At 37.8% G+C, this 72,089-nt stretch overlaps 2 protein-coding genes and 1 long non-coding RNA gene across 4 annotated transcripts; 2 read left to right on the forward strand and 1 right to left on the reverse strand.

The window, feature by feature from the left end:
• Positions 1–5,714: 5,714 nt before the first annotated feature.
• On the forward strand, positions 5,715–10,521 carry LOC134533957 (WASH complex subunit 1-like). Its single transcript, XM_063371802.1, has 2 exons — positions 5,715–6,026; positions 9,426–10,521. The coding sequence occupies exon 2, from the start codon at positions 9,446–9,448 to the stop codon at positions 9,824–9,826; it is 381 nt and encodes a 126-aa protein (XP_063227872.1). The 5' UTR covers positions 5,715–6,026; positions 9,426–9,445; the 3' UTR covers positions 9,827–10,521.
• A 764-nt stretch (positions 10,522–11,285) lies between these two features.
• Positions 11,286–53,830, reverse strand: LOC134533947 (uncharacterized MFS-type transporter C09D4.1-like). Of its 2 annotated transcripts, XM_063371781.1 has the most exons (8): positions 53,399–53,829; positions 47,020–47,258; positions 42,513–42,737; positions 38,135–38,276; positions 35,922–36,127; positions 33,598–33,701; positions 32,080–32,190; positions 11,286–14,432 (listed from the first exon to the last, which is right to left on the reverse strand). In XM_063371781.1, exons 1-8 carry the CDS (start codon positions 53,463–53,465, stop codon positions 14,090–14,092), a joined length of 1,437 nt encoding a protein of 478 aa, XP_063227851.1. In that variant the 5' UTR covers positions 53,466–53,829; the 3' UTR covers positions 11,286–14,089. The 2 variants fall into 2 exon arrangements, with proteins under 2 accessions (XP_063227851.1, XP_063227860.1); XM_063371790.1 differs by lacking the exon at positions 33,598–33,701 and having other exon boundaries at positions 53,399–53,830.
• A 2,499-nt stretch (positions 53,831–56,329) lies between these two features.
• Positions 56,330–59,184, forward strand: LOC134533965 (uncharacterized). Its single transcript, XR_010075416.1, has 2 exons — positions 56,330–56,359; positions 58,269–59,184. It is a non-coding gene; the product is annotated as an uncharacterized LOC134533965 (long non-coding RNA).
• The last annotated feature ends 12,905 nt before the right edge of the window (positions 59,185–72,089 follow it).

A 72,089-nucleotide genomic window follows, 5' to 3' on the forward strand; every position in this document is an offset into this window, starting at 1 on the left:
TTGTACCAACTGCTTGGGAATGCAGAAGTTTTGGTACCTAGTGCAGCCAATTGATACTATCCCATTTAAATTTCTTTCGACTACAACACGAATGCCTGTGAGATTGTCGGCCTGATTCACCTGTGACATGCACATATGGGCTAGCTACCCATGCATGTGTCTTAAGGGTTTCACTGGAGTGGCTTGCACAGATTTACCCTACATACCACACCCGAGATTAATTAGGTCACTTGCAATTTCAGTACACTTGCAAGCCTTTAATGTAGAGGTGTAAAAGTAACGAAAAAAAGTGTACCCGTATGTATTCGTTACTATAACAATTAGTACTCGTTACTTTCGTATCGTTACTCGTTACTTCTGATACCGCATAACATGCTATGTTATGTAACAGCAACGAATCGAGTCGTATTTCGTACGCGTACAGTATGACGTCGCGTAAATAATAATAAATCGAATATAAACAATTAAAAATATTTGATAATTAACAGCTTTTGTTAACCAAGAAACAATTAAATCTCATTAGAGCGGCTTTATTATAATATCTCTTTTAAGATAAGAACAAAAAACGTGAAAATACGCGATAATAAAAAACAAAAAACATACATATTTATAATTTGTAAAAAATACTTTCTTACGTTGTTTCTGTTCCAATCTCAAACTTTGTCTACACACACAATACCTTTAATAAACAGTAAAAAACTTGGACGACGAATTTCCAAATTATACTTTTCTTAATAAACAAACATCGTTCTTTGTAACGAATAAGCGCGCGCATGCGTAAAACATACGAAAAATGCGAGTAACGAAATGCATTCGTGTGTAACGTTTCGTTACTCGTTACTAGATGCCGCACCCGTTACTCAGTAACGAATACATACGGTTTGCTACAGCTCTACTTTAATGCACACCAACACGACACTACATCACGCTAGTTAGCCGATATAACTAGTGGGGAGATTCTCTCCCCCACCGACGACACGAAAATGTAAATTTATCGGGCATTACACCACAAACCAGGGCAAACACAGGCCCTTGTGCTAAACCTATCCAACATACATGCACCCTGCCTGTTGATCTAAATGATTTGAACAAATGTATGGGGTACATCTGAATTGAAAACACTTAGCAAGTTATGGAAACTTCTGTTTCTGGCCTCGCTTACACTAAATGCCCCGGCTATAAAATGGTGGATCGGCGGTGTCCTGGCAGATATTTCCACCCCAGTTTACTGGGGAAATAAATTCTGATAAGTGTTCTTGGAATTTTGACTTTTACTTATCTCTAACTCACCTTTCCTTCCCCTCCCATTGCCCCTCCTGCTACCGACTCTTCTAAGGCCATTCCCTTAGACCAGCGACTCTTTTGAAGACAGTGGGCCAATTACTTCTCACCCTCACCTCACTTTGCCTCCTACAAAAGCTTTTACCCCCACCTAAATCCCTCTATCATCCTTAGTCGGCACAGGGATAAGACAATCTTATGTTTTTAAATTGTAAACCCCCATTTATGCATCATCTAATCCTCATCAGGGCATGTGCATGGCTGTGAATGGGGCCTGAATGCACCCAGTGCGAAGCAGTGAAATTTGATGAACGAACATCATCACCGATTGGTTGATGTCACCCGATCGACGATAGATAACTGCTCTTATGTATTTGTTTTAAAACTGTTTTCATAAAGCGATAATTATAAAATAATTAATTAGGTACCACAGTTAATGATAATGTATGTAAGTAATAAGTTTTACCCGGTGTGATTTCGTTTAAGATGTAGCCTAGACAAGCTCTCGGCTGTGTTAATTAATTATTATTTGTCCCCCGAGACTACAATGAGTTATATGTAAAATTTACTGCTAGATTGCGGAATGGTATTCGCTTAATGAATAAATGTCATAAGTTTAGCCCACACAGAGCTGGCACATTAGCAATACATGCACCTACCATAGTTTATAGTTAAAACTGCCAGAGTAATTTTGGAGGCCCCCCCCCCTTTTTTTTTTTTTTAGCCCATGTAGTGTTTACCTAATTTATGACTTCCACAGCCTTTAGTGATCAGTTAGGTTTGGTGTACTTTGGTAGGACATGCCGAGTATGTATAATTAATGTATTTTTATTTACATAGTCTCATTGTGCTGACAATTGCTATTGTGGCTTAAGTGTTTTTGTATAAAGTATTTGTGAGGGGTGATACATACTTAATTTATTACAGGACATCGTCTTACGGCTGTACGCCAGGAGCACCCACATATAGTGAGAATTTCCAAAGCACCGCGGTTCATTTTAATGTATAAACCCAGTTATATTGTCAGAAATTTTGCTTCAACTTCACTCCACAATCACAAGTAAGTGACTCATGTATGTGTTGTGAAGAGCCATGCTTCAGAACTGGGACAAGCCATGCATGTCCACGAGCAGTTGTTATGTTTTTGAATAAACCTGTTCTTATCAGATCACCTGTGTTCATTCAGTGTTACTAGCATTACAGGAGGTTGACACCCTAGGGTACCTCTTTTGGGCCACACTACTGCTGTCTTCCAGACACGTGGCTATGTCCAACCTCTGAGAAGTCTTTTCTACTTGTGCACACACACACTACCTGATAGTTTGCGCCTAGGCACACCATCTATATTACAACCAGTGGCAGGCAGTAGGATGTCAACTCATTACTTATGTTTATACCCCAATAACCCTGCTTTATTGTTTAAGAATGGATCCTTTTATATGAACACTAGTTATGCCACTCGAAAACTTAATTTGCCCACAATGGGGTCTTTTTTGCTCATCAAGAAAGTTATACTGATATCTACTGCCTTGGTGGGGTGTAGCCAACTGATGTTGGTAAGCATGGTACAGGTTTTGCAAGCTGTGCGCTAACTCATGGTAAGCACAAGTGAATGTGAGCTTAAAGAGTGATTTCAGCTGGGTTCCATATTGATGCCGTGGCACCCTGTCTTTCTAATGGAGCGCCAGCCTGAATAATGGTACACAGAACACAAGACTCTTGGGTGTGACGTCGCCACAGGCCCAGGGTTTTTATAGCCTCCAGGATGCTATGCTACTAGCAATGAAAGATGGTGACACTGGCAAGAGTTTTTTTTATATATTCATTACACATCGATAGTTTCTGTTACGACAGTGGCTTGTCCCAATCAGAACCTGGGCTCATCATTACATGTTACTGAGGGGATCGAATCTCACTGGGATTGGGTGGTTGTATCATGCATGGTTGGCTACTTGCGCCTTGGGCGGGGTTCAAACTGCAAATAATATTACGAATGTTAATTAAAATATTTTGAAAACATGTACATATATTGAAGATTTTAAGTGTTGTAAATTGTAAAGTAATATTTGAAAAATGTAGCATTGATATGGTGAGCAACCCCAACTTCATACATATAATTTCATTTAAATGTTTTATTTTGATTTAATTTGGGCTGACTGCTGTTAAAGCATCATACAATAATACTCAAGGTTTTATGAAAGGTTAATGCGAATTCGAAAAGCATTTAGTAGCGAATTCCAACTACAGGACTGACCTGAACTAAGTGCGCATTGGCCGACAGCTACATGTTCCAATTCCTATGCATTCGCAGTGCTCGATGTCAGTTGTCTTAAATATTTATCACTAATCATTCATTAATATAGTCATTATGAAAATGAAAGAAGAAAGCAAGACACGCTTGATATCAGTTGTCTTAAATTTTCTATCACTATTCGTTAGGATAGGGTCATTCTGAAAATGAAAGAAGAGAGCACACCACACTTTTATTTCATTAAAACTGTTTTGTTTATTAAATGATGCTTAGTTAAGTTTTTTTTTAAATATGCTTTACAGTATTGTAGTTCATTCTAACACTATCGAACAAATTAGTACTTAAATTTATAGATTTTTTTTTGTATTTTAGTTCTTACAACAATAAGTATTTTTTATACAATTTTATTTTAAGACTATAACAAATATGTATGACTAGAGGCTGACGTGTCCCGGTACTGGGGCTGGTGCTGGAGAGGCTGTATTCTGGGCTGGATGCCACGGCGTCCACAGAAGTATCCCTGATGCTCTTGGCCACACACCTTGTTCCCCTTAGGGTGTTTCTTGCCAGCCCTCTTGCTGGGCAGGAGGAGGGGAGGGTAGTGCAGAAACAGGTCGAGAGGGTTGAAGAGGAAGGAGGGAGGAGATTCTAGAGCGAGCACCCGAAGGCCGCTCCAGAGGAATGAGGGAGGAGAGTCTAGAGCGAGCACCCGAAGGCCACTCCAGAGGGAGGAAGGAAAGAGCTTCTAGAGCGAGCACCCGAAGGCCGCTCCAGAGGGAGGAAGGAAGGGAACTAAGAGCAAGAGATAGATTAAATAACTTTTCCTCTGTATCCAATCTTACCAAGTTATATTTGCCAATTTCTTGGAGAGGAGCTCTGGCTAGGCTCAATTTGTACCGAGCTTATATAGATCTCCTCCCTACAATGGTTACTGACAGAGCGACATATCTTTCCCCAATACAGAAAAACAGGCCATCCTGTGCCCTCCCCAGTAATTCAAACACTAGGATATTATTTACTTATAACATATATAGCACTGACACACATGTTATATTATATAGTCCTTAATAAATCCACATGCACTGCTATAAACGTTCAAAAAGATGCGTGCTGCCATTTATGTTATGTTTGCGGCACCACTCGTAGCCTATGTCCCACGGCTGGTGTAGAGAAGCCTGTTGGGATACAGCTTTCCTTGTGAAGCGGCCATGTTGGTTGCAGAGAGAGGAGGCCGAGGGCAAATATAGGACACAACAAGGCATTAAAAATAACTTAAATCAATATTAATAATATAAATAGCATCTTAAATCTGGAAAAAAATATTATGGGTGATATTTCTCAGAAAATATAAAAGTACAATTTGAGGTGGGTTTACGATTTAAAATGAAGAATAATGGATTTTTGATTATTCTTGTACTTAAAATATGACTCTCTGTAAACTAGTGGAATGGTTTATGATTATCATGTAGGAATTTTGATGGGTCGTGTGCGAACCATTAGATGACTTTTAAAAGACATAACAGAGATGGTTATAATTTTACCTTTTTGAATTAAGAGAAGCGCTAGTCAGAGCACAGTAGAATGTGTTGTTGGCGCGAAATAATATTTCATTTGGAAAGCAGGTTATGATGTAATAAGAAAATAGTAGGATACCTACATACAGAATTACTAGCATTGTGATAATAAATTATAAAATACTTGGATAACATGACACGAAAATTAAAAAGAAGAGCTTTAATTGGAATATTTATTTTGTTTTAAAAATTTGGAAATTGCTTATTAGGATTTGATTCTGGTTAATTTTTGCTACTACGCGAGATATTAATATGTAGGTATTTAAAATTCACGATTGTATTCACTTACTGTAAAGACATTTTATGGTGGCATTTGAAATTGATGATATTAGCATTAAATTAACTAGTATTTATATATTAAATTTAAATATTCTCGATTCTGAATTGGGTACAGATTTAGGTTACAAGCTGAAATGTTGCAGTTTTTAGGTTTAATCGTAGCCATGTGTCTGGTTTTTTTCAATTAGGTACATAGCCAATTTCACCATTCATAAAAATGTTATATTCAACCACGGAGTTAGGAATTGCCACTAAACAAATTTATTATGAATCGACCACGATTACGAACAGAAATCCATTTCACAATGCAGACGATACCTACGAATAGAAAAATTCAACATAGATAATATGGCTGCTTTCCCACCCATTTTTATTGGCTGGAATTAACGACCACTAATTCAATCATAAATTGGATATTACTTGACCATGTGCTCGTGAGGAATAAAGAAAAGTATAATTTATTGCAAAGAGCATGCAAGCTAGGAAGAGTAGAATTCAGGTTAAGATAATTTTACCTACAACTTTTATTATGTTTAATTGTATAAACAAACATTTTTCGCTTGTTGTATTTTAAAATGAGATTTGCAAATCAATGTATGTGTTCTCCGACTGATGTTCCTATCAAATATAATACTCATCAGGTAAGATATTATTGCGGTATAAATATAAATCATGTATAATTATTCAAAATTCTTCGTGAGTTGTAAATACTAGTATAAACTTCACCCTCATAAAAAACACAAAATTAAAAAAACAAACAAAAAAATGTCATTAGTTTTAGTAATGGCATTAGAGTAAATATTATTTTATAACTTAAATTTATTATAAAGTTATTATTACAAAGGCATACAATTAATTAACAACTTAGATCAGTGATTTCTTAGAATTACTTAGTTTTTATTTTCTACCATATTTTTGGGGGTCATGTTTTTCCAGATAGATTCATTGACAGTCCTATGTATTGTGTGTGTGTGTATATATATATATATATATATATAGGAAATGACATACTAATTATCCAGGGCACCCCTCTTGCAAAGTGAATTGCACATAGTAGTACTAGATTTTGTAATATTCTGTAGGCCTCCTTTGTGTCACAGAAACTAGGGGTGGTATTCATATTTATGTCTTGAGCGATTCCTTCGTCAAGAAATTCTTATATGCATTCTTATTTAAATATTTAGGTGCCACAGACGTTGCTTGAGATTGCCTCAAGAGATCTCAAACAAGACAGTCTTGATTAAGACCATCTTATGATAGTCCCATATTTCTTATTTCTGAAAGGGCATTCTCTTGTATCATAGTCGTTGCTTGAGAACACCATCGCGTAAGCATTTTTCATAGTCGCTGAGACCTTGCTTAAGAACACGAATAAGACCGTCTTTGCTAAGACCATTGCAGTTACGTCTCAAGCAATTGCTTGTTCAGATCGCAGTGTATAAAATGGCTGACTCTTGTGAACCTCGTATTTTTTAACTTATATAAATCCTATATGAATTGCTGAAGCAATTTGATATGTGTTTTAAATGCGTTTAGTGTTTGTTTGTGACCGGTGGTAACATTTTCAGGTGCTAAACAGACCCATTTATTTACATATCGATTACAGAACGAGTACAATGGATGGGGAAGGCGATGATGGTTGATAAAGTTCATATCACCATTAGAAAAGTTAAATCTACATTCGTGACACCCAGAATACATTAAAAATAAAAAATAAAACTGTGGCATTTGGAGTAATAGTGTATAATCTCCTTCGGTAGCTCCTTAGATCTTCGGTAGCGTAATGATTAGAGTCGTAATATGAGTTAGGCATAAATTGAAAGTTGACAGTATATATATGTAGTTCAAATCTTGCACTATACCAATCTATTTTTTTTTTAGTTATAGGTTATTGAATTCAAATATAACTTTAAGATAAATTGTATTAGTAATATTTTTGTTTATATAATTGTTATAATATATTAAAATAGATTTGGTTTGGTTATTTCGAACTCGGTAAGCTTTGTGACATGTTTTACTTCTAATAAGATTAAATTACAGGATCACAAGTAACTTGAACGAGAAAAATTAACCTATTATATTAGGAAATGAATGTCTAATTTTATTTATGAATAAACGAACACTTTATAGGAAATTAACTACTTGCCTGTTAGCCTTACATTACAGCAAAACCAAATTCACTCGTATCCTTTTAATGTTATGTAACTGGAGTTTTAAATTGAATCTCGTTAACCCTAAATATAATATTTTTTTAATACTAAGACAACTTAGTTATTTTATTCCAAGTGATGCGCAGAAAGTAAAATATCAAAAATTAATTGAAGTTTACATACTTTTAGAATAAATGTCTGAAATTTTATAACATTAAATAATTTAATTCAATGGACAGTAACATGTTTACGAACTCCCTTAAAAAATCACTATTTCTGTATGAATTTGTTACATCTCGTTAGAGCGATACCAAATCATTTTCATAATATATTTTTAATATGACCGATTACAACTGCAAGGGGTGGATAAAGTAGGGGTTAAAGGAGAAATAAATGCATAATTTTCTTCACTATTAAATCTATTACAATTTATTGTAAATCTTCAAATACTAAGTAAAACTTTCTTCTGAAACAATTTTTGATAAGACGAACCATTACTGCAAGGAATAGAAGGAAAAAAAGTTTGGAATTAAAAAATATAACTTCCGTACTCTGTATACTATCAAATCCATTCTTATTTATTTTTAACCTTTTTAACATTATGTTGAACTTGTGTTGAAGATAAAATTTTGATACAAGCAATTAAAACGCAAGGGGTGCGAAAGTACTCAAACAATATTGAAAAATTTTGTCTGAACAATTTTTGATGAGACGAAATATTACTATTCGAGGTTGAAATAACAAAAGAGATTTTAAAATTTAAAATTCCTTCCTACGTAGCCTATACTATTAGATTCGTTCAAACTTATTGTTAAATTTCTAAACATAAATTTTTCTTATTTAATTTTAAAATTTATTTTGCTGTGCAGTTGAATATTATATTTTTATTAAACTAATATTTACGGTACCTTATCCTAAAGCTGAAGCAGAGTGACATTTCCGCAAAAAAATACAAAGAGCATTTTTTCAGTTTTTCATTATCTGAAATGTTTTTTTTAAACATTTTGCAAAGGCTCGTTATTTAAAAAAAGTAGTTATTCAGTACTAAAAGTTATGGAGATGCTAGTTTAGGGTAGTTATAATTACTTGAAAAACTGTAATACCAAGTTAATGGTTAATTAAGTTAGGAAAACTACATTAAAACTATAGTGAAAATGATTGATTAGTTTAGGTTAGCAAAATAAATAATATGGTAAAATATGTTAAATTGTTTCTTATGTCGTATTAGCGAAAATAACGGTAGAAAAGTAGCAGAGCTATTTTAAAAAACCGTTTAACCTATTTTTCGTATTATTTTGAAAATAGTATATTATTAAATCGTTAGATACATTACGTCTTAACGTTCAACTTGCACAGGAAAGACAAAAGTATAGCCAGTTCTTAATAGAACGTGTGCATCTTTGTGGTTGCAAAACACCTGTTTTTCCAGGTGTGATTCAAGAGTATTAAAACAATAAAATCACTTCTTCACCTCAATGTACACACACCTCAAATTCTGGAGTTTCATTGCTCTGTGTGAAAAGTAGCAGAATATTTAACGAACCAGTCAAGTCGACAAGGTTCGTATATACTCGTGTATTTTCGGCTGTCTTAAGCTATTGCTTCGTCAAGCCGGAAGTACGTCAAACAAGCTGTCGCTTGAGCACGGAGACTTCGGGAAGCTTATCTTATTCATGGACTATGAAACATGGATATTGAAATCGCTGCCTTGAGAAACAAGACGGCCTTCAACAAGATGGACTCAAGAGATTGCTCAAGACACGACTATTAATACCAGCCTAGGGGTATACACACATACATATATGTGGCTCTTGAAAATGATTTTTTTTTATAGATTATAACATTAAGTGTTTTGATTAATAATCATTTTTGGCATATTTTTGTATGTAGCAAGAAGAGAACTCAACTTAATGCAAATGCATCGTTGGGAGTGCTTCAACACCATCACCACCTTCGGCAACGCCAAGTGTGCAGGATCTGAGCAGGAACCGTGCTGCCAGGCGCCACCCTGCTCCTCGGAGGCCATGGATTGGCAGCCGATCTGTCCAGAGCCCGTCCTTCAAGCCCCGCCGCCGCCGCCGCCGCCGCCGCTCTGCTGGGCTCATCTGCCCCGAGACAAGCCCCCGGTGACGGGCGACATGGCCCCCGGCTGCGGGGACCAGAGCAGCGCGCGGCAGTCGGGCTCTGCCAAGCACACGTCCTATACCTGCCAGGGCCAGCCAGTCCGGTTCCGGCGGGTTCATCGTCGCGACTACAATTCAAGCCCGCCGCCACAAAATGACACAAACTGAACTCATCTGTGTTTCTGCATGTCTTATTTGTGTTTGTAGTAAAAATTTAAAATCACATTGTACGACTTGATTCACCGAAACCAGTTCTTATCTGTAGTTTGACCAACATTCTGTAGACTGAAACTAATTTTTATTCTTCCATCTTAAGGTTGCGAAAGGCGTACTAATTATTCAGGGCACCCCCCTTGCAAGATAAATTGCACATAGTAGTACTATATTTTGTATTATTCTGTACTTTATATCACAGAAACTAGGACTTTATTCCATATGAAAAAAGTAGGCAGAAAAGTGAAATGCAATGTTATCCTGGCTAGGTAAGAAAATAAGTTAAATTTCGAAATGGGAAAATCAAAACAATCTGTTATGACATATAGTTAGGTACAATTTCAGCATTTGGATTTCCAGATTGGAATTATATTTCTGTTTCTTTATAATTTAAATCATTGTCTTACCTCTGTGCCATATAATTTTGATTTGCATTGTTTTGTGTTTGGTTCTATTTTTATTGACTTCGCTGTCGAATATATTTAAAGCTACCCATACGATACCATAATTATGTATTAATTCATGCGATGCTGAAACACAGTACAGTAATGTTTCAGTAAGTTAGTTACATTTTATTAAATGTATCTGAAACATTGTTTTATATTCATATACAAAATAAAAAAAAGTTCAGGATGAATGTATTGTAAGAAGCTCAGTGACTTTTGATTTCAAAGTGTTAAAACATTGTTCTTATTAGCTTAGTAGAGGTCGGTAGGTTTTATTTTTTCGTTTATTAACTATTTATACAAGTATTTTTTTCGTGTCTTCAACTACCAATAAACCAAAAGTAAGGTTTTTTTTGTCTAGGTAGTGAGAAACAAGTCCAATTTTCAACTTCGCTCGAGAGCATGTTAAGGGCTGCCAAATGGCATGTAGAGGCCTCATGTGTTAAATCGTCATAAAAAATAAAATACTCAAGGTTTATGAAAGGTTATAACTAAGAATACCATTTAGTACGGTAGCGAATTCCAATTACAGCACTGACCTGCACTACGTACTCATTGGCTGATTTATGCGTGTTATAATTCCATTGTATTCGCAGTCAGAATAATGGTTCTTTATGTTCCAGAAGCGAAGTGCACTATACAAGTACGCACCAAATTTCTGCCTTGTCTGTGCAGATGTTCAATGCATTGTGAGAGCTAACTGTGGTTGATTAACTGAAATAAAATCATTTTAACATCTCTACAAGATGCTGGAATATGTTGAAAATAATAGCTCTATATATAATGTGTATGTGTATAAATGTATATATATATAAGATATTTATAAATGGAAATATCAACATCATGAGAACTAAAACCCAAATTTGGTGCATACGATAAACATAATTCATTGCCACATATAAATTGGATTTGCCTTATTGTAAAAATATTTTACAAGATTTAAAAACAGTTCTTAACTTAAACCCAAATTTTAAATACTGCACTCCAAAATGTTTTATTTTTCTCGGATCATATTCCAGATGCTGGTGCACAACAAAATCCATTCTTCTCGGGCAGCCATGAGACATACATGTATGCATTTTTACAGTTTTCGGACACTCAATGAAGTCAGTAAAAAATTGTGATTTGAGTAATAATACTAGGGATGGAAAATATTGAGCATTTGTCAGGTGATAGGAAGTCTTCAAAATTTTGTACCGTACATGATTTTTTGCGAGAAGATTTTCAGACTAACTCTTGTGTTCAACCATAGAGTCTGTGTTATGTGACTTGTTGCTTCTTTCAGATAAATGACTACTGTCGACACATAAATCAAAGTCATTCTTTGTGAAACCAAACAGCTTCGTGAATGACCTGGTCAATAAAGGTAATGCATTCTTTTGCAGACATCCGCCAGTTAGAAAATGTGCTAGTGCAGTTTAGTAATCATTTAGAAAGTTTCTCTAGAAATCACTGCTTCTAATAATTCGAAACGCCCCAAAAAACTCACTGTCGACAGCAACCTACAAGAGCAGCAAGTGTCGCGGTAGGTTCCTCCAGGAGCATACACAGAATTTCATCTCGGGAGGCAAAGGCATAGAAACACTTGCGTGCTGTTCGTTTTCAAATTCTTTCCATTTGTTTATAGGATTTTTTTTATTTTTTTTATTTAGGAATTTAGGGGGCCATCCTCCCTGCATAGCTACACCTCTGAGTACCTCGGGGCTATCGATATGGTCTAACACCACAAATCTAGCTTGTAGTTATCATCTCCCGCGCGAGATCACGCTAGTGTCGTGGTGGGTCCCCCGGGGCTATCGACGTGGCACGACGTCACAAGTCAACTTGTAGTTCCCATAGCCCGCGCGAGATCACGCTAGTGTCGTGGTGGGTCCCCCGGGCTATCGACGTGGCACGACGTCACAAGTCAACTTGTAGTTCCCATAGCCCGCGCGAGATCACGCTAGTGTCGTGGTGGGTCCCCCGGGCTATCGACGTGGCACGACGTCACAAGTCAACTTGTAGTTCCCATAGCCCGCACGAGATCACGCTAGTGTCGTGGTGGGTCCCCCGGGCTATCGACGTGGCACGACGTCACAAGTCAACTTGTAGTTCCCATAGCCCACGCGAGATCACGCTAGTGTCGTGGTGGGTCCCCCGGGCTATCGACGTGGCACGACGTCACAAGTCAACTTGTAGTTCCCATAGCCCGCGCGAGATCACGCTAGTGTCGTGGTGGGTCCCCCGGGCTATCGACGTGGCACGACGTCACAAGTCAACTTGTAGTTCCCATAGCCCGCACGAGATCACGCTAGTGTCGTGGTGGGTCCCCCCGGGCTATCGACGTGGCACGACATCACAAGTCAACTTGTAGTTCCCATAGACCGCGCGAGATCACGCTAGTGTCGTGGTGGGTCCCCCGGGGCTATCGACGTGGCACGACGTCACAAGTCAACTTGTAGTTCCCATAGACCGCGCGAGATCACGCTAGTGTCGTGGTGGGTCCCCCGGGGCTATCGACATGGCACGACGTCACAAGTCAACTTGTAGTTACCATAGCCCGCGCGAGATCACGCTAGTGTCGTGGTGGGTCCCCCGGGGCTATCGACGTGGCACGACGTCACAAGTCAACTTGTAGTTCCCATAGCCCGCGCGAGATCACGCTAGTTTCGCGGTGGGTCCCCCGGGGCTATCGACGTGGCACGACGTCACAAATCAACTTGTAGTTCCCATAGACCACGCGAGATCACGCTAGTGTCGTGGTGGGTCCCCCCGGGCTATCGACGTGGCACGACATCACAAGTCAACTTGTAGTTCCCATAGACCGCGCGAGATCACGCTAGTGTCGTGGTGGGTCCCCCCGGGCTATCGACGTGGCACGACATCACAAGTCAACTTGTAGTTCCCATAGACCGCGCGAGATCACGCTAGTGTCGTGGTGGGTCCCCCGGGGCTATCGACGTGGCACGACGTCACAAGTCAACTTGTAGTTACCGTAGCCCGCACGAGATCACGCTAGTGTCGTGGTGGGTCCCCCCGGGCTATCGACGTGGCACGACATCACAAGTCAACTTGTAGTTCCCATAGACCGCGCGAGATCACGCTAGTGTCGTGGTGGGTCCCCCGGGGCTATCGACGTGGCACGTCACAAGTCAACTTGTAGTTACCGTAGCCCGCACGAGATCATGCTAGTGTCGTGGTGGGTCCCCCCGGGCTATCGACGTGGCACGACATCACAAGTCAACTTGTAGTTCCCATAGACCGCGCGAGATCACGCTAGTGTTGTGGTGGGTCCCCCGGGGCTATCGACGTGGCACGACGTCACAAGTCAACTTGTAGTTCCCATAGCCCGCGCGAGATCACGCTAGTGTCGTGGTGGGTCCCCCGGGGCTATCGACGTGGCACGACGTCACAAGTCAACTTGTAGTTCCCATAGTCCGCGCGAGATCACGCTAGTGTCGTGGTGGGTCTCCCCGGGCTATCGACGTGGCACATCACAAGTCAACTTGTGGTTACCATAGCCCGCGCGAGATCACGCTAGTGTCGTGGTGGGTCCCCCGGGGCTATCGACATGGCACGACGTCACAAGTCAACTTGTAGTTCCCATAGCCCACGCGAGATCACGCTAGTGTCGTGGTGGGTCCCCCGGGGCTATCGACGTGGCATGACGTCACAAGTCAACTTGTAGTTCCCATAGTCCGCGCGAGATCACGCTAGTGTCGTGGTGGGTCTCCCCGGGCTATCGACGTGGCACATCACAAGTCAACTTGTGGTTACCATAGCCCGCGCGAGATCACGCTAGCTTCGCGGCGGGCTCGTCAGAGGTATCGACGTGGCTCGCCGCGCAGTCGCCCTCACTGACGGGAGACGGCGCCAGCGACGCGGCCTGGCGCCGCAGGTCGCCGCCACGCACGAGCGCCGCGGCGCCCAGCCCCGCCAGCAGCAGGCCGCAGAGGAAGCCGTCGGCAGCCAGGTCGCCGCGCGCCGCCAGCAGCCGCCCGGCGATGCTCGTCAGCGCCACGCCGCTCACCTCGGCCGCCATGTTGAGCAGCCCCGAGGACGTGGCGGCCGGCAGCGGGTACGTCAGCTCGGCCGCGAACTCGAACGCCACCGTCATGTGGCTCGTCATGAAGAACCTTCAACGAGTGCACGGGTCAGGGTTCAGGATCGGCCACACACGCTGTGTTGTGTCATTGCATTCGTGCAGGGACGGGTCCAGGACAGGGCAAGCCGGGCAGTCTCCCAGGGGTCCGTGCCGGTGTTTAACATTTTTATTTTACTTGTTTATTTAGTTTTCTGGGCATTTATGGGAAAAAATTAAAGTTTTATTAGCATGTAATTCATAATGCTGGTCATTACCAATTCCCATATTATTTATTAGAAAAAAAGGTCGGTTTACGGACGATAATTTTACGTGATAGCGTCATAAGAAAACATTGATGATAAATTGCATACTTTTTTAATTTTCAAATATTATTTAAAGTTTTTGAAATTTTAATTTAAATAATATTTGTTTAAATATAATCACGAACAATTAGTTAAAAAGGACCGCCTTAACTTGTTTGATGTTATTGATGATTTTCTCGCACGGTGGTTGGCCAGTTCTTTCACGCTCGGCTCAGGCGGAACGTGACAAATGTTTCGTGCGTGCAGCCGGCGTTCATCGATTTATAAGACGTTATCACGTCAAAAAAAAACTTTCAAATATTTTATTGCCACATATAAATTACATGTCAGGAAATAATATAAAGATTTCTTAAATTTAATCAGCAAAACCATGTCCAAAATTTAAGTTTCAGGTTGGCTTAAACATTTTTTTTTTTTTGGAAGAGTTGATGTTTAAAATTTTCCAGGGAAGGGTGTCCATAAAAGTAAATAGCCCATGGCTCCACAAAGTAAAAGCCACCACTGTGAGTCACGTCGTCATTTATGTTTTATGACAATATTCACAGTTGTTTCACAATACTGGCTGATTTAAAATGTCTACAATGCCCATCACAGGGGTGGCCACGCATGCATTACTACAAGTACGCCACATGAAGCCACTCTGTATTCAGTTGATGGTCTGCGTCATGTTTGCGCGAGACCCAAAACACTAGTAAAGTGTCCCGTTGGGAACCATTTAAATATTTTATGGTAGTTACTGTACTCTATCTTCAACGACATAAATTTTAGTTCATAATTAACCGTCACCTGGCGTGGTCAAGCATTTCCGCGATCTTTTGGGCGTTTCAATATGACGATGTGTTGAAAGAAAGTCACATGTCATATAATGACAATTCATAACTCCATGGCCCGTAAGGTCATTTATTACCAAAAATTGAGATGAAAACCAATCTACTGCTTTTCCCGTCCTATTCGCATTTAACATAAAATTTAGAACAATTAAAATATGTATAGAAATTATTTGCAGATAATCAAACACGTCGGCGAATAATGTTTCTTTTAATGGATATCTGACTCCTGTGATAATATGGTCAATATTTTCATTAACATTCATAGGTATCATGATAGTGGCCAATGTTTTTATGTATATACCCTGTGTATAGCACTTGACAAGTTCAATATATTTTTTATATCAATCACACATATTTTTCTGAACTTACATATAGAGCACTAAGCCAACCATGTTTAATTATTGAAGGTAATGATACCATCGACAGATAAGATCTCCCGTAAGAAACATTATTCACCGATTTGCATGGCCTACCTCAACAAAATCACCCAACATTTGCCTAGAGCCTAGAATAATTTCTGGGTACCATGATAAACCAAAAAATATATAGTTGGCCGAATCGGATTCGAACCAATTTTTCTTTTGAATGCAAGTATAATGTACTACCACGACCCCAACTCGCCCCATGTAGCCTATATATGTAGCACTTCAAGTTCTTTGAGTGAGAGCACTCGTGACCTGTATCAAGCTCAGAGACGGCAGACGTCAATTCTTTCGAGGGACAGATATTGTTTTTGAAACTTATTTGAGGGTTTGATACACATGAATTAATATTAAATTTCTTACAATTTTTTTTATTGAAATACATTACAATATAGCCTATGTGGTGCCAAAACGAAAAATTATTTTCACAAAAATAGTTTAAAGTATTAGAAAAAAAGTATTCAAATATGTGAAGAATTGATATGAAACAAAACAATATGGATCCAACCTACAAATTCACATTATTAAAAATAAACAAGAAAATAAACACTGCTACAGTTAAGTTTGTTTTCACTGGAATGCCAACTTTTCAACAAACATAAAATGTTTTCATGTAAGAAATTGGGCTTTGTTCATTAGTTGTATGGTTACATGTTACCTATAGATCACACAGTTACAAAAATATATATATATATATATATATACTTTTTTTTAAACATTTTTGTGAGAATTACGTACAATGTCTGCTGAAGAACTATTCAACAAGCACGAAAACAAAGACGGCTCATACGCGACAATACGTATGTATGATGATATTTGTTTTAAGGTTGTTTAGGCGGTCCGTACAAGGACCTGATCCGCCAGATGGCTGATAATTAGGGGCATGCATATCGCGAAAAAGATTCCGAGACGAGCTGAAAGTTAAGACACTGTAGCATCGTCTGTGCTTCGTGACTGTGTGAGTTTCTTCCTGGTAAATGTCAGAGTGTTACAACACCAATCGCAGTAATTCAGCATTGAAGGAAATGTGTCCTGGATGGCCTAGTCAAATGAGGATCAGATTAATTGCTTAATGAAGCGACCCCAAGCAGACTCTCGTCCGCCTGACAGGGATCTCATCATCGCCAGTGTGGGCCTAGGGGCCCGAGTGCCGCGACTTGGACACCGAACCCCGAGGCCCTTTAGGAGTTCCAGGTCGCCCATTTGCGACCCATAACCTCCTGTTTTGACCTATAAAAGTTTTGTTTTGGCTTTTCTGATATTGTTTTCTAAAAATGCTGTGAAGCTGTGATGAATGCAATTGGCCTTGAATATTTAAATTTAAGTTCGTGTGGTGACTTTACTTTAAACTCGTGGTGTTGTCCAGCCCTCCCTTTAAGTCAAATAAGGCAATAGCTTCTCTTGCGGACGGTCTCCAATCACAGGGAAGAAACCTCTGGTGCAGGTATACCTTGTTAGAGTCTAATAGGCGTTCAGATTTATTCGAGGAAAAATGCCTGGCCCTACTAGCCCAGGAAATGAAAGGAAAAAATGTATGAATGTCGGGAAAAATTAGAGACAAGCTGAACTTTTGGCAGGTGTTAGGACCCAAAAAGAGGTGTATTTTCCCAAAAGTCCCCACCCCTCCCCCTTGTGCTTCCCCCCCTACCCCTCCTTAAACATCCGATTTGCAAGCATTTGGACTACCCTTCATAACTCCGTTGTTATTTATCGCAGTAAAATTTTCTATATATCGTTTTATTCCTTATATTATTATCTACAATAAAGTTATATATAGTTTTGTTCTAAGACTAGCAGTTAACTAGATATTAGCTGAGAAATGTCAATTTTTAAAATTTTATGATAAGTTTGTTAAGAGTATTTAAGTTTAAAATTTTAATTTGGGAAAATTTCACGAAAAACTTAAGATAAAAAGTGTAGAACGATTCTTTAGCTTTCCAACGGTATTAATTTTTCATAGTTTGGATGACGATAACATGAAGTAGAGGGCCGTAAGTAAACTAAGAACTCGCCTCTCTCAACCCGGACTTAAAAGCAATCTGCCGCACCCTATTCAAGCTCACTCCGCTGGCCTTAAACGTTACTTGTAATTCTTCCTCATTATTCTAAATAAATTATATATACAATTTTAGTTCAGAATACAAAAAAAAAATGGTTTAATTTTTATATTATTTTTGCAAGTTTTGGTTCGGGGGGGCTTCAACCCTAACCCACATAGGATCGTTCCATTATCCACCAACTATGGACCCACCGAGTCCCGGACTGGCAACAACCGGCAGCTATGAACTAAAATACGACTGCTTACTCACAGTTTGTGATAAAGAGCAATCAGTATCATCCACAGCATCACGGACCACCCACCCACCCACCCACTTCAAGCTGTTGTGACATTTACTGAATTAGATGTAATCTTTAAAAGATTTGTGCAATGGGAGCGCATGACTTGATGTAAGTTTTTGGACATACGCCATTGCTTAGCAATGGCGTATGTCCAAAAACTTACATCAAGTCTTGAATTAGATGTACTTCTTTATGTGCATTTTTCACTTCCAAACTTTGCTATTATTTACACATCATGCTATTTAATTTGTATAGACTATTACTACTTACAACAAAAGTACTTCAATGTATTTTACAAACAGATCTATTCATAACGTTTTCGACTCAACGCCTACATACATAATTATTCATCATCAATTGCATCTTCATCTTCATCTATGGCTGTTGCATTGTTATACGAAAGACCATTCCAGTGTTCACACATAGCTGAGCAATGTAAACCTGTCTTTCGACATCCAAAATAGTTCCCACATGCAGATTTACATGAAAATGACACTAAGTGCAACATATCGTTTGGTGCAAAAGGCTCTTTGATGTGGTAATTGGCTTAAGTACGTTTCTCTCACCTTCATCTTCTCTTACACATTTATCCAAATTAATAAATGGAAGAGCCATGTCATATGTTGAGTCATATTTTCCCCTTATGCTGTTAATGAGGTTCATGAAACCATTCCATCCTGGTTGGACATTCATTCCAGAAAGCCAAATAAAGTTTAGAGGAAACATGGTTTCTACTGTGAAGTCTGAATTTTTCAGCTCAGCTTTTAATTCGTTGTACTTTTTCACAGTAATGCTACTAAGTCCGTTGTGGGCTTTTTTCTTTGGGTAAGATCGTATCCTAATGCATTCTGGATTAAATGTTCCAGAAGATTTCCTTGCAACCTTTACTTGAGTTTCAACACTAGAATCTGGGGTAATAGTTTGGACCCCGCCCATTGCATGAAATGTGTTCACGCCATCCAGTGTTCGAACATTGACATCAGCATTATTAAAAACATGCTGTATGAAAGCATCTTCATTGACATTTGGTGATTCTGAATTTATGAGAGCATTCATGTACACGGAAGCTTCGTAATAGGATGCACAAATACCCATAGAAGATAGCATGTGGATAAGATGCTTAGATCCATATAAACGATGTAGTGTCAGAGCTAAGCCAATGTGAAGTGGTGACAAAAATGATCTGGGTCTTACAGCTGATATAATAGCATGGTTTATGACTACACATTTTCTGTCTACCATTTCAAACTCTGAAACGTTTTTCTTTTTCGTAACTCTTTGTGTGAAAGCTGCTAATGTATTTGGTATTTAATGTTCTCCTCCACATGTAATGTCATTGGTACCTGGATATGTTTCATGATCATATGCCTTCTTTTGAATATCTTCTTTAATGATGTCAGCTGCAGCCAATACAATCCTAAGTTTTTCCGTTTCTAGGTTCCTATCTCTTTCTTTGTACCAGGTCTCAATAATTTTATGGATAGTTTCAGACAAACACACAATGTTCTTTCTACCTGAAACATTAGATACCATAATGCGTTCTTTAAAGTGTTCTAGAAGAAGATTTTTTCAGGTGTTTGTCGGAATATGTATCTTTTTTCCCTGAAATGCGTGCCATTATATCTTGCAACTCTTGAATTGAATATTGGCATTCATCGCTTTGTTCAATGTAACTGCACAACATTAAAAAATATTCTTTATCCGTCATCGGTCTGCCTACAAATCCTTCACTTGGGTTTGTCTTTGAAAAAGTGTCATGACAGTTTTTATGGTATCGTGCTTCTGGGGCTACAAGGTCACTTACATTTAAAATGCGTGCTTTCACTTTATCTCCCGATTCATCGCTCCGATCTTCACATCTCTGCAACAAACTATCTTTAATTTCTAATGTTGCTACCATACGAACTTTTTTCCTACGATACAAAGCAATCTTATAATCGACTTTTGCCTCTTCCCCACAAAAAATGCAATTTTTTTTGTAGTCAAAATTATCGCCTACACTTCGCAAAACAGGAATACATACAGCAGGACTTAGTGATGATGTAGTTGCAGCTTTAATACTTGATGGTCTCGTATAGTTATGCCTACACGATTTGTGTACTCGAACACTTTATTTTCCTTTCAAGCTCTCGTGGAGCCCATCCTTTCGTAGAATGTTTGCTTCTGTTACTGTCTTCAGCCCTTTTGTAACAACAGCAGTATCTCCTTCCGTATCTTTACCACATGAATACAAAGTAAACTTAAACGTTCCATTTCAATTTTGGTGAGTATGAATTCTTGTTATAACCTGGTAGGTAGATTCAATCCTGAAACATACGAAGACGTAATTACTCATCACTTAGAAAGTTGTTGATTTGCAATTATCGAATATTAAAAAAGTAGTATACGAATGTATTTCCGGAAACAGGCTTTAAGGCTGTGGATTGAAGATTGTCGACCGCCATCTTGGATTGTGACGTCACGGCGGCCATCTTGGATTGTGACGTCACGGCGGCCATCTTGGATAAGCGTAACGTGACACTTTTTCGTGCGTGCAGCAAGCGTAACGGGACACAGCGTAACGGGACACAGCGTAACGGGACATAACGTAACGGGACAAGTATATCACAGCGTCCATCTTGAATCCGCCATTTTGTATGACGTCATTGTGTGTTCTCGAAAATTCCGGTGATGTGTTTTCCGCCATTTTGAATTATGACGTCACCGTTGCAATTTTCGTTACGGCCGCCATCTTTAACTTTTTTATTTATTATCCGATTTTAAAGATTTTTTTTTAAATTTATAAAAAAATGCACTTAATATAAATTTAATAAATTATTTATAAAAAAATTACATAAACGACACGGAGTTCGGAGTCCTCGGTTCGAACCCGACAGAGGCAAAAAAAAAAATGGCGACCGATCCAACACTCACAGTGGACGCAGGCAGACTGACCCCCACCACTTATGTCAATGCACATATACCATCAGGTAGTATGACATCATGTCCGCCATCTTGAAATTCGGACGCCATCTTGAAAATCTTTATTTATTATCCGATTTTAATGAAAAAAATTCCAAAATTCATCAAAAAATTAACGTATTTGAATTCTGTTTGATTATATCGATGCACGTCCTTGGTTCGATTCCCGACGAGAGTAAACAGTCGATCCTTCCTCCATGAACCTACCTACCTAGACTGATCTACCACCACCAATACCAAAGTATATACCGTCAACTGGTATGACATCATGTCCGCCATCTTGTCTTCATCTGCTGGAGACCGCCATCTTGTTTTCGTATGCTAGAGTGTGCCGATACCATGTAGTATAATTATCTGGTCACCACACCTTTGACCTTGAAATTTGACCTTGACCTTGAAATTTGACCCTGACCTTGAAATTTGACCTTGACCTTGAAATTTGACCTTGACCTTGAAATTTGACCTTGACCTTGAAATTTACCTTGACCTTGAAATTTGACCTTGACCTTGAAATTTGACCTTGACCTTGAAATTTGACCTTGACCTTGAAATTTGACCTTGACCTTGAAATTTGACCTTGACCTTGAAATTTGACCTTGACCTTGAAATTTGACCTTGACCTTGAAATTTGACCTTGACCTTGAAATTTGACTTTGACCTTTAAATTTGACCTTGACCTTGAAATTTGACCTTGACCTTGAAATTTGACCTTGACCTTGAAATTTGACCTTCACCTTGAAATTTGACCTTGACCTTTAAATTTGACTTTAACCTTGAAATTTTACTTTGTCCTTGTCGACCATCATGGACCCGGCATTTAATGTTCAGTACATGCTACCAGGAGCGACCAACTGCTGGAGTACGTCATCTTGTGTGTGTACTCATATTATAGAGTACATTTACATCTGGTTAATTTTATTTTAACCTGCTACAGTGCAGTAATCATTTATTACCGAGGTGCCCACCGCCATCTTGAAATTCGGACGCCATCTTGAAATCATGTAATAATGTAGCTAGAAAAGCGGGAAAAAATCCAAAATTCATCAAAAAAATCACTCATTAACTTACAAATCGAATCGATGGATCCCTGTCCACGGTTCGATTCTTGACCAGAGACAGTTGTAACTAATTATTAAATAAATGTTAGGTTCTGTTTTCCATTACCTTTCGCGGAGTTTATTAATCATTCACTTTACGAAAATCAACTCAAGTCAATATACCGGACCAACGAATTAAATCAGTGCCGATTAGCCTATTATGAAAGTCTAATTTTTCATTAATCTGAATAACATATAAGCCGTTCATGTACAAAGCCACACATATAGATCAATTGCCTTCAGTCCATGAGACCGAGTCATGTCATTATCAGACGTATAGGCTAGTCATTTCAGGACCACATGACCTTCGTAATCCATCGTGACATTTTTATACATTCTAAAGGACCAAGTAACCTTGTAAAATATTTTAGTAACACCAAGAGGTGATAAACTAGTAAATATTCAATCACTACATTTTGTACTACGCGCAATCAACAAAAAAAGGAAGCACCAACAACGAAAAGACAGCACCACCAACGAAAAGGCAACACATTTGGAAGCACCAACTACGAAAAGGCAGCACATTTGGAAGCACCGACAACGAAAAGGCAGCACATTTGGAAGCACCGACAACGAAAAGGCAGCACCGACAACGAAAAGGCAGCACCGACAACGAAAAGGCAGCACCGACAACGAAAAGGCAGCACATTTGGAAGCACCGACAACGAAAAGGCAGCACCGACAACGAAAAGGCAGCACATTTGGAAGCACCGACAACGAAAAGGCAGCAGCGACAACGAAAAGGCAGCACATTTGGAAGCACCGACAACGAAAAGGCAGCACCGACAACGAAAAGGCAGCACATTTGGAAGCACCGACAACGAAAAGGCAGCACCGACAACGAAAAGGCAGCACATTTGGAAGCACCGACAAAGAAAAGGCAGCACCGCCAACGAAAAGGAAGCACATTTGGAAGCACCGACAAAGAAAAGGCAGCACCGCCAACGAAAAGGAAGCACATTTGGAAGCACCGACAACGAAAAGGCAGCACCGCCAAAGAAAAGACAGCACATTTGGAAGCACCGACAACGAAAAGGAAGCACCATCAACGAAAAGGCCGCACCGCCAACGAAAAGGAAGCACATTTGGAAGCACCGGCAAAGAAAAGGCAGCACTGCCCACGAAAAGGAAGCACATTTGGAAGCACCGATAAAGAAAAGGCAGCACCGCCAACGAAAAGGAAGCACATTTGGAAGCACCGACAACGAAAAGGCAGCACCATCGACGAAAAGGAAGCACATTAATTTGTCATTGACTGCAATATTCATTGGTTCCAATATTCATTGGCTCCAATATTCATTGGCTCCAATATTCAATGGCTCCAATATTCATTGACTCCAATATTCATTGGCTCCATCAGTCATTGACACCTACAGTCTTTTGGTTCCAAAAGTCTTTTGGCCCCAAATATATTAGGCTAGAATTCTTCGAGTCTAAGAGACTATGAGACCACATGGCTACGAGTCTAAAATGATCTAGCTGGTTACGAGTTATACATGGCTTGCGAGGCTACAGAGCTACGAAGTTTCTAGTACACAGGTTTACATGACTGCGAGGATACAGGACTACAAGTCTGCAAGAGTACTTGACTACGAAGGTACTCGTCTACATGACTCCAGTTACCGCATCTGTCTTCGACAGAATTTTCTCTTTTGCTCCAACTGCTCCATCAGCATTATGTTATAAGATTACAAGGCCTCTTGCTTACGTAGCTTCAAGTCTACGAGCCTCCAATGCATCATGACTACGAGACTACGAGCCATGAGGTTACGAGTCTATGCGATTGCGAGTCTTCTAGGTTACGTGATCGCGAGGCTATAGGACTACGAAGCTTCCAGAACGCATGGTTACGAGACTGCGAGGCTACAATTCTACGAGGTCCCAAGACATCCTGGCTACGCGACTACGAGCCATGAGGTTACGAGACTACGTGACTACGAATCTTCAAGTTTACGAGACTGCGAGGCTACAGAGCTACGAAGCCTCTAGTACACAGGTTTACGTGACTGTGAGGATACAGGACTACCAGTCTGCATGAGTACTTGACTACGAAGCTACTCGTCTACAAGGCTACAATTACAGCATCTGTTTTCGTCAGAATTTTCTCTTTTGCTCCAACTGCACCACCAGCATTATGTTATAAGATTACAAGGCCGCTTGCTTATGTAGCTTCAAGTCTACGAGGATACTTGGATACGTAGCTTCAATTCTACGAGGTCCTAAGACTTCATGACTACGCGACTTCGAGCCATGAGGTTACGAGATTACGTGACTACGAATCTTCATGTTTACGAGACTGTGAGGCTACAGAGCTACGAAGCCTCTAGAAAACGAGTTTACGTGACTGCGTGGATACAGGAATACAAGTTTGCATGAGTTCTTGACTACGAAGCTACTCGTCTACAAGGCTCCAATTGACACATCTGTCTTCGATGGAATTTTCTCTTTTGCTACATCTACGCCATCAGCATTATGTTATAAGATTACAAAGCTACTTGCTTACGTAGCTTCAAGTCTACGAGGCTCCAATACATCATGACTAAGAGACTACGAGCCATGAGGTTACGAGACTATGCGATTGCAAGTCTTCAAGGTTACGTCATCGCGAGGCTATAGGACTACGAAGCTTCCAGAACGCATGGTTACGAGAATGCATGACTAATTGGCCGCATGGCTACGAAACTTTATGTCTCTAACTGACTACAATAGCACTATTCAGTGGTGAGAGTTAATTTATTTCATGCAAAGGTACTTGCTGCAAGCAGTTCCGCTTTTCAACATCAGATGACGTCACGTTTTGCTTGCAGGTAAAATAATATTTATTTATTTTATGCGGGATGCGGGTTGTTCACTATCGATCGCATAAGAAGAATGGCATCGATAGTCTTCAAGGAGAAGGAAGTTCGTCCTTCCTGCTAGTGCTTCTCAGATTTCTCACGGTCCGCCATATTGGATTGCGACGTCACGGCTGCCATCTTGGATGGGTGTGACTTTGACCTTTGACCGAAACCGCAGGAATGATCGCAAGCACTCGGATTAATCATCAAAATATTGATAAGAATAATCAGGAGCACACGGAGAAAACCATCATAATATTGGCAAGAATAATCAGGAGCACACAGAGAAAAACGACACACGATTTCTTTGATATCATAAAATTACAGAAAAAAATATTTAAAAATAAAAATAAATTAATAAAAAATTTAAAATAAAAACAAAAAATACATAAACAGATTCTGCTAGCTTGTAAACTTATCATTGTTGAGCAAAGATAGAGTTCTAGTACAAGCCAGAATTTTATGTATTTTTTGTTTTTATTTTAAATTTTTTATTAATTTATTTTTATTTTTAAATATTTTTTTCTGTAATTTTATGATATCAAAGAAATCGTGTGTCGTTTTTCTCTGTGTGCTCCTGATTATTCTTGCCAATATTATGATGGTTTTCTCCGTGTGCTCCTGATTATTCTTATCAATATTTTGATGATTAATCCGAGTGCTTGCGATCATTCCTGCGGTTTCGGTCAAAGGTCAAAGTCACACCCATCCAAGATGGCAGCCGTGACGTCGCAATCCAATATGGCGGACCGTGAGAAATCTGAGAAGCACTAGCAGGAAGGACGAACTTCCTTCTCCTTGAAGACTATCGATGCCATTCTTCTTATGCGATCGATAGTGAACAACCCGCATCCCGCATAAAATAAATAAATATTATTTTACCTGCAAGCAAAACGTGACGTCATCTGATGTTGAAAAGCGGAACTGCTTGCAGCAAGTACCTTTGCATGAAATAAATTAACTCTCACCACTGAATAGTGCTATTGTAGTCAGTTAGAGACATAAAGTTTCGTAGCCATGCGGCCAATTAGTCATGCATTCTCGTAACCATGCGTTCTGGAAGCTTCGTAGTCCTATAGCCTCGCGATGACGTAACCTTGAAGACTTGCAATCGCATAGTCTCGTAACCTCATGGCTCGTAGTCTCTTAGTCATGATGTATTGGAGCCTCGTAGACTTGAAGCTACGTAAGCAAGTAGCTTTGTAATCTTATAACATAATGCTGATGGCGTAGATGTAGCAAAAGAGAAAATTCCATCGAAGACAGATGTGTCAATTGGAGCCTTGTAGACGAGTAGCTTCGTAGTCAAGAACTCATGCAAACTTGTATTCCTGTATCCACGCAGTCACGTAAACTCGTTTTCTAGAGGCTTCGTAGCTCTGTAGCCTCACAGTCTCGTAAACATGAAGATTCGTAGTCACGTAATCTCGTAACCTCATGGCTCGAAGTCGCGTAGTCATGAAGTCTTAGGACCTCGTAGAATTGAAGCTACGTATCCAAGTATCCTCGTAGACTTGAAGCTACATAAGCAAGCGGCCTTGTAATCTTATAACATAATGCTGGTGGTGCAGTTGGAGCAAAAGAGAAAATTCTGACGAAAACAGATGCTGTAATTGTAGCCTTGTAGACGAGTAGCTTCGTAGTCAAGTACTCATGCAGACTGGTAGTCCTGTATCCTCACAGTCACGTAAACCTGTGTACTAGAGGCTTCGTAGCTCTGTAGCCTCGCAGTCTCGTAAACTTGAAGATTCGTAGTCACGTAGTCTCGTAACCTCATGGCTCGTAGTCGCGTAGCCAGGATGTCTTGGGACCTCGTAGAATTGTAGCCTCGCAGTCTCGTAACCATGCGTTCTGGAAGCTTCGTAGTCCTATAGCCTCGCGATCACGTAACCTAGAAGACTCGCAATCGCATAGACTCGTAACCTCATGGCTCGTAGTCTCGTAGTCATGATGCATTGGAGGCTCGTAGACTTGAAGCTACGTAAGCAAGAGGCCTTGTAATCTTATAACATAATGCTGATGGAGCAGTTGGAGCAAAAGAGAAAATTCTGTCGAAGACAGATGCGGTAACTGGAGTCATGTAGACGAGTACCTTCGTAGTCAAGTACTCTTGCAGACTTGTAGTCCTGTATCCTCGCAGTCATGTAAACCTGTGTACTAGAAACTTCGTAGCTCTGTAGCCTCGCAAGCCATGTATAACTCGTAACCAGCTAGATCATTTTAGACTCGTAGCCATGTGGTCTCATAGTCTCTTAGACTCGAAGAATTCTAGCCTAATATATTTGGGGCCAAAAGACTTTTGGAACCAAAAGACTGTAGGTGTCAATGACTGATGGAGCCAATGAATATTGGAGTCAATGAATATTGGAGCCATTGAATATTGGAGCCAATGAATATTGGAGCCAATGAATATTGGAACCAATGAATATTGCAGTCAATGACAAATTAATGTGCTTCCTTTTCGTCGATGGTGCTGCCTTTTCGTTGTCGGTGCTTCCAAATGTGCTTCCTTTTCGTTGGCGGTGCTGCCTTTTCTTTATCGGTGCTTCCAAATGTGCTTCCTTTTCGTGGGCGGTGCTGCCTTTTCTTTGCCGGTGCTTCCAAATGTGCTTCCTTTTCGTTGGCGGTGCGGCTTTTTCGTTGATGGTGCTTCCTTTTCGTTGTCGGTGCTTCCAAATGTGCTGTCTTTTCTTTGGCGGTGCTGCCTTTTCGTTGTCGGTGCTTCCAAATGTGCTTCCTTTTCGTTGGCGGTGCTGCCTTTTCTTTGTCGGTGCTTCCAAATGTGCTTCCTTTTCGTTGGCGGTGCTGCCTTTTCTTTGTCGGTGCTTCCAAATGTGCTGCCTTTTCATTGTCGGTGCTGCCTTTTCGTTGTCGGTGCTTCCAAATGTGCTGCCTTTTCGTTGTCGGTGCTGCCTTTTCGTTGTCGGTGCTTCCAAATGTGCTGCCTTTTCGTTGTCGCTGCTGCCTTTTCGTTGTCGGTGCTTCCAAATGTGCTGCCTTTTCGTTGTCGGTGCTGCCTTTTCGTTGTCGGTGCTGCCTTTTCGTTGTCGGTGCTTCCAAATGTGCTGCCTTTTCGTTGTCGGTGCTTCCAAATGTGCTGCCTTTTCGTAGTCGGTGCTTCCAAATGTGTTGCCTTTTCGTTGGTGGTGCTGTCTTTTCGTTGTTGGTGCTTCCTTTTTTTGTTGATTGCGCGTAGTACAAAATGTAGTGATTGAATATTTACTAGTTTATCACCTCTTGGTGTTACTAAAATATTTTACAAGGTTACTTGGTCCTTTAGAATGTATAAAAATGTCACGATGGATTACGAAGGTCATGTGGTCCTGAAATGACTAGCCTATACGTCTGATAATGACATGACTCGGTCTCATGGACTGAAGGCAATTGATCTATATGTGTGGCTTTGTACATGAACGGCTTATATGTTATTCAGATTAATGAAAAATTAGACTTTCATAATAGGCTAATCGGCACTGATTTAATTCGTTGGTCCGGTATATTGACTTGAGTTGATTTTCGTAAAGTGAATGATTAATAAACTCCGCGAAAGGTAATGGAAAACAGAACCTAACATTTATTTAATAATTAGTTACAACTGTCTCTGGTCAAGAATCGAACCGTGGACAGGGATCCATCGATTCGATTTGTAAGTTAATGAGTGATTTTTTTGATGAATTTTGGATTTTTTCCCGCTTTTCTAGCTACATTATTACATGATTTCAAGATGGCGTCCGAATTTCAAGATGGCGGTGGGCACCTCGGTAATAAATGATTACTGCACTGTAGCAGGTTAAAATAAAATTAACCAGATGTAAATGTACTCTATAATATGAGTACACACACAAGATGACGTACTCCAGCAGTTGGTCGCTCCTGGTAGCATGTACTGAACATTAAATGCCGGGTCCATGATGGTCGACAAGGACAAAGTAAAATTTCAAGGTTAAAGTCAAATTTAAAGGTCAAGGTCAAATTTCAAGGTGAAGGTCAAATTTCAAGGTCAAGGTCAAATTTCAAGGTCAAGGTCAAATTTCAAGGTCAAGGTCAAATTTAAAGGTCAAAGTCAAATTTCAAGGTCAAGGTCAAATTTCAAGGTCAAGGTCAAATTTTAAGGTCAAGGTCAAATTTCAAGGTCAAGGTCAAATTTCAAGGTCAAGGTCAAATTTCAAGGTCAAGGTCAAATTTCAAGGTCAAGGTCAAATTTCAAGGTCAAGGTCAAATTTCAAGGTCAAGGTCAAATTTCAAGGTCAAGGTCAAATTTCAAGGTCAAGGTCAAATTTCAAGGTCAGGGTCAAATTTCAAGGTCAAGGTCAAATTTCAAGGTCAAAGGTGTGGTGACCAGATAATTATACTACATGGTATCGGCACACTCTAGCATACGAAAACAAGATGGCGGTCTCCAGCAGATGAAGACAAGATGGCGGACATGATGTCATACCAGTTGACGGTATATACTTTGGTATTGGTGGTGGTAGATCAGTCTAGGTAGGTAGGTTCATGGAGGAAGGATCGACTGTTTACTCTCGTCGGGAATCGAACCAAGGACGTGCATCGATATAATCAAACAGAATTCAAATACGTTAATTTTTTGATGAATTTTGGAATTTTTTTCATTAAAATCGGATAATAAATAAAGATTTTCAAGATGGCGTCCGAATTTCAAGATGGCGGACATGATGTCATACTACCTGATGGTATATGTGCATTGACATAAGTGGTGGGGGTCAGTCTGCCTGCGTCCACTTTGAGTGTTGGATCGGTCGCCATTTTTATTTTTTTTTTGCCTCTGTCGGGTTCGAACCGAGGACTCCGAACTCCGTGTCGTTTATGTAATTTTTTTATAAATAATTTATTAAATTAATATTAAGTGAATTTTTTTATAAATTTAAAAAAAAATCTTTAAAATCGGATAATAAATAAAAAAGTTAAAGATGGCGGCCGTAACGAAAATTGCAACGGTGACGTCATAATTCAAAATGGCGGAAAACACATCACCGGAATTTTCGAGAACACACAATGACGTCATACAAAATGGCGGATTCAAGATGGACGCTGTGATATACTTGTCCCGTTACGTTATGTCCCGTAACGCTGTGTCCCGTTACGCTGTGTCCCGTTACGCTGTGTCCCGTTACGCTGTGTCCCGTTACGCTTGCTGCACGCACGAAAAAGTGTCACGTTACGCTTATCCAAGATGGCCGCCGTGACGTCACAATCCAAGATGGCCGCCGTGACGTCACAATCCAAGATGGCGGTCGACAATCTTCAATCCACAGCCTTAAAGCCTGTTTCCGGAAATACATTCGTATACTACTTAAAAAGTTACCATAGACTGACAAATGCGCATTTTAATAGTATACTTATTTACTTAAAATGAAAGTTTGGTATTCTGAAGAACCATAAAAACATTACGATAAATAGTCACGATGTTGAATTGAATCAGTTTATAATTACATTTTTAAAAAGATTTTACTACAAATCTCACACAAATATGTAAAAATATCTAAGTTATATGATCTCTTAATTTCCTGAACTTCAAAAACAGTGTATTGACACACACATAAATAGGCATAACGGTGTTTGATATTTGTGTTGCAATGTAAATCACATTTTACGTGATACAAATTTAAAAAGTAAGAAAACTGCAATAAAGCCGACATATAGTCTTCTGTGTAAAAATATTTTATAAGATGTCCTGGTGGAGCTTAAGACGTGAAGCATCTACAATCGATGCTAATATGCGAATGAAGCAGGGCTGGAGTGCTAGGGTAGGGGATAGCACAAGGCTGCGAAAAAGGAAAAATAATCGACAGCCGACCAGGCAGTGGTACAAATGAAAAAAAAAAAAAAAAAAAGGAGTGGTCCTATCCGGGAACCAAACCCAAATCGTCTTGGTAGGAGAACAGCAATATAACCACTGAATAGCAACGGCGACAGGGAAGAAGTGGTTTTTTTTATTATTACAATAATACTGAGCTTTTGTTATTGAAAACATTCTTACCTTCTTAGATTTGCGAGAAGCTGTTGCAAAATTTCTTCAGTTATCAAAAATTAACACCGTACTTTCTAGTACTTCACGTTATTATGTGACGTAGAGTAAGCGGAAGTTTTAGAAAATCACGCACATACACGCTAGAACGTTACCGCACGCTTCAAAACCACTCCAAGAACTAGTCTCTGGAAGACGGGCTACTCAAGGCAGTAAACATGTCTTAAGAAATGTGTGGTCGGGGGTGGTTAGGGACATTTCCATGACTCAACACGCCAGCTCCCTCGCTCTTGATAGTAAGCCTGTTGTTTAGCCTCCTGAGGACACCCACTGCAGCACGCACCAAGGGTAGAACAAAATGCAGCGCCGTCCTCGCATAATCTAGTGTTATACACATGTTATCGTCATCCAAACTATGAAACATTTATACCGTTGGAAAGCTAAAGAATCATTCTACACTTTTTATCTTAAGTGTTTCGTGAAATTGACCCAAATTAAAATTTTAAACTTAAATACTCTTAACAAACTTAACATAAAATTGTAAAACTTGACATTCTTCAGCTAATATCTAGTTAACTGCTAATATAAGAACAAAACTATACACAACTTTAATGTAGATAATAATATAAGGAATAAAACTATATATAGAAAATTTGACTGCAATAAATAACAACGGAGATATGAAGGGTAATCCAAATGCTTGCAAATCGGATGTTTAAGGGGGGGTATGGGGGGAAGCACAGAGGGGAGTGGTGGGGACTTTTGGGAAAATATACCTCTAGTTAGGTCCTAACACTTGCGAAAATATCAGCTTGTCTCTAATTTTTCCCGACATAAAACCTTCTTTTCCTGGGCTATACTATGATACTATTTTTGTTGATGATGCTCCGTGATACATACCCAAGAAATGCAACAACGACGTACACGAACACGATGTGTCCAGTTCTGAATGACAACGTGTAGCCGATCATACCAAGAAGAGCCATGGCGCATACAGTAACGGACGTCTCCCTGAAAAAAGAAAATCATCACTGCTGCAAAGACTTTTAAGCTAGCATATTATTACAAAATAGATGTGGCGTTTCAGAATGCTGTATGTGGATTTATGTAATGACGTGAGCTTGTTTTCTGTTTGTCTGTAGTAACTCTTAGAAAGATGTAATCAGAGAAAATGTGCGTCAGATGCATTTCAGTGTCTGTTGTCCGTTGTCTGTTGTCCGCTGTAAGGTACCAATAGTTATTTATCTAATATCATAAATAACAAGCACTGTAAAAGGCTCTTCGTGCAAACTATAATTGTTTTAACTCAGTTGTTTACAACCAGATTATTCACTTAAAATATTGCAAACGCTGTGAACATCCAGTTAGTGAAATAGAAACGGAAAACGGTTTTTAGAACTGTGAGGGTCGTTATTCAGAAACACAGTCGGCTAAGTTTGAGATTTCTTAATTAACAATTTGTTTAACGTTCGTGGTTAAATTTTCTTTCGTTTTTTTCCCCAGGCGGAAAGTTCTTATCGTTACTTAAAACCAACATAAGAGCTCTAAATATATATAACACAAATAAATCAGACGATATTTCTGTCTATACACGCAGAAGTAGTAAATATAAGTAACAATTTTTTTACGCTGAGTTTTTTTTTAGTAACTTGTTGGTAAAGTAGTTTTAGTTGTAATTACAATGATATATTTCAGACTAAAGTAGCCATTACTAGAAACCAGCAGATTCGCGTTATTTTCTGGTATCAGGCTGAACTCCATTTACTTATATTACATAAATAGGTTCAACCGGATAAACGTATGTGTTCATTGGATGGTGCCTTCTGTCCATCAGATTGCACGTGATTGGGTTGCATGAATCTGGTAAAGTGGTTTTTGGTTCCTTGTTCTTTAGGGCGTGTCAAACAACTCGTGACCCAGTAAGAGCTTCGTTCAAACGTGCATTGCTATGATACTAGCGCGGCTTTAAATGGCAACGCAAATATTACGTGATTTTAGCCATCACTTATGCTTCAACTGCAGTACTCTGGTGGTCACTTCAAAAGGAATACCTGAATTGGTGCAACTAATGATACTATTATTATTCTTCCTTATAAATAAACAATAAGTAGATGAAGGCAGTCAGTTTTCCTGATAGACTCTCCTGCTTTTGAGTTATTTGGATTTTTCTTGACAAGTATTGAAAATTATTTATTATAATTTCATCACTATATTAATGACAACTGACGAAGTGCAAGATTTTTGACGTAGCTAAGCTTACGCAACGCAGTTGAGCGAGTAAAATGACTTATTTCACATCTGTCCATGAGGGCAGTGTGCTGTTGATCCTAACTTACTGCCACACCATAAATAAGTTTTGTGCAGGTTACCACTCGCTACATGTCACCAAGTAAAACGGCCCTGTACCATAGAACTCACTTGAATTTGTGGGTCTTGTCCAGCACGAACCCTCCGACGACTGAGCCCAGCATTCCTGATAGTATCATTATCAACCCAATCCTGCCACCATCAGCCTCAGAACCCTAGTGACACAGAGAATAATCGCCGTTTACACAAGCCTTTCTTGTTAGCAAGCAGACATTATCTAATAAAACACAAACCTCTATACATCAGTCGGCTGCATGTAGCTGTATGTCAATTCAAAGTTCGGCTATTTTGGATATCTGGTTATTTGTTAGTGCTAGATTTTTATGAAAATGAAAATATATTCATAAATTGGGATTATATAAGTAAATTTGTATGCATTATCAAGTGTGTAAACTCAGGTTATCGCCATGATGATATCCAATTGGTCAAACGAAAAGTTGAATTTGTAAGTACCTGCCCGAATTTTAACAAACCGTAGATAATGTGTAACATTAATCTTGGGACGAAAACATGGAATTTTATTGAATAAACCCAATTACGGCGTGAGAGACGCATTTTAGTTGGCTTAACTCAGTCTTAGATTTAAGAAATCTATACACGACAGGCAGCATAATGCCATAAAAATCTATGCCACTCTAACTTACCTTTTTTTTTCAGTACCAAGTAGACCTACTTCAATTTTGTGTGGTAGTGGGCAATCAAGTTCTTCAAAAGTGGATTTTAAGCGCTAATATGAGTTGATACCATATTTAAAATTTTAAGTTTAGTATTTTTATTTTGACTCATTAGCAGCCAACTCTTTTTTAGTTGAGGGAATGTCAAAAGTACGTGCTAACGAACTGCTCCAGCACGGGAGGGTAACAGTCCTCTCTCTTCTCGGGCGGTAGGGAGAGAACACATAACCTCCACGAACGGGAGCTACACGCAGGTCCCAACTTGTGTTGTTGAGCGGGAACGATCTCCAGTGACATCAGTTTGTTGAAACTGTGACGCTCCCGAGAGGTCGCTTCTTCCTGCTCTGGTGGGATTGCGACAGCGTGTTATCGTCCATAGGTTGCAGTGCGCATTTACTCTCTCTTTCCAATTATTTATATCATCATTAGCTCTGTCCTTATTTCGGTGTGCTCTGTTGCCACATATACACCAGCGAGAAAAAATTTCTGACACAACTTTGTTATGCGATGAAAAAAATTTTTAATATGCATCTGAAACATTGTATTTTGCAAAGTGAAATGTTTTAAGAGAATTTTGGTAACTTTCCTGTTGTATAACATCAGAGCATTATCTAATTATATTCATTATGTATTTATAAGTAGGGGTAATTGAAAGATGCCATCTTGTTTTCAACTATTATTTGAACAGCTTTTTATACAAATTAAAATTAAAAATTTTGGCTCTGTTTGAGCATAGCGTATAATTTAATGGAATGTCTTGTTATTTATAGTGAAGGACTGCTACAAGTAGTTTCTCCTGTGATGTAATCATTTGTGTTTAGCATTGAATTTTAATTTTGTCAGAATGACTAAAATGTGTTAATACTGCCAATGGACACTAATTTATAGTCTCAACAAACAGAGCATAAATGCCCCTTGTAAGAAACCGAATACAGTATTACTGCGGACACTATTTTGTTGTGACACAGTTGTTTTCATGAATATACACAAATTTAAAAAATATCTGTAATTTTACTTACATATTTATGTTCAATTGACAAATAAAATGAACAGTTTGGAATCTGTCCGCGGCGATTCAAGCCCAAGTGACTTTGTGACAGGACAATGCGACCCAACGGCTCATATAACACCAGGGATGTACTCAGCACCGAGAAGGAGTGCTAAGTCGAGAGTTGGATAGGGTAGGTGGACAATTCCTTTCCCTTCCGTAGCCCGCACTCTCAGTCTTATATATATTACTTTGACCAGTAAAAGTGTGTACAACAACAGTAATCTAAATTCGGCATTGTCAGGCTAATGCAGTCTGGCTCATTTAACTTGTCTCAGATATAATTTGTCTCATGTAACTGGTCTCAAATTATACAGTTATCAAGAGTAACACCAGTGGTACCTATTTCCAAACTGTTATTTGCACTTGCAAAGCAGCAAATAGTGTTTATATACGGACAATGAACACCGCATGAAGTTGTTTACAAACACTTTTGATAGTTGAGGGGCATAAATATACTTAGACCAGTGAGTGTTATTACTTTTAATAACTGTCAAATAGGAGGCAAGTCACAAGAGACAAACTACACTTCAGCATTGACATAATGATAATAGAGGATTACTCTTTACTCTGCTAAAGGGACCGACATGTTACCAGGGGCATAAACAAGCCCAGTAAAAGCGAATAAAGAAAGGAGGCAGCGTGTTCGTCACCTCGAAGTAAGTCAGCAGGATCTGATTGAGCAGGGTCGAGGTGGCATTGAAGGCGCCCATGTTGGCTCCGTAGCTGAGCAGAAGGAGCATGAAGTCCTTGTTCGTGAGCAGCGAGCCGAGTGTCTTCGAGAAGGCGGGTTTCTTCTCCTGGCTCTTGACGCTGGCCTCGGCGGGGCTGGGTGGAATGGGCGGGGCCGCCTGGAACACTGCGCCAATCAGCGCCTCGGTTACTCGGCCGCAAAGCCCTGGGCTCCGTGCATGACGTGACACGCCCCAGTGCTCTGCTCGCTCAGAGCACCCCGGAGGGGTCCCCACCCCGTTGAAGGGCGAACGCGGTGAGCGGCCAACCAGCTCCTGTGCTAGTATGGACAGCTAGTGGAAGTGAGATGTACTTCGACCAGATCACAGGCTCTCTGGGTTGTCTGAGGAGTCCCAGAGAGAAGGCAGACTTGGTTAAGCGCCTCGTGATGCTCTTGGGATAGGGATTCCTTTGAGTCAACCAAGGTTTACCCGAAGGGTTGAAGGGGGTTGGATGGCAATGATGCTGAGATGGATCGCCTCTCGCAGCTCCTCACCAAAAAACCTCCAAGTCGCAATGGAATGGCGTATCCATTTCCCTTTGGCTCTAGGGAGCTCGTGTTGGTGATGATCCAGCCCTCACCAGGGAGTATTTGGGATCAAACCCAGCACGTTAAACATTACGTAGGCGTAGCTGATCCACCTATCACCATCGAATATTTGAGTACTTTTACTTTAAACTCATCGCGATAGCTCTCTTGCATATAATGTTTTGTCCGAAATTATCAACACCCACGATAATTACTACAGCGATATAACGTCACGCAAGTGTGCATAATTATGTCTGCTTGCGTGACTTTGTACAGATCAAAAATATTGTTTATAAGTTATCCGGACTGAAAATATGTGGCCCAAAAACAAATGGAAGACAGCTATAGGAATTAATTTACAGGCAAATCCCCTAGTCAATAGTTATATTAAGAAAATAAACTAACCGACTCGGTTTGCGAATTGAGCCTTAAGGCTTGGCTCCACCTGCCATGCTGAATTCTTAGTTATCGTTAATTGCATTTTTTTATGAAAAAATATTTCGAAAATGAGATCATATAAACAATTATGTATGTGTTATTCAGCTATAGAATCTCAAAACATCATCTTATAGTGAGGTAAATATTTAAATGATAAATATTTTCCTGAATTTTTTAAATAATTAGCAGATAACAGGGAGTATAGGCCCTACATCTGGTTACAAAATTGGCTGTGTAAAACGAAACGCAATACTTATATAGTGTAGAATCAGAAGAAAAAAAATTGTCTTAGATAAAAAATTGGCATGAAAAAGTAATAAACCATCATGGCAGGGATGAAAACTAATGTTAATAAGGTTTTTTTTATAAACCGCTATATTAGATCTGGCAATAATTCAAGATTCCAAGCTAATTATTGACACAACATGCTTTTTTACGCTGTTACGTTTTGGTATTAACGAACAGGTTCCAGCGTGTAGCAGCCTGGAATTAATATATATATATATTTTTTTTTACTACACCTGACCACGAATGTTGACCTAAACAAGGAACAAAACAAACCGGTTATTGTTTGTCAAAATATACCATTAAAAATTACATCTATACTGCAAGCTGTGGTCAATTTTTTTAAAAACTATGCAATGATCGGAAATAATTTTCATAAAGTATAAATTTATTTTGAGATGCTGTTTGTTTTCAGAGAACTAAAAAATAGACATCTTTCAAGAAAAAAAGTTTATAATTAAAAAATAAACAGTAGAGATCAATTTTATTTTCCGTTTAACTTCACATCTTTACCAGATAAAGAATTACTCTTGACAGTACAACAAATGCTTTTACGAAAGATTTTGACAACCCTCCCTCCACATAAAAAAACGTGAGATTCGCAACTGGAGATAACTATAAAACATACATTAAAAAGAAAACAACGATCATATCAAATTTTTTATTCGTCAAAACACTCGCAAATTCCTTCATAGGTGGAAATAAAGTAATCTATCAGTTATAAAATACAATATTTGAAACTTTAATGTATACCGTAAGTCCTAAAAAAATGATTATGATAATTGTATGAATGTTATAGGGGTTATAATCCTTAGTTTCGGCAATAAATAAATCACTGCGTATTGGATGTAACTTCAGTGATCGACATTCGTTCACGCTTACCTAGCAGTATGAGCAGCAGCAGTATGGATGGTCCAGCTGCGAGTCCCAAGTACAGTCTCAGGAGGTCGGACCCGATGTCGTCAGCGTCCTCGTGGTTCTGCACGGCGACTGGGGGGATGACGAACCCCACGGCAGCGCCGACCTGCGGGAGCATCAGCCACGTGATGGGGGGTGCTGTCATAACTTAGAAACACACAACTTAGAAACACACAACTTAGAAACCATAACTTAGAATTTTCTAAGTTATGATGGTTCTAAGTTATGACTTTCTACGTTATGACGTTTATAAGTTGTGTGGCTCTGTGTTGCGTGTTTCTAAGTTATGCGTTTCTAAGTTATGCCAGTTCTAAGTTGTGTGTTTCTAAGTTATGGCAGTTCTAAGTTGTGTGTTTCTAAGTTGTGATAATTCTAAGTTGTGACTTTCTACGTTATAACGTTTCTAAGTTGTGTGGTTCTGCGTTGCGTTTTTCTAAGTTAATGGCTGTCCCACGCTGAAGCGGGCCTAGCTGTCCCCTTCACGCCCAACATTTCAAACTCAATACAAGTCAGTTTTGTATTGAGATTGCTTTGTAGAGAGTTAAAATTTATAATATATATACACACACATTCATACACACACATACATTTTGTTTAGAAAATTATACTTTGTTTTACGTCTTCGCCTCTGACCTCGCCCACTGCCATGGCCCTCTATATACATTCTGGGCCTAACCACCACCAGATCTTCAGTTGTTAGTCGCCCTTGTAGATGGCTGCTACAAGACACGCTGAAACGCCGTGCCACGTCATTATTTCCACGGACGTGGCATAAACGCAGAAGCCAAGGAGTAGTTTGGTGACTGGTTGCAAAAGCCTGCGAATTAGATTTCAGCCTTATTTTCGTGTTCCAGTTATTATGCATTTATCTTAGCCAAATATCACTGATACGTGTTAGCGAAACAGAGTAGAATGAAATCAATAATTGATGTTGTTATGATTTCAGGCCACTAGAGAATGATATTTACGAGGCCGATTGTATAATCAGAGTAGAATGAGATAAAGAATAGATGTTATGATCAGTGGCGTAGCCAGGATTTGTGTAAGGGGGGTGTTAAGAAGCATGGCCCCCCCCCCCCCCGTATTAAAGCGGGGGTTCCGGGAGTCCTCCCCTGGAAAATTTGGATTTTAAGGTGTAAAATAGTGCTATTTTAGCAGTTTTGGGCTAAATTTAAATATTGTAATGGTAAAAATTTTATTAATTTTAATATGAAATTTGTTTGAGTGATGAATAAGAAATTAATTAAAGATTTGGTGCTAAAAGAGGGGGGGGGGTTTGAACCCCAACCCCCCCCCCCCTGGCTACGCCCCTGGTTATGATTTCAGGCCATTAGAGACTGATATTTACGAGGCCGATTTTATAATCAGAGTAGAATGAGATAAATAATATATGTTTTTATGATTTCAGGCCATTAGAGAATAATATTTACGAGGCAGATTGTTGAATCTGGGCAGTGGAACTTAAGAAAGCGCAAAAAACCTTGTTTAAATCTGAATATAAATTAATATATTTAAACCCCTAAGTTCTTACTGCTTGTTCGTAAACATAACATAAACATTTCTGTTTGGTGGTTTCTTGTAGAAATTGAGATTAATTATATCTAAGCCACTTGCCTGGCTGAATTCCTGAGGGTGATATTCAAATTTTTAAAACAAACATAGCTTCAGACATTAAAAAAAATTTAAAACTAAACTTCTACTCCGGAAATAGTGGTTTAAGTTACAGAGTTCATCATTCTATCATAAAATTTAGGCATTGGCACACTCTTAGTTCATACAACTTTGTCACCCGAAGATATGGCTATTGATAACATTTATTTAGGTTTATGACCTTTGGTACCCAAATACACGTCTTTCAACTGCCTGAGACGCATCGTTTCTACGAACCCCCACGCACGCGAACGTTTCAGCGGCAACGACACAAAGATATCTCAACGCACAGATGCAAGCAACCAATATTCGGCCGACTTCTCCCGACATCTACTACTTGAATAAGTCACGGCAGTTTGTGTTCGCTGGTCTTCATGCGTGTGTTATGTCATGCAGTACTGGAGGGAACATGTGGAGGACTTCTGCCAACATGCAGCATGATGCGCTTACTTGAGAGCTTTCCTCATGTACCAACATGAACCAGGCCGTGTGTCCTCTCATGTAGCCTACATCAAATAAACGAGCTGTAAAAATAACATGCTTTATGTTTTTTTCCTGCTGACAATTTTTCAGTGTACTGCAATGGTCACTCTGTATTGATAACTTATTTTACAGAGTTTTTGACGCGTGCTGAGTTCTTACTACAGAGGTTGAGAGACACGTTACGAATACTGTCTATTTAATGGATCGGAGTCTTTATAATGACTAGGATATAATGTTAAATAAAAACACAAACTTTATATGTTATACTATATATTTTGCTGGTCTTTTATCTTGGAGTTTTTTCATAGACATTTTAAAATTACAGTGATAAACATTATCAAGAAAGTGAAGGACAGGGCCCTTTGTACATTATGTACTTAATGTAAAAAATTAGATTTATTAATAATCGATCTGAAGTTCATCGAAGTGCTTCGTTGATAATGAAATAAAAATAAAAGTTGGTGCTTCCCTTAAATACAGGAACTCAGCAGATGTACTGGAAGCTGTGTATTGAGGAGTCATTCTCAGGACAGAAGTCAAAGTGATGCGGGATATCATTGAAAGAAAGGAAACCTGCGGAACAAATCATGCAGCGAAATTTACATCAAATAAAACACAAAATCCGATCCAAGGTCATTATGATACGGGAAAATGGGGGGTGTTGGGTGTTTCGATGTTAAGAAACATATTTCACTTACCAATTATGTGGGTAGAACTCATGTCGTCAGGACGACGGGAAGTTGGAACACATGAGTATCTATGTTCAATCAAGCGCATTGCACAACACACGCGAAGAAGAAAAAATTAATAGATAAAAGATACCAGCACATAAACTACATCTCGAAGCGAAGAAGATTTTGGGAAACTATCCCATACTTGAACGACTACACGCTGTATCAAAAAACCAGCACTAGTAATTGTAAAATAAGAAGAACTCAGATAAGCACGGTGGTCGCGTCTCGTCACGATGATGTTGCGATAGATTCCCTGTAATGGTTTCGTGGCGAAAGCCAAAGGACACGGGATACTTAGTTGAAAGCGCACTGGGAGGCAAAAGGCAAAAGCATGTACTGGAGATCGGGCAATTCAAAATTGGGAGTTTAAGGGGCCAGAGTGGGGGAGGGGTAGAAGAGACGAAAGAAAGAAATTTTAACAGGAAGTAGTTCGCGGTAGCCTAAAAGCTGTTCGGGCCAACTACAACAGTTACGAAAAAGGACTTATGCAAGAGGCGAGCGGGGAAATATTTGGCGCCGGCAGAGTGCAATCAACGTTGACAAATGTTTTGGCGGGATTGTGGCGTGATACCGGGACGGGAGAACGACAGGAAGAGTGAACGCAGCGCACTGACAAACAAGAAACAAGGCCCTAATGGAGAAATAAAATTTCAGGCCGAAATGATTGAAATAATAAAAGTGAAATCAACCGAAATTCAAATTCCCATAAAATATACCAAATAAATAAAGTTAATTCCTTGTGAAATTTTAAATTAAACAATGACATAAAATTACCTAAATGAGGCATAGTGCGTTTCCTCGCCTGAAGTACTGTGTTTACTGCTGCGTGGGCAGTGTATGCTTCATTACCTCTGAAACTAACGCATGCTTTGTACATCAAACTGGTGCGTTGTAGGCAGTTGCAATAAGAGGGGTGTCATTGTACGTTACGTCATGTACCTCAATAAAACGGTATTAAATATACATATAACATCTGATAACACAATAATTGCACGCCACACGAGGTGTCCAGCTCCTAGTTAACATAGTGAAGAACTCCTCAATGGTGGGATTCATCCACACAGTTGCCCGGGTTAGAGCTCACGCCTTCCCGAATGCAAAAAAAAAAATTTGCTTCTGTGACGTCGAATATTTGCCGGTAATTTAAACTGAATCCATAATATAACTTCAAATGATAATTATTATATTATTTTATCGTTTGAATTAGTTCTGGTTATTGTTGTTATAAAGTTAAAATAAAGTTTATATTTCACTCCTGGCATGCACTAAGAGCATGAAATTGTGTATTATACATTAAAAAAAAAATTTCAATTTTTGAAAAAATTTTCATGGATAAATACAAATTCAATAACCCCCCCCCCCCCCTCCAAAAAAAATCAGGTTTCTAGACTTTTTTTAAAACCAAATATGTAAAGATTTTCGGAAAATATCCTTGAAGTAAAGAGCCCCATACAGACTGTATGGGACATGCGGACCTGGATGCCGAAGACGCCGAGGGCGGTGGCCGTGGACACCTGGCCGGGCCCGAACCACGCGGCGGCCACGGCGGCGGGCGCCCCCAGCACGAACACCTGCGCCGCGCCCAGCAGCGCCTGTCCCGCCAGCGCCACGGGGAACCGCTGCGGCGAGGCTGACAGCGCCTTGAGCCAGGCGCCGGCCGCCGTCAGCCCGGCCGCGCACGCCAGCGTCACCCGCAGCCCCTGCGCCGGCCACACACACCTCTCTCTCTCTCTCTCTCTCCCCGCCAGAGTAGCAGCAGTTCAGGAGAGAGAGAGAGAGAGTTAACACTTTTGCCATCGGGCTTGTTCCTAGTGCCTAACTGCCACACCTGCACAGTCGCAGCCACGGCCAATGGCCTCTCGTTGCAACAAAGAAAAAACAGCAGTCAGTTTTATCATTGTTCACCATATTTTTTTTGGGGTATGCCGAATCAGGATCTGGAGTAAAGAAACAAAATTTTTCTGGTGCATGTTGAGATTTCCTGTGTTCAAAATTTTCACACAATTTTTTTTTTGTGTGTTTCACTAATAATTTCAGCTGTATATTTATGTAGTAGCGAAAACATTATACGTTTTTTTTTTTAGTTTTTAAAGTATACTACGTTTTACACAATTTGAGCTCAATTGCAGCTCTGGAACCAATGGTACCCGAGTTACAGCACTTAAAACATTAATATATTTTTTTTTTCCCAAAAAGTGAAATTTTAGGTTTTGGGTGAAATTTTGAGCCAAATATTGGGGAACATACTGTTAATACGAGAGAAATTGTTAGGAGTGCAGTTGTAGCAAATAGATTTAGCTTTAATTGAAGTAGAGAACAACGCCTGTAGACCCAATGGTTTACCCATAGTTTACAAAATCAAATAATGAGAAAAATGGGATTTTTGGATGATTTGTTCTAAGCCTTTTCTATGACTTGAAAACTTCTCTAAAAATGTAGATCTTCAAATAGCAATTATAATTATATTATAATATTATAATATGTTATAAGTAATTAAGATCTCAAGATATTATTATAAGCATAAAAGGAGGAATACAAACCAAGGAAAAACATGTGGATCAAACCTCTGAAGGGTCCTTCAAATCATTATTTTGTTTAGAGGCCAGGTGGTCATCCTCGAGCAAGGGGAGCGAGGAGAGGGAGGGGAGGACAGTTTACTGTCGATGGGAGGGAGAATTAAGCACCAGCATAGCCACCAGGTGTAAGTTAGGGCTAACATCAGTGTCACAAATTACTTAATCAGTTGAAATGTATTGTGGTGTGAAATTAGGATCTATTGAACAGCACGCAGTTGCCAGGGAGGCAAGAGTTAAGAGATACAACAAAGATGCCTGCATAATGTTGGCTTGGTTTGAGCAACATCCACCTTTTCCAGAAAATAAACAGCTCATATCTATCAGTTCAAGGATTGTCAGCGACGAAAGAATCAGTTTCCACGTTTCCAGAGACGTGGGAACGAAGGTGGATAGTTTAAGACAGTAAAGTTCAAACGGAACGACCGAGTTAAGACTCTAGCTACAATGATCGAGCATTCACGTCCATGACACGGTAGTCATCGTCAACCCAATCACTCTTTTCCAAAAAAATGATTGTTGCCAACGAATCTGGAGGAGTTACAGGAATTCTTAACGTATCCCATGACATTGTTTGGCGAATGGGGAATAAAGAAAGGAACGTAATCAAGTCTCTACAAGTGTTTCAACTCTGTGACAGACACTCCAGTAGATGGGCAAACAGTGCAGTGATTGACGGAGGCTTCCTGGTGCACCGCATGGTGTGAACAACTGGTCAAACTTTCTCCAACATCTGTGACACGTATATCAATTACATATGCTGACACTACACTTCTGCATCTGTCATTGTATTTGATGGATACTGTGAATTATCCACCAGCACCAAACATTTGAAGTTCTCAAGGAGGGAAGAAAAAGCATGCTGTTGAAGTGGTCTTCACTGAAGACATGTCGCTAAAGGTCTCTCAAGAACACTTCCTGGCAAACGAATGCAATTAAAGTCGCAATATTTAATTGTTGAGAACGTAAAAAAACAGCAAAGTTTTTAAGCCATAGAAAGGATTTAGATCAAATCATCTCAATATCCAATTTTCTCTTTTTTTTTCTTGCAAATTAAGAATCTATCATTAGGTGCACGTGCGTTGTTTTGTGCTTAAATTAAAGTTAAATAGATTTTCTACAACTTCACTTCTGACAATTTTCCTCTTAGTATCAACATGTTCCCAATATTAGGCTCAAAATTTAACCCAAAACTTAAAATTTCATTTTTTTTGTAAAAAAATCGGCAAATGTTTGACGTGCTGCATCTAGGGAACTATGGGACGTACAGAGCTGCGGTTGAGCTCATATTTCTGAAAATTTAGTCTACTTTAAAAAATATTAAAGTATGAACTCCATCAAAACACCCGCACGTATAAAGTGTAATTGAATTCTATAATCTAAAAACGTGCTGTCCATAACTACACGGGATTTTGTTACGTTCTGTGGGTAAACAAGGTGTCTGCTGTTGGATCCAAATATTCTCTATTCTGCAGCTTGCGTATGCGGTCTGTATTCATACTGTGTCTATGGTCTACTATGGTCTAAATATTTTTGGATTCGTCTTCTGGCAAGGTCATTTATGTCTACAACGTAGACTAAAAACGGAGATAAACATATTACTGCAATCAAGCAGCAGTAATATATATATATATATATATATATATATATATATATATATTTGTGGTTTATAAATTGAACACTTTATTTGCTGACTGAACCATTCAAAACAAGTGTCAAGGCGGACCCCGTATTGCAAATTTTTTGAGGTTAAAAAAAATCTTGCAATACTTTGTATGACCAAGTTTCCATACCGAATGTCTTTCATACGTCATTTCTAGCGTATTTAAATATATTTAGTGTTAAATTACTAGTTTATATGGAATGATTTGAACAGAAACGTGTCTGTTGGAAGTACGAATTGTAAAAACAGCACAATCCGATTTTGACGGTTATTATATTACTAAACTGTAAGCTAATTTTGTATACTTCTGTAGACTATAACACAAACAGTGAATAACAGCTTGTCTGAACATTTTTTTATCGACTGACTATCATTTACGTTAACAGTAACACAAAATTGAAGGCTTTCTCGCAAGAGAGAAAGAGAGTGTAATTAATATTCTTTCTTATAAATTTACACAAAATTATATAAACACTTAAACAAAACATTAGTTGGATGTAATTACGCAAACTATCAAACTTATCCATGTTTACAGGGAGTTATACATTACTGGCAATAACCGATGTGTTCAACTTGTTTATTTGTTTACATATTTTACGTACAAAACAAATATATTTTCCAAAACATTTAGCTGCGCCCGTAAAGCGAATTTAAAAGTGTGTTTACAAACAGCATTTAACGAAATGTATTGGTTAGAATTGGAATATTGTAAAATTAAATCTTCCTTAACTGAAAACAAATAATAATAAGTATTTTGATATTAGAAAATCTTTTCTGAAAGAAAACACTGAGCAAATTATTAAAGGTTCACTTGAGCTGAAATGCGTATATTTCGACGCACGATCATGGCAGAGGCTTGCCTCCAAGATTGCAGTGGCTGTAAACCACTCGGGTGCCATCTCTGCGCTAGTGAGTTAAGTAATTCCCCTGAGGTTGAGTTCGAGCCCGCGTTCTTTGTTCCTTTTTAAGGAAGCTCCAGTCCTAAGGAAAATTAAGGTACCTGATGGTCAAAACATTGAACATAATTCTTTCACTGGCAGAACCTGTGTGTTCTCGAGCTAGTTTCCACCATTATGTAGCGCGACAACCTCTGCAATCACGTCACTCGAAATATTATTTCCTATGTTATGAACCATCTCCATTGCTGTGAGAGCACGCACGCGCTTTATATGAACACGCAATTGTTTTAGAAGAGCTCATAACTTTTGACAAGTAAATCACGTAACTCATCAAGAAATGAGATACGTATCGACTTCTGAATCAAACATAATATGTATATTATATGGATTATAATGAATAACCAATCGTTTCTATTCACGTGAACTTCCAGTGGAAAGCAAGAGAGAGAGAGAGAGAGAGAGAGAGAGAGAGAGTATTCCATCAAATATGATTTTAAAATACGCCTCTAGCAAATACACATCTGAATTATTTTACATAGAATTAAGAACAATGACAAATATCAATGAAATTATTAACATCAGAGATTTTGGGTTTATTTTGTATTGAGCTACCGTGCTTGTGGTAAGTTTAATCAGAAGCGTACCAAGAATTTAATTTGGGGGTAGAGAAGGACGGAACCACTTTGCCCACTGTTTTCTTACTGCTTTCAAATTGTTTCCTTTTGCTAGTAGGAATGATAGATTTTGGTAAATATTTTTTAGGATTTTGGTGAAGGCGGGTATACATCCCCCAATTCCCCCCACACACGTCCCTGAGTTGTTACAGTAAATGACTCGACAGGAATACCTTCTTGTCCATCAGCCAAGACGCCGGCACCACCAGCAGCACGTACGCAGCCATGTAGACCATGGACGTCCAGTTGACGGCACTGCTGGAAACGTTGTAGTACTTCATGACGATGTTGGCTATGATGGAGAACTGCATCCAGTGAACTGTTATGTTGGCAGCGCACAGCACGAACAAAGCCAGCATGATCCACCGTCGCTTGTACACGCGCACTTCGCGGTCCAAGGCCATGGCTGTACCTGAAAAACCAGATTAGAAAACCAATCATCTGGGATTTAATCCGGATCGCAGGTTCTTCGGATGGTGATTGCAATGCTGAAGTTTGATTTAGGATTTTTTATTGGACATACCTCATTGCTTGTTACACTTTATGTCATAAGAAACTCAAACCATGTTTTCTGAGGTTTGCATATTCATCTTTTTTTAGGTTTGATATAGAGGTTTCTCATAACATAGGCTACAACGTAACCATAAATGATGTTTGACCAAAATGAAATCCTAGATAGTAGGCTTTTGCATCTAGAGTCACCAACCACTTCTTGATTTCTGGGTTGAAGGGAAGTCGGTGTCAGACATTTCGGCATACCTATTTGCAACCATATTCAAGGGTGATCAACAAGAGGCAAACTGAAACCCAGAAGCCAATAAGCAGCCATCAGATAATACTTATAAAATATGTTTAGTGGAATGAGCACGCTTATTGACAAGATGCATAAGAAATAACTCCAGATTTAGTTGCGAGTTAACTCTGGGAGGATACTAGGAAATGATTGTTCTCTGAATCCCGCTAGCGGAGTCCTCTGTAGTCGCGTAAACTCGTGAGGGGAGGGTCACGTGAAGTTCGATTCATATCTCGGCAGGACTCGCACTTGTGAGCACAGATAGGTCACCCAAGTTGTTCGGATTCCACTGCAATCTAGGTGGTATTGTAGCTTTAAGTCTCTGTCTGCAAGTGAGTGACGTAAAACCTTACAAACAAATACGATAGTAATATTGCTTTTGTTTATAAAGTTATTGTTTTGATGTGTTGTTAGCTCAGGTTAGGGCAAAAATCCTTTGAAACAATTTCTTAAAATATTTTTTCAGCTCATTTTGCTTGTTTGTTTGTTAAATGTTATTTTGTGTCGCATGGTTGTGCACAAAGACTCAAGTTCTCATTGATAACAAAGTCATTAGAGGCGATAACACACAACTATTGGGGAAGAAATAAGCCTTGGTCTAATGTGAGGGGTCGCCCAAGCTTTTACTTAAGTGATTTCTGGAAACGATGGAAACCTGAAATCAGAATGGCCGCCCTGGGATTCGAACGCGGATGCTCTTGAAACGAGTACAGTGTCTCGCCTCTCCGCCACTCTGCTCCTTATGAACATATTGATGCGAGAGCCTAAAATTTGGTAAATGTTCGTAATTGGATGTGTTTGTGTTGCAAACTTTTATAATTACCTATGTTTTTATATATATATATATATATATATATATATATATATATATATATATATATATATATGTATAATTTTGAAAATACGCATAACACTTTGAAGGACTTGGTTCCCGGGAGCAAATGTTCCATGTAAGTATCCAATTGTATTTAAAAAAAAATTAAATTAAATAAGCAGTTGAATGTTTTGTGATGCAATACTGTACAATAGCCAAAACATACATGATTCTGAAACTATAAACTTTGATATACACTGGATACCCAGTACATTTTAAAATTACTGTTCGTATGCAGCATTTTTAGAGTTTCATTAATAAATCTCTAAATTATTGGTTTTCTCAAAAACTTAAAAAAAAATACTTGCTGCTTTTAAAGTTTAATCCATAACTGTAAAACACTTGATTACACGGCCCCTGTTCATGCTATGATTTAAAATAGACATTTATCGTTGCAAAACAGATACGTAATGAATTGTTAACATAATTTATTTATAATAAACCATTGTTATATTATTTATTAAATGTGTAGATCATGAGCAAGAACACTCAAATTTAGAAGCTAATTAATTTAGGAAACTTCCCCGTATATAAATTTTATTTTAAAAAAGATGTAATTTTGTACTTCATATAGTGCTGTATTTATTTACATATATTTAGAGTATTAACACAGTTACTCTGTTATAATTCTGAGACGCAATTTCAACAAATTATTTTTGGTGCCCCTATACCAGTGGTCGGCAGACTGTGGCTCTTTTCACAGGATTTTACGGCTGTACGCGCTGGCTCACTGCGCTGTTACAGCACAAAAAAAAAAAAAAATGAAACGGCTCAATCACAAGGCATGTCCTCGACCTGCCGTCTCCCTGCCTGCCAGCGCACTCGCCGGGCGCTTTTTTATTTTAAAAATTGATTAAAATAATTTAGGTTTTCTTGTTTCATCAGTAGAGCTATACTAATGACTACCATATTTATTTTACTTTTGAGTGATTTTTTTTACTAAGTAGCCTAATTTTTTTAAACGTTTTGTTAAATTTTTTGAATCAAATAAATTTAATTATATATCTTTTTTTTATCGTCTTAAAATTGCACGTGGGTGCGGAGAAAGTACGTGTTGCGGCTCGCAGGCGGATTGGAGACTCCGGCTGGTGTGGCCGGCAGGTGTGCCCCGTGCGAGCGCGCAGAGCGGAGGCCGGCCGCTCCAGTCGGGGCGACGCAGCTGCAGCTGCAGAAGAGCGGACTCACCGAAGCGACGCTGGGACGTCGCCAACTCGCCGCCAAGGCCGGCCGAGTCCGCCGCAGCCGTCCATGTCATTGGCGAACAGCTGGGGCCCCCGCTATTACTCCCCCCACACACGCGAGCACGGCCGCTCTTTATAGCCTCCCGCCGCCGTTCACCGGACAATAAGCCACTCGAGATCACTCAAGCAATGCCCGGTCAGGGCTCGAGCGCGGTTTCCCAACTGCAGGCGCTCCGCGCAGCGAACACTCATTCCAAAACCTTTTTTACTCACATGATGTGATAAGTGCAGAATGTAGAGACAAGATTATATGGTGAATTGCTATGTACTAAATATACTGGCAAAAAATACCTTGCTTTATTATATGGCAAATGCTATTAGTACCTAACTAATTTTGACATTATGACATTGGATCATTTTATTAACGCACAATTTTTATCGTTTGCCAGTAGTAAGACTTGCTTATTAAATATTATTATATTATTAAAGTCCATCATGTCAGTTAAAATGGCACTGTTTTGGTGAAGTGTCATTGAACAAGTAAGTACCGTATTTGTTGAAAATTGCCCTATTTTTATGAATAAACAGAGAGTTCAATAGAAAATGAAAACAACAGCACCGTTTCATTTTAAAAACTAAATTGGCATACAAATAAAGCCATAAAAATAAAATCATGTCTCTAGTAATAATACATCTAGACAATTCTAGTTAAAATGTCACATAGTTTCCCAAAATCACCAAGTAAAAGGCTTGGATGGTTTCTTACAATAGGCTTAGTTGGCGTCGTTGGTAAAAGTGATAAATGTTAAAAGTTTAATTTCACACAACATACTCTAAGAAATTACAGTAAATTGACGGATTTTTTAACAAAATATTCAACTGAAATAAACAAAGAGTTCTTCGGAAATTAAAATAACTGAATATTCGTAGGAACTACGCCGTTTTTCGATTTCCGTGTTGTATTTTTCATTCCAAATAAAGGCAAACGCACACATGGACAAAAAATGTGTTCTTGTTGTAGACTTTACCAGTTTTTAATTTTTTTTTTAATTTACCAAGAATGTTATTCTGGATTCATGTTCAAAGTAAGTGAACCCAATGTCCGTAAATTTACGCAGATAACCGTCAATTTATGTAGTTGCCTGGATAATTTGTGCCAGTTATACTCGAGGTGACGTAACTTCTGGAATTGCAGCGGGCTCCGATTCTGTGCACCAACCAGGTGCTCATAAAATGAGTTTTGCCTGGCGTTCGGAAGTGAAACCACCACCTTAGCTTAATACGACTATCGATGACATCTGTGGGGCTTCTGTACATACGAGATGGAGTCTGGGTTTTATAATCGCTGTTGTTGGCAGGCTCATTTTGAAACACGTTCAAGGTATATAAGAGATAGCTTAATGAGTTTATCGATTAGGAATTTCCTTTGCGATGCCCCCCCCCACCCCTCAAACAAGGGTGTCACTTCACCTCTAAGTCCTCTGGCATAGTGCTGGAACCACAATAGCGCAACGGGCGTGGCACGAAGAACGCGACGCGACATCAAAACATCGCGTTTTTGTGAACACGTGATTTTCACCCGACAGAAAAAAAAAGAATGATTACATATAAAAATATACCTGGAAAACATATTGCAGCCATTAATGTTTACAGATTTTTAATGTGTAACATGTTAGCTCTCGGTACACGGCACTTGGTGGGAGTAATTGCGTGAATGCAACGGAAGTCAAGGAAGGCAACGTGTTACAACCACGGTGCTGCCATCTGTGGAAGATGGCACGAACCAAAGTTCACAAAGTCTTTAGAGTATTAACTGTTTAATGATTTTTAACAAGATGGGCAGTATTTTAATACAGTTCCTCGTCGAAAATCAAGTCCAAAGCCGGCGTTTTAGTATTTTTTCAAATCATTTTCGCTTTTATCGGAGCCGCTTGATTATGTATAGAGTTTAAAATTTATCTCTGAATATCGAATGATTTGACAGTCGACGTAACTGTTTCAGCATAGCATTCTAGCGGCGGGTGCGGAAACTACGTTTGATTCGCATAGAAATTTAGTGTTTAGAAATATAGTTGAAAACAATATTTGCGTATATTTTCACGCTCGGCATTATTTTGAAGAATTCTATGTTTTTAAGTCTATTTTCAACATGAGAACACATGCATTTTTTTCCTTACCGAGGTTTGATGTTACATATTACTGGCGAGTACTGAAAGACTCCTCACAATTTTTTTTTTAAACGACATGTTTAAGAGAAATCTATTAGTTAAAATTTAACGTTCATTTGGAAATATCACTGTGCGTGAACAAAATTGCAGTGATTTCTCACGTATGACAAAAGTGTTATAAATTCACCAATTTAACCTCTTTCGAAAACAAAATTCTGAAGCTCATTTTAGTGACAGCGCGCCCACGACTAGTGGGAAATATAAAAACTTTACAATCGGGAATTCTATCGCGTCCGTGAATTTCGTCGCACTGACGTCACAGATATGTCGAACGTGATTGGTTTGGACGAGTCGCGCTATTGTGATCCTGGCATTAAGGCCCTGTCACTGTCACGCTGTCAAATATTTGTCTCCAGTATGTTTTACGACAGAGTTGGGGGGGGGGGGGGGTAGTATTGGACGGAAAATGTCTTTGTAATTTCAGATAATCTCATAAAGGTTTCATATCATGTCACGCTTCCAAAGTTAATTTTGTGGTCTGAGCTGCCTCAAACTTTTCAATTTTTTCCTCAATTTTGAAATTAAATAATGATTTTAGAGCTGGACGGAAATTTTGAATTTATCTTTATTTTGTCCATTTTTAAATTATTTGAACACGTATAGATTTAAATCACAATAATATTCGTTACATAATGAAATAAATGGTGGAAGATTTCTAAATTTATAGAAAGTAATTTAATTTTTACACATAATTTTTAATTTTACGCATACGACATTCATATTAACATTATTTCAGTCTTGTATTTAACTTTTGTAACCTCTTTAATCGGCCATGTGATCGTCACCATTTTAAAGAATCGCTGAGACGGGAAAATAATGTCATTTCCGTTTTGCACGATTTTGATTGGCCGATTGCATCCAACATCCATCATGTTGTAGAATCCGTTGCTATTTGCTAAATATGTTATGGAAACTCAAGTCATCCAACTTTTCAAATAAACATGGCTGAGGCAACATATTGGAAGGTGTTGGAAGAGAATCTTTGACCGTGTGACAGGGCCTTAAGGAGATGACTGACGTCGACTACGACGACAGTGGCTGCCGAGGACTTGTCTCGGCGGGCTTCGAGGCTGTCTTAATGCTTGCAAATAATTTAACCCCGCATGACTGTGCCCCAGGGTTTTTCCTGTGTCTATGCAGGTTTTACCTGGGCCCAACTTAACTAGTTATAATCTAGATCCAAGATAGGGGAGTTAGTCATAGCATCAATCGCTGCCATGGCTGGCCAATCCCCGCACAAAGAACATGAAGCATGCTACCCTTTCTGCACGGCTGAAACCCAGCATGATTAGGCGTATATACTTCTGCTTGAGACGCACTTTGAGTCCTTCCGGACTCGGAGCCCTCCCAAACAAATACACTTAGTTTTAGTTAGGTTAGGAAAAAAAAAAGACCTCGCCGACAGCGCTCCAGTGACACAGAAAATTAATTACAGTCATAAATCTTTCCCTCAGAATACTTAGGCCTAGTACTCACATGTCGCCGCGTTCACAAGTCTGGAACTCTCGGGTGGAAGCTTGTATGATTCATCTTCGTAGTCCATCGTGGCTTACTGCAAACGACTTCTTGCGATAAATTGCGAAACAGAGAGTTAACTCGTTTCGTAAGGTATATATACATATATAAACATATGTGCCCGTGAAAAATTAAATAAATTAGGCTTGCACAAAACTGTAATCATAAGCGCAGGATTAGCTTATTGAGAACTGCTAGACAAGCCGTCGCGGGGAACAGTTTAGCATCGGAGTGTATACGGTCCAAGGAGAAGGCAGTCGTTCTATTTTGAAAGTCGTGCGCGCCTACTGCAAACATGTGGTGCAATGCTCTTATCTGAACTCCGGTCCCAAGTTTACTGCTATGCTAAGCTAAGAATTAGATAGCATAAATGTTCCCCAGTCTCCTGACTCGGCCTAGATTCGTCTCTAGTGGAGGAGAGAGACAGCGAACCGAAGGGTTTTGGGCTGGATCCGTCTTGCAGCATTCGTTTGTTTCATTTCTTAGGCCCACGGCCATAAATACAGGCCTGAAAAATTTACTTAATTCTCCGTCCGCTCCGTGAAGCTAGCGGCGGCCAGCGAACTAACGGCGCTAGTAGTAGTGCAGCCCGTTATCAACATTGTGTTAAAAGGGAGTTTCTTATAAAAGTGGGAATATTTTGTAAAAACTCTATTTTTAAACGTCGATTACAGTTTAGGTTTTTTTTAAAACTTATTTGGGAGCTTTGTAGGAGATAAATGTATTCGCGGATTTAGCACTTCTAGAGCGCAGCACTGCATATAACAAAATGGAGGGCAAAGACGGCATTGAGATTGTTGATTTGTAATGGATATTTGTGTTATCGTGTGTCTGTAGGTGATAATTATAAAATGTTTGAACCCGTAGTTGAAATGCACGAAATCATGAACTATGTACTTAAGCTGGGTTTATAATTGAAAATTAAGAATTATGAATTATGAATCGTAATTAGTTGTGTACTTAATATGACTCAATGCATGGTAGTGGAATGGTTTATGATTTTTGTGTAGGAATTTTGACGGGTCGTGTGCAAACCACATGATGACTTAAGATTTAACAGAAATGGTTATATTTTATATTTTTCCTTAAGACTTATGATAAGTGCTAATAGAGCACAGTAGAAGGTGGTGTTGGTGTGAAAAATGATTTGCTGGGAAAACAGGTTACAATGTAGTGCAAAAGGAGTTCAAAATACAGAATTATTAGTATCCTGTGAGAAATGAGAAGATACTTGAGAATAAAACATGTTCCTACAAAAAATTAAAATAATTAAAAATAAATAAACATTTTTAGTATTAAATTTCCTATATAGATTATTCTTAAGTGTTTTAAGTTCGCTTTTATACGAGTCTTTAAAAAAATATATTTAAAATGTCATGAATGCTTACAGTTTTTAAATGTATAGCCATTTTATGGTGGCCTGGATTAGATGATATTATCATTTAAAAACTACTTTCTATTTTATATATGTACCTATATTCAAGTTAAATATCTCATTTTTATGGTTTGAGTATGAATTATAGGTTACGAGCTGTAGTATGGTAATTATTTAGTTTTGCCCCTCTTCTTTAAAACAAAAGTAAAAAATTCTGTAAAAATTTTAGTTATTAATATAAACCTTTCTGAATTTATTGCAAAAGGCGGAGATAAGGAATTCCTTACCATTTTGGTGAAATTGCTGTTTATAGTACCCACTATTGATAAGAGCCTAGTAAGTAAGAAGAAAAACAACAATTACCTACCTCTATAAAAGATATCCTCTTTCGTAAAATGATGTTGACATACATACATACATATAGTTGGTTACTGGTTTGCCTATTCTTAAAACATGCGCCCATCGTCTTCTCAACTTCGCGTCCTTAGGAAAACGATGCATTGAAACATTTTTTCCTGAATAAACTCTACAGTCCGGAACTGAGCAATACATTACACAAATTTCTTGTATCTTCCGAACTTAAAACATATCTCATACACTGCTTAATTCAAAAAAATTTACTCAAACCACGAATCCAAAACATCTTGCCATCCTTTAACGCTCCTTGAAACCAAGCATACGCTCCCTTTGTTTATACCGTCTTCGGTGATTCAAAATCAAACCACCAGATGTCAGCCACTTTGCCTGAATGTGCGAATAGCAATAATATTTAACTTTGCCGTAATTGTCAGTGTTGAGAATACGTTTCCCAAACAAACTGGGATCTCCCATAAGAAAGTACGTTTTAAATGTTAACTGTGTATTTAAATAAAGAATATTTGTTTGCTATACATTTTAATCTTCAAGCAAGTAAAATAACGCCGAGCGTGTTGAATATACGCAAATTGGTTTTCAACTATATTACTTGAAGTGAATCACACGTAGTTTCCGCAACCGGCACCAGAATTCGCTGCCGAAGCAGCTACGTCGACTATTGAAACATTTTATTAGCAGGCAGAAATTTTAAACTTTACAATGAAACTGATAAAAGCGAAAAAGACTTAAAATTATTAAACTCAGACTTTGGACTTGACTTTCAACAATAAATTGTATTAAAACTCTGCCGATATTGTTAAGATTTACTAAAAAGTCAATACTATTAAGTATCCCTTTAGCTTGGTTAAGGTTAATTCTACTACAGGTTAGGAAGAAAACGGGTTTTCTTATGGGCGAGTTTGGCACAGGGAAAAATTCTGCCGCTAGGTGCGCTGGCGTAGCGAAAGGGTAACACTTTACACACCGCCATTGAGGGTGAACGTGAGAAAACCGCATTGAAGTAAAATAAAATAGTCGGTATGGTATTTAGTTATGTGCTTTTTGTTTGCAAGAATTATATTGAACAAGTCTTCCGTTAAGAACGTGTAAATTTCACAACTTTGTGCCTTTTGGGCACGTAAATAAAAGCTATACTGCGTTTAAGTTTCGCCGCGAGCAATCTGCATATGAAGGTAAGCAAATATTTGAGGTAAGTTATGTCTGGATGAAAAAAGATGTGCTTGTTTGTTTTTATCGGTTTGATATCACAGTAACTATACTATTTAGTTTGTGAATGTTGTTGATTCTCGGATTAATGGAAATTAGGCGAATAATAACTAAAGTGAAGTTGAGGTCATGACCTCACTTTACCTTACTTCACTTTACCTGCAGGTAAGCTTTGTACTTCAATTACAGATTTACTTGTTAATATAGCAAGCATAACATAAACAACCTTTCGCTTGGTTATTATTCGACTGATTTCTCGGGATATGCGACAGTCTTTCCAAGCTTAACGTAAATTTTATTCATGCCACTAATACAATTTACATACCATATTCCATTATCAGTTACAGCAAGTCCGAATTTAAAATTTACGGACACAAAACATTGGTGATTTACTAAGATATTTAAGAGAAAAATAATTGTTTTTTCAACTTTTCATCGCTTCACTGTGAAATTTGGTTTTCAAAACTATGAGTGTAGTGAGCTTGTATGGTGCACCCATCTACTTGCAGCATTTGTGCTTGTTTAGAAATTTGAAATAGGGATAAAATGTGGTAGGTAAATGGTTGTTCCTTTTGTGCTTAATCTTCAAGCACTATGTGAAGCAAAAATTAAATAATTAGATCAATGCCATTGGATGTGTAGTTTAAAGGGGCGGTTCTTAACTAAACGATTTTACTATTTTTTTTTGTAGTTAGCCTAACTCAACTGACTATTTTAATATCTCAATCGTTGTAATGTAACTAACCTAACCAACTGTCCACACCCACTATTTAAGTATTTTAAACGCAGCTTACTAAATATAACCTAACCAACCATTTTCACAGTATCAAAATTCTTGACATATTTTTTAAAAATTATGTTATTGTAGTATACTGTTTTAACATGTAGAAACGTTAGGTTAGCTACATTAAAATTACTGTGAAATGGAGTGAATGATTGGTTAGGTTAGTTTTATGTGTATGTTGCAGAACTATTAGTTATTAAAATGGAAACGGGACAAACAAAATAATTCAAATTTTCAACCACATGGTTGCCTTCATAAGAGTGGAGAATACACCATGTAGATATGTGTAAAGGTTTTAAGTTGGATTTTTTATATTTAATTTACTTATTTATTATGCTGTAAGTGATGGCCTCAATTTAATTATTTGTTTATTAAATTGAAATCTCATTGCAAAGTACCACACTTAATTAAAACATATATTCTATATCCATGTAATATGTTTTAAAATTGTGAACTTTTATAATGAAGTACCAAAGCTGTATTTTTTATGTTTCAATGGAATTTCACTGAAGTCAAAACATATGTTTTAGAGAAGTAATATAAGCAATTGTAACTATCACGTTTTAAAATTACTAGCTGATTGTTTTTAAATATATCAAATTGTGCTGGAAAAATCAGTGAAATAATATGTGTATTTGTATTACTAAGCCTGCACTAGAATTAATTTGTCCCTTGGCATGTAGTGTCTCTTGCTCCTGCCCTCTCTGTCGTCGCCAGGTGCTCAGAGGCAGGGAATGCTACAATTGATATGTCCATAAATTTGTCCCTATTTTTCATTTTCAACACTGATTACTTTCCTGCATTTCATAACATTTTTTTCTGAGGTCTCAAATATAGTTATTTTAAATTTTATAAGGCAAAAAAATTAAATTCCAATTGCAATATTGAACTTTTCCTATAGACATCACATAAGGATTAGTTAATTAGCTATTATTTGCTTTAAAAAATCAGCAATGAATGTTTTTTTTTAAATAATACATACCTCCAATATGTTTTGGTTGACCTTTGATGTGAGAAGGTAACGAAAGCCAATAGAATTAAGTGTATGTGACAACTCAATGATTGATGTTATCATTACTCTTATTCCACAGGCTGTTGATGGTGAAAGAAACAATTCTGGCTGATATTTGGTGGATAATTCCCATGTGTCAATATACTCCAAGAAACCAAGAAATGTCTACATAAGAAATGATCATTAAGTATTTTTCATGTTCCAATACAGGAAAATCTTTATTGTTAAGTGCAGATTATGAATAGATGCAAATATTTCTTTTAATGTTAAATTATTACTGTATTGTTTTTATATCAGTTATTATAAAAATTAACTAAACAAATAATTCTGAGTAGCCTATTTGTTATGTACAGACATAATATTGAAATATTTCAAAATTTAGAGTTTTACCTTTTCATCATCTGATCCAACAGTCAGGCCTTTCCATGGTTTGTTGTTGTCTAGTATGGAATAAACTTGTGCAACTTTTTCTATGTAATTTACGGTGCCAGAAATATTTTCTATACCAGGCTTGTTACTGTAAAACTTCAAAGCTGCAGCTGTTTCCATTGTGAAAAGCTACAAGCATGAAAATTTCATTATAATTTTTACAGCAATAAGAAATTATTTTTTTTTAAGGTGAGTTTCATGTAAGTTTCTAACCAGTTTTAATAATGTAATTACCCTCAATGTATTGTGTTTGTGTGATAAGTAAATTAAATTATTAAGCTAGGTTGTTTGTATAAAAAAATGTTAAATATAAAACTATACTGGTGACATACAATTTATTAATTTTTTTAGTTCTTAAATATAATGTTTTCATCAGTGATTATTGGATTATTTCAGTTAATGCATATGCCCAATACAAATAACTTAATAATTTAACGTCTGGTGTAGCCTAGTAAGTTGAATTTTAATTTGTAGTAGTATCAAAATAATTAAGTAAAACTTTTGTTGTCTCCCCATGTTACAAATATAAATAATTAATGGTAAAAAATAAACTGTCTATAAAATTATTTTTGTGTACTTATTTAATAAAACAAGTATATATATTTAATTTACAAAATAATTTTTATGTGCTGTGTGCACAGGATATGAATAAATTGGCAGAGTCCATATTTCCCATATCATTCCCAAAAATGCTCTTGGAAGCAAAAGAAAATTGTGTTCATAAATTCATTAGTGCCACTGGTAGTTATTCGGTAAAGAAAACAATGACAAGTACCATTATCGCTTAAATTTTGATGTGTGTAACTTTTATTATGAATAACTGCATTATGGAAATTACATAATTTGTACAGCAATTTGTAGTTACCTGCTACATGAGAGTAACACTTATTTTCTGGAAATTATTTGGCTGTACATGTTTATATGTTTAATTTGGGGCCATTCTTTGTAAACCATTGTGTGATAAAATAGGATTTTCTAAGCCCAGTGTAAATGAATTTTTCAGATTGAAATTAAAATTCCCTTAAAGCTTTACTTAACAGTGATTAAATTAACTCACATAGGTTTTGTTTTATTGAAAAGCAAATACTTTGAAAATTATTATTCCTATTGTAATACATTCAAAATATTTAAAAGAATTTCATCTGTAATGTGTTATATTTCATCTTTTTTTTTTTTTTTTAATTTTTTTCTTCTGAATTGTGCTGGTGCCCAAGTTTTAATAAACATTGCAAATTATACTGCAATAAGGTAATTTTAAACAGACAATTATAGTCAAGTCTTTAAGTGAACATAGATTAACTGAATTTCATGTTACGATTCTCAATTCTATACGTTTAATAATAAAACTTAAATGTATTTCTTTCAATTTTATGTTTTACTTAAAAGATATGAAATAAAATATCATGTGATGCCTGCCCTGCAAATAGAGCACTTTTCTGCCATAATTGTTTTACAGCAGATCCAATGTTCCTGAAGAGCCAAAAAATTGCGGATAAAAAAAAAGGCAAGTTAATTTCCCCTGCCATGAAGAAAAAAAAATATTTTGTAGGACTTAATGCAAAAAAACTATCATAATGCACACACAAAATTCACAGCTATGCTATGCTGTAGAATAAAATCAAGTAATTATCTTACAAACCACTTTACTACTGTATGGTAAAAATTTTTCATTAAAAGTAAAAATGCCATCAGCAACTGTAAATTGTTTTAAGTGCGATTTTGGTTACTTTGAAATTTTAAATTTAAATGGTCGTAACTGCAGCAAGTATTGTATTTGATTCAAAAATGAACTTACACTCATCTCTAGTTTTCTTCTGTATGGCTTGCGCTGTGTCAAGTATGAAGGAAAGTTTGGATAAATAGTTGGCACTGCAGATTTTGTTAAAGTTACTTTACCTCTTGGTATCTTGATGGTTTCACCTTGAACTTCGTGAACATAATTTCTTAATATCATTTGTTCCTGAAATGTGTATACATAGTTGCTAATTACTTGACAGATTACCGCTGTAATAACAGCTGTGTTCAACATGTATGCCACATGCCACTTCATGTCCTGTAACAATTTGTGCTCTTTAAAAACTGTGCATAGTTGAATTTGAGCACATTATTGTTCGAGCTAAGTGGTTGTTAATGGATTTTCTCATTTTCAACCCAATCCACAATAATAAGCCCTCATTTGTTGTATTCAAATATAAGTATAAAAATAAAAATGTTGAGTAACATTACAGTCAACCCTAACAAGAATTAAATAGTTATCTCATTTTGTATTGTAAGTTTGGAACACTTAAATCACTTCATTCATTCACACACACACACACACACATATGTTTTTTTTTAAAATCAATTGTGCTTTTTGTTCATCAATATTTTTTGCATGAAATTATTTAAACCAATATAATATTTAAAATCAAAATGCAATTAAGGTAATAAAGGGATTTTGAATGAGCTTCAAATAGTCATTGACTTCAAATGAATTTAAATATTAAATAATGTACCTACAGCACGCATTGATATATTTTTCAGTTGGTTGGAGCGAACTCAGGGCAGTTGGAAAGTAAATTATTATCTTTATACACTTGTGGTTGGGCTTACACCCGTTGGTAAGGAGCTCCCCTCTAGCTCTACCAATTTCTGAAGTCCGTCCCTCCTCTCCCATTCAGTACCCTAGCCTCAAGCCCATTCCACTCTCGCCCTGTCCTCACCAGAAACACCTGTTTTCCTGGTTCAGTTCGTCTCCACTCCCTCTGGATCTTGCACTGGTGATCCCTCCTCCCTCTGTACACCCCTCGGGACAGCCTATCTCCTGGATTTCCCCAGCCCCTCTACCCTTCAATTACTTTATATAACCTAACTCGTTAAATATATTTTTCCTACTTTATATTAAACTGAGGATCTTGTGTACTAAGTCACGTGCGTTTAGATTTTCCTAGTTGTGAAAGGAAATTGTACAGGTCTATAAATATATCATCTTAGGACATCTGGCTTCCACAGTGTGTTTTTTTATGTTCCTTAATGCACAGTGTGTGTTCTCTGTGTTGTGTCTACTGGAAGATTGAGCAACAATTTAGATTGAATTGTTATTAATGCCAACAAAGTTTCAAAGTGCTGTTAACTTTCTCTAGTAAGCGCAATTGCATTTAAATTTAAATTAACACACATGTAGTTCTGGTGAAAACTTTTTCAATTAGAATATTTTGATTTAATTGGTTATCTAAAAAAAATGTGTTAAATATAGTCAACAGATTGGAATCCTTGAGCAAAATGATAACCTGAATGAAAATTGCAACAAAAGAAATATTACTTAGTGGTAAGTAGTATTATGGCAAACTAAAAGGCTATTTGAAAAAATTACACTACTTAAATGATTTTCGATAAAATATAAATAATTTTATTTAAATTTTCCAAGAGCAAATTTTATATTTAAAGTACCTATTACAATTATCAACAGCCCAAAACGTACTGAAAATATGAATGCCAATTTTTTTTTTTTTAAATTTTGGGGTTATTGGCATACATAAGATGTAACCTGAAGTTTTTTTTTAATTATACAGAAGCCAACACGAACCTTAACATAAACAAAAAGATCATAATGCATGTTGTAATACCATTTTTATATCTGGTTTGATACAAACGAACTCATCCTACTACAGAGCCTAACGTGACTATCAAGCTGGAAGTCGGGATGGAATTGGTTAGGATAAACAATTTATTTTCACGAACCTCGAAATTTATTTCACATACATTATCAGTTTTCCTCAAATCTCTATCACTCCTTGGGATCCTTCTGTTCCATAATTCTCTTTTTTTTTCGTCTGCAGGAGCCTTAAATACGTTAATGCTTGCGTCGTACTTTCTCTACTACATCCAGTTTTGCAACCGGGCACAAAACAACACTTAGGCATATTGAAAAACTAAATTAAAAACTACTTAAAGATGAAAGTTAAGCTATCCTAATTTTAAATTCAAAACGAACTGAGAAGTTTTACACATATTGTTATTTCACTTTGAAAAATGCAAACGGCCCATTTAAATGCATTGAAACAGATGAAAATGACCCCCTCATGGAACACTACTGCTACCTGGCGGAGAAACCAAATAGTGTGCCAAACTTATAACATTGATCTTCCCAACCTGTAGTAGAATTAACCTTAGCTTGGTTAATTTTGGTTCGCGCCATCTACCAGAGATGTCAGCACCGTGTTTGCATTTCCCGTTCCATGCGACTTACATTCTATTTACGAAATTATTCCCACCAAATTTCGTATAACGAGAGTACAGATGTTACACATAAAAAAAACATACTATCTTGCAGCCTTAAGTTGTAATCACATCTAGTCTAGTCTTCGTATATTAGCAATAACAGTTATATTAGAACCCCCATAGCCTACATTTTCATGAAATAAAACGTGTTGAAATTTATTAAAATTTATTGTTTCTGATATATTATATTGCAAATTTCGAAACTGATTTAAATTATTTTTTAAAATGTTTTCATTAGCTCATAAATCATGGTAACACGGGGATACTAGATTAATTAGTCTCTGCTATTATATAAGATATCTTACTCAGAAATAATTACTGCCGTCAAATTAAAAATAAATATGTCTCTCCCAAATATATTTTTTTATTCTAGAGTGAATTACATAAAGTGTTAGTATGTTATTGTGAGGTTTTTTTTAAAGAACATGCAACCAGAAACAACAGTGAAATATTTTAAGAAGTATGGCATATTACAAATATTTTTGCACTAATTATTTTGTCACAACAATTACTAGTAACACATCCTTCGTTTACAAAAAAAAAATAACTTTAAAAGATGAAGGTGATATGTTTGCAGTATATCTTCAAATGCTCTTGACTGGAGCTGGGGGTTTCCTTCCGAACCTTGTTCCTTCACGTCTCTCGGTTCCTCAGCACAGTGAAGTACGAGTAACCGCCGTGCACGATCTGCAACAGGGAACAGCAGGGAAGTGTACTTGCCCGTCGGACTCCCAAGCCTAGGAGTTGCGAGTTGTCAGGAGATAGCATGGTAATGCATAGTTTCTACCTCGCCGTCCCCATGTTGCAACGCTCAAAACATTACCGAGGTGATGCATTACCACGTCTGATGGTGGTCGTTATGCATGGGTTAGAATTACCATCGTTAAACACAGCCATGACACCACTGCCATTAAATATGGTCATTTTAAATTGTTCCCTCAATGTAGACGCTAAACTCCATCCAGTAGTTTGGGTGTCTCGTAAATGTGGTGCAGGCCATCAGCTGGACAAAATTAGAATTCGTTGCCGGAGCAGCTATGTCGACAATCGAATCATTCGATTAGCAGACCGAAATTTTAAAAACTGTACAGTGAAACGGCTCCGGTAAAAGCGAAAAAGTCTTGGAAAATAACAAACACCAGCTTAAAACCTGATTTTCGATAAGGAATTTTCTTAAAATAAATAAAATAATAAATTTAAAAAATATTATTATTTTTTTAATTCAATATTAATACTATAATGTTTCCCTTTGCCTGTCTGCCCTCTATGTTTTATTTATCAGTTTATTTATAACGCTCCAATTTTTTTGAAAAATAATTCCATGCTAAATTTTTGTGTCAGATTTTTGTATTATAAAATTATTTGCAACATGAACAGCATGACAACAAATGAGTTGGCTCGTTACCGAGGTTAGATGTTTACACATCACTGGCGAGTAATGAAAGTCTCGCTCACATGTTTTTTTAAATCCAAATTAACTGCCAGAAGTAAGCATGTGCTTATGCAGGTCGTCGCTCTACCCTCTGGCTCTGGGGTAGAGCGCCTGCCTTGTGACTTGTAGGACTCGGGTTCGCGCCCCGGCTCCTCCGAGGAGGATTGCCTCAGGCAAATGGTGGCATTTGTCTGATAGGAATACAATCCCTTGCAACAAGTCAGGCTACCAAAGAAACGGTGGCTGGAAACAAAAAATAACCTTCTAGGGTGGCTTCCAAATGAGGAGTCCGTTTCTTTTCTAGGGCTCCCCATGCGGAGGCCATCCGGGGGTTTCTCCGGGGCCACGGAGTTTTGTATTTTCTATCTTGTATTTGTACCTGTTTAGATTGTTTATACTTTATTAATTGAAATATATGCATTCATTCCCTTTCAATAATTATCCAGAAAATATCAATTTATTTATCTGACCTAATTATTTTTGTCTTTTTGAAAAAAAAAACTAAAATATATAATGTATGAAGTTGCATAACGGTGCACCACATGGTCAACAAACATATTGGTTTATGAATTTAACCAAGTACTGATATTGATTATTTAGATAGATAATCAGCTTCTAAAGCATGCCTCTGTAATGGGAAGCTGTTAATTTTCCTAAACAAAAGACCTTACAGTCGGTACATGCCTCTTAAGGAGTCCTCACACTATTGCTTTACAGAACAAATCATATATAACTATAAATATTGTGTGATGTGATAATCACGATTCGTATTTCAGCCTGCAACAGTACGCATCGTCATCGACAACACTGAAGCAGCAGGCTCGCTGTTCACGACGGGACTCGCCTTGACGTAGGTGTTCAACGACAGGGTCCCGAACATGCCAGCTGTCAGGCAGACGGGCTTGTGAGCTCTCCGCATCATCATCTGCACACGCTTCCTGAAAGGCACGGAGGAAGTGTACCACTGGGTGGAGTAAGCGATGTCGGCCACTCGCTCGCTCTAGAAAAAAAAAAAACAATAAAATTATTGAGTGATTGAGTAGCTGGGGCTACAACTTAGGTCCGTTCTAAAATGACACGGAGATGGATCTCAAGGAACAGAGGTTTTCATTTTTTTTTCAATTACACGCAGACGGATTTCTTAACCTTGAAATGCAAGCTCGTTGGTTGCCGTTTGTTACGTTTCCGTGCATCGTGGAGGCAGCAGACGCGTTAGTGAAATGTTACGGGAGAGCCGTCTCCGTTTCCGTGTTATTGTAGAACGAGACTTACTCTTGAAAACGCCTCTCTTAGGCCAGTGAAATCAAAATACTGTTCCTATTCATGCATACAGTCTTCGTCCGTCGAAGGATATTTCACCTCCCCCCAGGGCCGGTGCAAGGTCAATTGGCACCCTAGGCGAAAAACCTTAATGCCCCCCCCCCCCCTTCCTCCACCGGACACCCCAAAAAAAATTTTCCTTGCCTCAAATTACATCACGTAAGCCTAAGATTTTGTCAACAATCAAATGTAAGCAGGTTTGTGTTTTTTTTTTTTACTTTTTTACTTATTACAAATCATAAACAAGTCTCCGTGGACTTTAAAAATTACTTATATCAATATAAACATTCCAAACTGTTACAAAAATCCATTTTCATCTAGTTTCAATAATCGTTAAACATATTGTATCAGCTGTTATGTGTGGTGCTGCGCCGCCCCCAGCTACTTGGCACCCTGGGCGGTTGCCTCGTTCGCCTGTACGGACGCGCCGGCCCTGCCTCCCCCCTTCTTCCAAACGCGGCTCCAGAATGGGGGCGGTGGGGGCGTCAGTCCCTTCCGTTACCAATTTTAATGATAAGTGTATATTTATGTTTACTTAAATATTTAATTTCATATGTTAAACTTTTATATCATCAAAAGTTGCATGGAGCTACTAAGGATCTGTATTTGAAACCTGTAATTTGTAAATAATATTCCAAGGCCAATATCGGACCACTTTCATTTTTTGCAGCTACGACCTTTCTTTGTGCGATAGCCCCTCCCGAAATGTCATCCTGAAGCCGCCATTGCCTCCTCCAATAAACACACACCACTGGGCTCCGCCGAGGTCGACGCGCCGAGATGTCGGCGCCAATCTCGCGCCCAAGTGGCGTTCTGTCGCTCAGTCGGTGTCGCCGACACTTCGCCACATTTCCGACTGGGGGCATTTCATTTCCACCGGCATCGAGCTCGTTCTGATTCCACGTTATTTCCATGTATTGCTACATTTTATACTTTTCATCGAACTTTTTGCCAGATGTAGTAGCAGTCTACATAGCTCTAAATGGCCGTGAAAATTCAGATGTTCTGTGCTGTATAAAGATAATTAAAATAAATTATTTAATACACCTTGTTTTTTTTTAAAAAACGGAATAAAAAGTATGACATTGTTTCTAATATTGATGCATGTATAGTTCACCTAACAATTTCATTGCACTGCGAATGATACTAACTGTTGTGTGAGTTGTCTCAACGCCAGCTACTCCTTAAACACTTCTTACTGTAATCCATTCCATGCGCCTAAAGTTTATTTTTTTAAATCTTACTATGTATTACAAATTCACAACCAAAAATTTTCGGGACAATCTGTGTGGGGTTATAAATTTGTATGTGGTTAAAATAAATTATGTTATATTTATCAGTCATTTTTAAAAACTTTGTATGCATATAATAATATTCAAATAATCTTTTTCTGCCTTTTAGTATTGTGTGTGTAAAATTTTGCAATCGGTTTTTAAAAATAGATGAGTTTATGACAGAGACATTTGGCAGATTTCAGGTTTATTTCAGATTATTTTCACCTGATCTGAAATAAAAAATGGTTATACCTAACTACCAATAATATATAAATACATATAAAGAAGCGAGTAAAATTAATTTTTTTAACATTGTTATTTCAATATGTAAAAAAAAAATAATCCCAGATACTTCTCAGATACCAACTTTAAAAAATATCTACTAATACGAAAGCATTAACACGGTGAGAAAAATGTCGGCTCAAAACAACAGGATACAATTCATTTAAAAGCTGCACTTCATCAAGATTTAATTAGCTGGGATCTTCATCGGCTCTGCCATCTGCAATCAAAAAAGCTTTGCGCAAGTCAAGCACATTCAGATCACTACAACTCAAAGTAATAAACCAAATTGGTGTGAACAACGCTGTGAGCTGTAATTTTTATATTATACTAGCTGCAGTACCCGGCGTTGCCCGGGCTGAACACATGGTGAGGGGGACCTTTTTCGAAATCAGATGTAGTAAGTAATTGTCTTTTTAATTTGAATGTCAAGTATGCAAAATAATTTATATCACTTTAAGATCCCGACAGACGTTGTTCTGCCAGTGTAGGTTATTTAACAGTATATATCTAAAAATTGGTGGTCTGTATGTAATCTAGACTATATAAAGCACTATAGAAAAAAGCTGAAAAATAAGAGATTACTAATATTAAAAAGATTCCATTATCTAGCTAATGCTCGGCATTCATTGCAATGACTCATTCAGTTTTGTTTTGTAATATGTTTGAAGTAGTTACACATAAATACAAATCATCTATCCATCTCTCTAAATATATATATATACATACCCCCTCCTCTAGGGACAAGGCCCCAAAATTTCGAAAATTTCAGAATTTCGAATATCTGTTCTCTTTCGAGAGATAAATAGAGATAGAGAGATACATATATATATATGTATCTCTCTATCTCTATTTATCTCTCGAAAGAGAACAGATATTCGAAATTCTGAAATTTTCGAAATTTTGGGGCCTTGTCCCTAGAGGAGGGGGTATGTTGAGGACCCTGAATGACTCGGAAACACTCCAAATCTAAAGAGAATAGATTGTTGAAAATTTTGAAACTTCGAAATTTTGGGGCTTTGACTCCTTGTGGGAGGAGGTTAGTTTGAGGACCCCGAATGGCTACGAAACACTCAGAATCGAAAAAAAAGTATATATTTAAAAAAATTTGAAATTGTTAGAAATTTTGGGTTTTTGCATTCTTCTCCCCCGCCCCCCTTCCCAAAATTTTGATGGAGAAGACGTCTTTGGGTAAATTTTCCTCCATGCCCCGGACACTTTAGTTCATAATGAATTAATTTTAATACAATTTCCTCCAATTTTCGAAATTTTGGTGCTTTCACTTTTGAAGAAGGTAAGGGGGGGGGGGGGGAGGTTCAGGACCACGAATGGTTCTGCAAAAATTAAAGTTTTTTATGCTATGAAATAAAAATATTACTATACGTAGCATATTATTCTATTTCATTAAAACTGCCAGTTCAAATTTTAATTTTTAATTTGTTGTGCCTTAAAGCACCTATTAACGAATTATGACACATAAAATAACAAAAAACACACACTAATACTTATCAATGACCTTGCGACAAAACACAAAACCACACAACGCAAAGATACATAAAGTTCATGTTACTTTAGTTTTCACAAAAATCTTAAACAGAAACAAAAACTTTACCTATAAATGTTTCTTGATTATTAAAAAAAAACATTTTCGCACATTTTATCGTTACTAATGGTTTTAAAAGGGTTGGAATTTTGGAATTCCTAATCCAAACCGAGATATTATGCTGAACCAACAAAAAAAGCAACAAAATGTATACCTATCATAAAAAGAGCATCACTGATTGAACGTCTCATAAATATAAAATGCAAATAGGTTATACCCATAGGAATGTAGATTATTCAAAATAATTTAAATGCCTGAAATTTTTAGGTATTAATTTAAGAACCTTTTTCTGCATACTTTTAATTATTTTCCAATTATAATAATTTTATGCAGAGAAATTTTTACACATAATAAAACCTAAAGATCTTCATGTGTTGCTAATAGTATTATCTTCATGTTGGTGAATTAAAACTTTGCATCAATATAACTCTGATTAAATATATACCACGCATTGCTTGACGAGGCCTAAAATTGATAATATTTTAATCTTAAGATTGTGTTGGAAAGTATCACATTATGAAATAAATATAATATTTTAGGTATATCTGGGTGATATACTAGCACACACGCACACATACATACGGGTGTGTGTTAAATACGATACTGATTGAAAACTGTGTGGTTTTTCAGAAATAAAATTAATGTGCCAACAAATATTTTTTCGTCAAAATCTTTTAAAATTCTGCATAACAAATATTCAATATTTTGTGACTAAAAATGTAACTGTCAATAACAATGGAAGAAAATATATACCGATAAATGTTTGAACACACACCATCGGTATACAACCACTTACTGACTGAAACACACTTAATTCAAATATTTCTGTACTAAATAAAAAAATATATATGTTTGTTCGAGCTTTGTTTATAACATGTTGGAATGATAATGCTACAGTTTCTAAAAACTAAAAATATTTTTGCAAAACTCCGTTCCCCCGGAGAAACCCCCGGAATGGCCACCGCATGGGGAGCCCAAGAAAAGAAACGGGCTCCCCATTTGGAAGCCACCTGGAAGGTTTTTTTCTGTTCCACCCACCGTTTCTTTGGTAGCCTGACTTGTTACAAGGGATTGTATTCCTACCAGAAAAAATGCCACCATTTTGTCTGGGCAATCCGCCTTGGAGGAGCCGGGGCGCGAACCCGGGTCCTACAAGTCACAAGGCAGGCGCTCTACCCCAGAACCAGAGTGGTAGAGCGGATACTAACAGTCTTCTTAACACTGATATGATGTTATTCCACGAGTGTGTCCTTAACACGTGCAGTACGTGCAGTAACATCTAAACTCGGTAACGAACAATTTTATGTGTTCCTATGTTGTTTGTTCAGCATGAATTATGTAATTTCATAACAGTGAAATAGAATTTGTATAACTAGTCTGGCAATTTCTTAGTTGATTTCCTGAAAAACAAAATTACAGTCCCGTTGTACAATCATTATATAGAAATATCGACTAGTAAAAAATTATGTAAGAGCTTGCATTGTCGATGGTAAAGTTATGTTGAAATAGATGAAAGAGTGTTTAGTTAAAATATGGGTGTGCTTACAAGCATGAAGTTATTGTACAAATATTTTATTTATTTGGTTTTAAAGCCACACAGAAGTTAAATTTTACATCACTTTGTTTTGTTTTACCGTGCTTAGTATGCGCATTTAATACTGGAAAGCTATTGAAACAACTGTTTGCAAATATGCGTTTTTAAAATCTTAAATCAATTACTAAATCTATGATAGTGTTGGAGATGTCAAATTAAAAGATACATTTTCATACTGACATCTCCGGAAATTCAGGTAATGATAGTACTTCAGTTTGTGAAGACTAAGAATTTAGATGACTAGTTTTGTGAGATTTTCTTACTTATTTAGAATTATTCAATTTATTTGAATACAACTATATTTTATTGGAACTTGCAGTATTTCTGAGTACAGAATTCTTGGTAATAGCTTACCCAGGGTTACGCAGGAGCATATATGTTTTATTTCTTACAATGAAACCATCAAATACTTAATTAAATAATCGGGATTATTAAACATGAACTTTTTTTGAGTACCCAACCACAGAAAGTTTTTTTATATATATTTCTGCACATCGCAGTGACATCGCTATTAAATTATTTGTAGTTTTAGTTGTAACAAAAGTTTGAATACACTGGTTTAAATATTTTGGATGTGTAATATTTTTACGTGTAAAAGTATAAAACATGGATTATTTTTTAACTGTTACAGTATCAAAAGTTCATTCAATGGATGTGTATTTTTATTTCAGTCCAAAAAATATATATTTTATACAAAGTAAAATATCCTTCAACAAGAGATTTCAATTTTCTTATAATTTTATTTGTTTTAAATTATAATGTTCAAACCTTACCTTCAGTTTATCAACTTAAGTAGATATAATAATTTCGTTATAAATTTAAATACTCCATACATACTACACTTGATATTTGAAAATTATTTCGAAAAAATGTGTAATTTTATGTTAAATCATTTTTTTTTGCAAACGTACGGCTTTCAAATACCAAACAAATAAATTTTTATTATTTTTTCTTTTTGACGTGACGTCTAATAAATCGATGAACGCCAGTTGCACAGGCGAAAAAGTGTCCCGTAACGCACATTGTCCCACTACGATGTGTCCCGTTACGCTCATTGTACGCTTGCGCCGCATCTCTCTTCCACTCGATTGGAACAACCATCGATTTGACTTTTCAATCATGTTTTCGTCATTTGAATTATTAATATTATGTAATTTAACGATCGTCCACCGATTTTCAGCATAATCGGTACGGTTATTTAAAAGTAATGTTGTATTTTCAAATACGTTATTGTACGAACAATGGTGTTTTATAGTTACACATAATAATTCAAATTACACCCGGGGTCTTTTGCACAATTTCGCTTTGCGCGTCTCCTTCAACGCCTTCCCCTGCGCTTCCTCCCCTACATTATTTCCCTTCTTTATCCCTTATTCGTCGTTCCTGCTCCCTCCCCTTTCACAAGCTCCGCCCAAGTGACCGTCATCTGCGATCGGGTTCTGCGCACATTGGCCGTGGTGTTGTTCCAGGCGAATTCTGAACTGATACTAAAGTACCTGATACTTTTCAAGTGTACTCGTTTGCCGTTCCTGATACAGGCGCTTATTTGTGCCAAAGTATTAGGTTGATACTTTTCGACCCACCTATAGGTTATTGTCCCACATCAAATTACGCTCAGTGCGCAGTGCGTGCACAGTCTCGTTCAATAATAAAACTAATGAAATTTTAATATTAAAAAGTACATTAGTACAAGATATAATATTTAT

Source organism: Bacillus rossius, chromosome 1 (assembly GCF_032445375.1).
Source record: "Bacillus rossius redtenbacheri isolate Brsri chromosome 1, Brsri_v3, whole genome shotgun sequence".
NCBI lineage: Eukaryota > Metazoa > Arthropoda > Insecta > Phasmatodea > Bacillidae > Bacillus > Bacillus rossius.

What these genes read in the sequence shown, in the direction of transcription:
- LOC134533957 (XM_063371802.1), top strand. Translation starts at nt 9,446, where the DNA reads ATGCAAATGCATCGTTGGGAGTGCTTCAACACCATCACCACCTTCGGC.
- LOC134533947 (XM_063371781.1), bottom strand. Translation starts at nt 53,465, where the DNA reads ATGGACTACGAAGATGAATCATACAAGCTTCCACCCGAGAGTTCCAGA. An exon ending in ACTTGTGAACGCGGCGACAT is followed by an intron (nt 47,259 to 53,398) that starts GTGAGTACTAGG and finishes CTGGTTTTTCAG; the next exon opens with GTACAGCCATGGCCTTGGAC. An exon ending in GTCGTTGTTGCATTTCTTGG is followed by an intron (nt 14,433 to 32,079) that starts GTATGTATCACG and finishes CACTCGTTGAAG; the next exon opens with GTTCTTCATGACGAGCCACA.